Consider the following 72089-nt stretch of genomic DNA (forward strand, 5'->3'; position numbering starts at 1 on the left):
ACCTCAGTTCCTACCCTTCTCCCTGTAATCTTTGATGCCATGTCTAATCGAGAACCTATCAATCTCTGTCTTAACTACATGCAATGACCTGGCCTCCACAGCTGCCAATGGCACCAACTTCCACAAATTCACTACCCTTTAGCTGAAGAAACTTCTCCACATCTCTATTTCGAAAGGGTGCTCCTCTATCCCGAGGCTGTGCCCTCTTGACCTAGACTCCCACCATGGAAAACATTCTTTCCACATCTACTCTGTCCAGGCCTTTTAACAGTCAAATGGTTTCAATGAGATTCCCCCTCATCCTTCTGAATTCCAGTGAGTACAGACCCAAAGCCTCCAAACGTTCCTCATATGATAACCCTTTCATTCCTGGAATCATGCTTGGGAACCACAAGGGTAAGAAAGACCTCATATTATGAAAATAATCGGCACGTTTATTTCTACTACCAAAGTGCATGATCATGCATTTTCCAACATTGTACTTCATTTGCCACTTTCTTGCCCATTCTCCTAATCTGTCAAAGTTCTTCCACATCCTACCTGTTTCTTCAGCACTAACTGCCCCTTCACCAATCTTCATATCATCTGCAAACCTGGCAACAAAGCCATCTATTTCATCATCTGAATCATTTATATACAGCATAAGAAGAAGTGGTCCCAACACTGACCCCTACAGAAATGGTGCAAGCTGAATTATCTACAGCTCAATGTCAGTAAGACAAAGGAGATGGTGATGGGCTTCAAGAAGACTAAGCCAGCACTGCTTCCTGTTACTATTGATAGTGAGACCGTGGATGTGGAATACACCTACAAGTACCTGGGAGTGTGCCTGAACAACAGACTTGGGTGGAACAGATGGACCAGAGTTGCCTCTACCTCCTGAGGAGGTTGAAGTACCTTGGAGTATGCAGGCCACTCCTTCTCATGTTCTACCAGTCTGTTGTCACTAGTACAACCTTCCATGCAGTGGTTTGCCGGGAAAATGGCATCAACATGGGTGATGCCAATAGGCTCAGTAAACTGATAAGAAAGGCTGGCTCTGTTGTAGGAGTCAGACTGGACACACTGGAGGCTGTGGTAGAACAAAAGACCCTACGGAAAATCCTGGCAATTCTGGAGAATGTTTCTCACCCTCTCTCCGCATGCAACCTTGGCTGAACAGAAGAGCATTTTCAGTAATGGACTAAGACAACTGCGCTGCTCCAAAGAACGCGAAATGAGGTCTTTCTTACCCTTAGTCATTATAACCATATAACAATCACAGCACAGAAACAGGCCATCTCGGCCCTCCTAGTCCGTGCCTTTATCTTTACCTAGTCCCACCTACTCACACTCAGCCCATAACCCTCCACTCCTTTCCTGTCCATATACCTATCCAATTTTACCTTAAATGACACAACTGAACTGGCCTCTACTACTTCTACAGGAAGCTCATTTCACACAGCTTTCACTCTCTGAATAAAGAAATACCCCCTCGTGTTTCCCTTAAACTTTTGCCCCCTAACTCTCAAATCATGTCCTCTCGTTTGAATCTCCCCTACTCTAAATGGAAACAGCCTATTCACGTCAACTCTATCTATCTCTCTCAAAATTTTAAATACCTCGATCAAATCCCCCCTCAACCTTCTACGCTCCAATGAATAGAGACCTAACTTTTCAACCTTTCTCTGTAACTTAAGTGCTGAAACCCAGGTAACATTCTAGTAAATAGTCTCTGCACTCTCTCTAATTTATTGATATCTTTCCTATAATTCGGTGACCAGAACTGTACACAATATTCCAAATTTGGCCTTACCAATGCCTTGTACAATTTTAACATTACATCCCAACTTCTGTACTCAATGCTCTGATTTATAAAGGCCAGCATTCCAAAAGCCTTCTTCACTACCCTATCTACATGAGACTCCACCTTCAGGGAACTATGCACTGTTATTCCTAGATCTCTCTGTTCCACTGCATTCCTCAATGCCCTACCATTTACACTGTATGTTCTATTTGGATTATTCCTGCCAAAATGTAGAACCTCACACTTCTCAGCATTAAACTCCATCTGCCAACGTTCAGCCCATTCTTCTAACTGGCATAAATCTCCCTGCAAGCTTTGAAAACCCACCTCAATATCCACAACACCTCCTACCTTAGTATCATCGGAATACTTACTAATCCAATTTTGCACCCCAGCATCCAGATCATTTATGTATATTACAAACAACATTGGGCCCAAAACAGATCCCTGAGGCACCCCGCCAGTCACCAGCCTCCATCCTGATAAACAATTATCCACCACTACTCTCTGGCATCTCCCATCTAGCCACTGTTGAATCCATTTTATTACTCCAGCATTAATACCTAACGACTGAACCTTCTTAACTAACCTTCCATGTGGAACTTCGTCAAAGGCAAGTGTTCTATATTATGCTCTATAATGAATCAACCTATAGCTGGGAAGTGATACCCCCCACCCTGTTAGACTGTTATTTTAACCCTTCTTTAAGCTCTGTTTAGCTCTGTTTACCACACCCTGCTATCACAGACACTCTGTGCAATACTACCATCACTTCATATCTGGATGGTGTGAATGTGAACCCAATACTGTAGAGTATTACAGTATTAGAGTATTAGAGCATTACTGTCTGATCAATGTGAGCCTGGAAATCTTGTAATTTTTGACTTGTAAATCTTGTACAACTTATTTTAAAGTAACCTTTATATTCTTTTTACTTCTCTCCTAATACTTGTACATCTGTGCACTTGTATTGCTACTGTGACACTGTAATTTCCTTCGGACTCAATGAAGTATCTATCGGTTGTTTTTCAGTCTTTGTTGATGTATAACTTTACATCAGTTCTATTATATTCCTGAAAATGGCTGCAAAACAATGAATCTCAGAGTAGTATGTGGTGACATTTACATATGTTAATAACCCCAAATTTACTTTGACTTTGAGCTTTGGAACTCCCAGCCCAAAGGCAGAACCCTCACTAAAAGGGAGCAGGAGTTTGAGTGTGCTCCATGATATATAAAGCATTTAGACAGACTCATGAACAGGTAGGGGAATGGAAGGATGCAGTCATTGGGACTAGTTTCAATTGACAACAGGGTCAACACAGATCTTGTGTCCGTTCCTGGGCTATACTCTTCTGTGTTCTATATGAGGCTGTAGTTTGACCTGATCCAAGAGGCAATATAAACCTGGGATTGAATATGCAAAATCCTGAAAGGTATCATTGAAGCCACAATTTGCCTGTTAAAGAGGGCAAAGTTCTCCTCAGTGAGCTTGGACTAACATTCCAGTGCATTCACTGTAGCATCTGCCAGGGATGGTGGTGGAGGCCATACATATCAGACACATTTAAGAGACTCTTAGATAGGCACATTGATGAAAATGGAAGGCTTTTTGGGAGAGAAAGATTAGCTTGTTCTTAGAGGTGAGTAGGTTACTAGTTTGGCACAACATCTTCAGCACTGTTCAAAGATCTATAAGACTGTAAGACATGGGAGCAGTATTAAGCCATTCGGTCCATTGGGGCTGATCCGCCAGTCAATCATGTCTGACTCGTGTTCCTCTCAACCTGACACATGACTGGACCCAAGCAATAATTGTGTCTGAGCACGTTGTCCCAGACCAGGGAATTCTTCATCGTTTTATACATTCCAACAAGCACAAAAATCATGGAGAAACACACACTGGAGGGATTCCATCGATCAAGGTTCAAGATTCAAGATTGTTTAATGTCATTTCCAGAAAGCATGTAAAAGAAAACAAAATAATTGTTACTCTGGGTATGAAACACAACAAGGTAAAGACACAATAGTAATAGTAACAATGAAAAATAAACATGTAAGTACATAAGATAGCTGATATACATAGATAGATTGTATGTCCACAAAATGATGCTAAGCACAGGAGTGTCTGTACATAAGGTGACTCTGACAGGAAATGATAAAGTAGTGGAGGTGGGGGGGTATGGAGAGGTGGGTTAGTGGGTGATGATGGGAATAAGCAGTCAACCTTTTGGGCTGAGGACCTTCACTATTCATAAGGTTGTGGAGTACTGGGATGGTAGAGATAACATTTTCAGAGCCTTTTTTTCATACTAAACACTGTTGAATTAACAGAACAACCACCTCATAAGGATAATGAATCTAAATCGAACCTGCATCTCCTCCAGTTCATAATCAGCAGACAAACGGCAGACACGACAAATGGGGATCAGTTCACGGACCTTTAGATAAAACTGTGGGGGTGTGGAATTAATGGAAGGAATGATTTGAATTGTACATGATGAATATTTCGTCCATTTTTCTACTTGAACAAACGGATGAAATTAAGTATGCTGTCGCTTGGTTGAGCTGTAACAGTGGCTCTGCATCACTTACTGATATGCAGCTTTCTTAAGGGGATTAAGACCTGTATTAAAGTTCTAAACAGTGATAATTACTGCTGCTGAATGACCTACACAGGCTGCATTACCAAGTCACTCATAAAACAACGTGCTGCATAAACAAACAAGGGTCTGCTACAAAAGTGGCGTGTTGCCATGGGGAGAGCTCTACGTATTCTTTTAAAACTCTACAGAGTAATATTTAAAAGAATATTTACTTGGAAATCTTGTTTCCAATACTTTTATTCAAAGCGGAACATGTTAGCTTCTGATCCTTTTCTACTTTTGTTAAGTCTGATCGACACAAAAACAGCAGCTGTACATGTGGAATACAGATAGACAGATAATTGCATTCCACATGCATTACACACTCACTGTGACCTGCCTTTGAAGCAGGTCAGGCTGGGCTGCCTTATGTTGCACTCCTCCTTGTGATCACATACAAAAATGATAAAGGTTGCATTTCTATGGTGCCGTCATCACCACAGGATGTCCAAATCCAGTGAAGTAACATGGAACGTAGAACTCTGCAGTACAGTACAGGTTCTTTGGCCCACAATGCTCATCCAACCTTTTAACCTACTCTGAAATCAATCTGACCCTTTCATCAAACCTTGCCCTCTATTTCTCTAGGTTGACCATGCATGTTGCGTCTTAGCTGTCTACATGATATACAAGCCAGGGCAGTACAACATGGAGAGCAAGCCATTGCCCATGGAGCAGGCTCCCCTCTCCACACAGCTGGTGAATCCAAAGGGACAGCAAAGATTGATACAGTTTTGCACCAGTGGCATCGCAGGGGTTACCAGTCAATGTTGAATTTAATGTAGAATTGTCTTAGGGACTCCAGCTCTGGATTTTCCCATGAGAGGGTATAAGCACTAGGCAGCAGAGGCTTGATATGAGAGTTTTCTTTCAGTTAGATGAGTTGCCAACCATGGATTACGAGAACCATCGATGTGAAGATCTATAAATGTCCCTAACATATCTTCCTCTACCACCACCCCTGGTAGTGAGCTCTATCCACCCCCTACTCTCTGTGTAAAAAAACTTAGCTCTGATATCTCTTCATATTTTCCTTCAATCACCTTAATATTATGCCCTGTCACATTTGCTATTTTTGCCCTTGCAAATAGCCTTTAGCTGCTTGCTCTACCTCTGCCTCTTATCATCTTGTATACCTATATCAAATCACCTCTCATCCTTCTTCACCCAAAGAGAAAAAGCCCTAGCTCACTCAGCCTATCCTCATATGATATGTTGTCTAATCCAGGTAGCATCCTGGTAAGCTTCCTCTGCATCCTCTCTAACGCTACCACCTTTTTCTTACAAAAGGAAGACTATGAGAATGATTCCAGGATGAAAGAGTTAACCTGTGAGTAGCTCTGGGATTGTACTTGCTGGAGTTAGAAGAATGCAGGGGATCTCAATGAAACCTATCGAATATTGAAAGGCCTAGATATTGGACCACTGGGAAAGGATGCTGGAGAGGTAGAAATGGGGGACAAGGAAATGGCAGGTGAACTTAGTAAGTATCTTGCATCAGTGTTCACTGTGGAATGCCAGAAGTTTGAGAGTGTCCGGTGCAGAACTGAGTGCACTTGCTGTTACTCGGAGGATGGACCAGACGATCTACACCTCAGGGTTCTAAAAGAGGTTATGGAGGCATTAGTAATGATCTTTCAAGAATCACTAGATTCTGGAATGGTTCTAGAGGACTGGAAAATTACAAATGTCACTCCACTCTTCAAGAGAGAGGCAGAAGAAGGAAAATTATAGGCTAGTGTAACGTACCCCATAACTGGGTCACTTACCAGCAAAGATAGAGAGGTCCGTTGAAGTCTGATGGTACTATTTTTGACAGTATTTATTGATAAAAATACACAAAAATAATATCAATGCAAACATACAGATAATATACGTTGTCGATACTAAATCTAAAAAGCGCGGGTATAATAATAATAATCAATAAGAAATAGCTCTTTCGTTGTCTAGGGGATAATGTATTGTCCGATGGAAATATAAAAGTCATTAGCTCATTCAGGCTGTAGCCTTTGGTTGGAGTCAAGAGAGACAGATATTTAAACTTGCCAGCTTTTCCTTTTTACGATGTCGATCCTTCGAGAGTTCCGTTTTTGTAGTTGGTCCCATATCTAAGCCGTTCCGTGGACGCCTGCCAATTCCTAGGCCAAGGAAAAGGACGCACGCGAGCCCCACTGGCTGTCGCTATTAAACGCTGTCATGGGATTTCTAGCGTTTCTCCGGGTGCGTCTCCAGGGGCCATTCCCCAGACCCTCTTTTATCCCCACTCACGGGGTCTCAGATGTCACTCAGGGTGGAATGATGTCATCCCCCAACCAGCCCACGTTGCCTGAGGGCTTCCATGAAGCACAGTACTCAATACACAATTCCGTCACCAAGAGACAATGACCTTTTCCGTGGCTTTGTATCGCTGAGGGCCAGGACATTCCAAACGTCTCTCTCTCATTTCCTGGGTCTCCTGCCCTGACTTAATAGCGATCTTACAATTCTCAAAAAGGAGGGGGGTGCAGACGTAACACTAGTTAGCCTGACTTCAGTCGTTGGGAAGATGTTGGAGTCAATTGTTAAGGGTGAGGTCTTGGGTTACTTAGAGGCACATAACAAAATAGGCCTAAGTCAGGATGATTTCGAGTATTGTGAGCAGTTCAGGGCTGCTTATCAATAAGAAAGGATATGCTGACATTGGAGACGGTTCAGAGGAGATTCATGAGAATAATTTCAGGAATGAAAGGGTTATCATATGAGCAGTGATTAAAGGGCCCTGGGCTTGTACTCACCTGAATTTAGAAGAATGAGGGAGAATTTCATTGAAACCTGTCAAATGTTGAAAGGCTTAGATAGAGTGGATGTGGAGAGGATGTTTCCTTTGGTGGGGAGTCTAGGGCTGGAGGGCACAGCCTCAGAATTAGAGTGACAACTATTGAGGAAGAATTTCTTTAGCCAGAAGATGGTGAATCTGTAGAATTCATTGCACCAAGAGGCTCTGGATTAGTCAGGACGTGAAAGGTTGTGGGGAGAAGGCAGGAGAGTAGGGTTGAGAGTCATGATGAAATGGCGGAACAGACTCAATGAGCCAAATGGCCTAAATCTGCTCCTTTGTCTTTAGCCTTATGATCTATAGATAGAGTGGATGTGGAGAAGATATTTCCTATAGTGGGTGAATCCAGAACCAGAGGACACAGTCTAAGTATAAGGATGTTCCTTTAGAACAGAGATGAGGAGGAATTTCTTCAGTCAGAGGGCAGTGAATCCATGGAATTGATTACTACAGATGCCTGTGAAGGCCAAGTCATTGAATATATTTAAAAAAGAGGTTGATAGGATCTTAATTTGTTAGGGCATCAAAGATTACAGGTTAAAGGCAGAAGATTGGGGTTGAGAAGAACAGGATTGAGAGATATAATAAATCAGCCATGATGGAATGTAAGAGTAGACTCGATGGGCCGAGTGGCCTAATTCTGCTCCTATGTCCTATGGTCTTATGGTCATAATCTGGAGATTTCTATTTTTGAGGTCCTGCTTTTGAGCTCATTTCCTACATTCCCTACATTTTACCTGAAGGATCACATCCCTCTGTCATTCTCTCTCATTCTCTGTCACTGGTCATGATGTGGACCTTAACCTCTGGCTGTCCCCTCTTAGATGTTCTGTAGCTGCAGGGTGACCCTAGCTGTATCAAGGTAATGTAGTATCCTGGAATTATGTTGACTTTGCACTAAAATGGATCTTTTCCCTTCTGATTGTGTTTTCTTCTTGTCAAAATTGTTTATCATTTCTGTTTATTTTATGTTTTTTATTGTGAATGCTGTGTACATAAGATGCTGATGTCTGTGATATTGCTGCATTGCATTTGGCCATACATGTGCGTAGTGCAGTACAGCAGAAACACCTGAGATTCTGCAGATCCAGAGTAACAGAAGCGTCTCAGCCTGAAATGTTAGTTCTATAGAAGAATTCCTCCAGCAGTTTGTGTATGCTGTACCACAGCTCTTTCAGCCCATAATACTGTGCTGATTTTTAACCTGCTCTAAAATCGATCTAACCCTTGCCTCCCACATAGTCCTCCATTTTTCTTTCATCCATGTGCCTATCTAAGAGTCTCTTAAATGACCCTAATACACCTACCTCTACCGTCACTCCAATAAAATTCTCATATGCCTAAGCACAAGCAGCCACCACATGGTCCCCGACAGAGAAAGGGCCAGAATCCAGTGGCATGGAGACCAAGATGACTGATGTCTTGATAGTGGGTAGGTGATGTTGGTGACGTGTTGATCAGTTTTAACTTCCGTTGTTGAGTTTTCCTATACACTGCAGAGTGGTTTCCATACTATCCAGTGATGAAACATGCTCGGATGCTCTCTACTGTGCATCTGTAGAAGGGCATGAGTTTTCTATGTTCATGTCAGAGGGTACTGAAGATAAATTCATACCGCACAGGCTGTCGATATATCTACTGGCGTAAAATAGACAGGGAACTTACAAATAAAATAAAGAAAAAGGTCAGCATAATGTCATGGGTTGAAGGGCCTGTATTGTGCCATACTGTTCTATATTAAATTGATGATGAGGTGGGTAAGTTACAGCTCACTGACAGGCTCTGTTCATTTGGTTCAGATCAGAGACAGTACATTATAATGGCCACTGCTGGATGCTAACCTATTCACAGTGACAAAGCCTCAGCAGCACGATATCGATTACCAGAGTAACGTGGAATATTGATGTGACTATTTGAGCTCTCAACAGGATATATTTTATCACTATCTCCAGTAAATTAATACCACACTTATGCATTCAATTCCAAATAAAAACAATGGAGTTTCATGATACAGGCATTTATATGACAGATTGCTTGTGCTGTTTAACCCTGGAGTGAACCTAATGTTGTAACTACCCCAAAATCATAGAAGCACATGCAGCAACAGGGCCTTCCCAAGCTACTCAAAAGTCTGGACTTTCAGAAGGTGGTACAGAGTAAATGAATCAGGTTCAAAGTAAATTTATTATCAAAGTACATATATGCTACCATATACAATCCTGAGTTTCATTTTCTTCTGTGCATTCTCAATAATAACCATAATAGAATCAATTTAAGACCTCACCAAATGGGTGTTCAACCAGCGTGCTATCTCCTTTGATTCAGGAGCCTGCTGGTTGAATTGTAATAACTGCTCCTGAACCTGATGGTGTGAGTCCTGATGCTCTTGTACCTCCTTCCTGATGTCAGCAGCAAGAAGAGAGCATGACCTGGGTGGTGGTGGTCCCTGATGATGGATGCTGCTTTCCTATGACACTGCTCCATGTAGATCTGCTCAATGGTGGGGAAGGCTTTACTCATGATGGACTGGACTGTATCCATTACTTTTTGTAGAATTTTCCCTTCAAGTGCATTGGTGTTTCCATACCAGGCTGTGATGCAGCCACTCTCCACTACACATCTATAGAAGTTTGTCAAGTTTTAGATGTCATGCCAAATCTTCACAAACTTATAAGGAAGTAAACGTACTGCCATACTTTCTTCATAATTGCATTTATGTGCTGGGTCCATCACAGGTCCTCTGAATAACACCGAGGAATTTCAAGTTGCTGGTCCTCTCCACCTCTGATCCCTTGATGAGGACTGGCTCATGGACCTCTGCTTTCTTCTTCCTGAAGTCAATAGTCAGCTCCTTGGTCTTGATGACATTGAGAGAGATCATAAGGCCATAAGATATAGGAGCAGAATTAGGCCATTTGACCCATCGTCTCCTATGCCATTTCATAAAGGCTGACCCATTTCCCTCTGAGCCCCATTCATCTGCCTTTCCCCATATCCCTTCATGCCTTGAGTAATCAAGAATCTATCAACCTCTGCCTTAAATGTACCTATTGACTTGATCCTCAACAGCTGCCTGTGGCAACAAATTTCACAGATGGACCACTCTTTGGCAAAAAAAATTCCTCCTGTCTGTTCAGCCTCCATTCTGAGGCCATGTTCTTTAGTCTTAGGCTCCCCCACCATAGGAAACATCCTCTCCAAATCTATTCTAACGAGCCCCTTTCAATATTTGATGGGTTTCAATGAGGTCCTCCTTGTTCTTCTGAATTCTAGTGAGTACAGATCCAGAGGCATCAAATGTCCTTATATGATAAGCCTTTCAATTCTGGAAACAGTTTTATGAAACTCCTTTGAATTCTCTCTGAAGTCCTTGCTTAGATAAGGGGCCCAAAAACTACTTATAATCTCCAAGTGAGGCCCCACCACTGCTTTATAAGGCCTCAATATGACATCCTTACATTTATATCTAGTCCTCCTGAAATGAATTCTAACGTTGTGTTACATACCATAGATCACACAATGAGTCAGGTTTTGATGTTAAAACCATTATCTTTATTAGTATCTCCTCATAATATAGAAAATTAAATGAAATAAACAAAAGTTAACAGTTGTGTGTGTGGGTGTGTGTGTCCCAAGCTGTCAAGCTTAGGAACAGTTCTTAAAGTTGTAAGGTGGCAAACTAGAAAAGGCCCAGTAATCCACAGAATAAATGAAGGGAGAGATTTGTAAATCCACATTAAAGTGTAGAGGGAAAGCAATTACGAAGAATTCCACATGTTCCACACTGGGAAAACAAAGTAACAGTCGCCAGAGACCTTATCCGTCGAGTTGTTCTGAAATCCACATAGAATTATCCCAAGGTGACAGTCACGGAATATCCCTTTGCACAAGTGTTTACCACATAGCACACCTGAATCCAGGAAAGGTTAACGGAAGTGGTGGCCACAGGATACTCCAACAAAATCCACATATGGATCATCCGAAGTGGCAGTCACATATCTAATGCACCGTGTGTCATTAATCAACCCAATCTTGGGCATGGGAAAGTATCAGACTTTACCCATATCATAGCAAATTACTGCCAGCAGCTTGCAGTCCAAACTTCCTCTCTCTCTCTCTCTCTTCCCTTCTACTGAAAGTCCCAGCAGTCTGTCTCAGCTTGTTATACTGATGTCATAGTCCCACCTCATTCAGTCATTTTTAAAGTGACACCCACAATACAAAACAGTGGTCACGTAACTTCTCCCCCAAAAAGGGAAAATTTGCTCTCTAAGAGCAAAATTTTAACTGCAAACTACAATATGTGAAACAATAAGTTTACAGTAACCATATAGCATGCTACAGACTAATACAACATATTACAGAAGCGTAATCAAATAATAAATTCCACTCCACTATTAAAAATACATTGCAAGATAAACATCTGGAAAGACAATTGGTAATTATATTATCCTTGCCTTTAATATGAGTAATCATAAGATCATACTCCTGCAAAATCAAACTCTATTGTTGAATTGGAGCTTCCTTTACCATTTTCCTTAACTATGCCCTGACCTACAACATAATCAAGACAGGTCACAGTAGCATGGCCAAATTCACTCTTAGGTAAGTTAACTGTAAGATTGGCCTTTGAGAGCCTGTTAAACAGCTTTTCCACTGCAGAGATATGAGCTTCCCAAGTGTTATTTCCTGTGACTAAATCATCAATATGGGCATCTGTGTGTTCTAACCCTTGAATTACAGAATTAATCATTCTCTGGAATGTTACTGGAGCATTTTTCATTCCAAATGGCAAAACATTGTATTCATACAACCTAGAAGGCATTACAAATGCAGAAATTTCTCTACCTCTATCCGTTAATGGAACACACCAATACCCTTTTAACAGATCAATCTTTGTAAGAAACATAGCTTTTCCAACCTTGTCTACACAATCATTCACCTTAGGGATGGATACTCATCTGTTTTTGTTACAACATTCACCTTTCTGTAACCAGTGAAAAACCTGATACTACCATCTGGTTTAGGTACCATAACACAAGGTGATTCCAATCTGAAGTAGAATGCTCAATAATACCATTTTCCAACATATACTTAGTTTCTTGTTCAACAAATCTACATTTTTCAATATTCATGTGATACAGATATTGCTTTATGGGTTTGGCATCACCGACATCTACATCATGTGAGGCTACTGTGGTTCTTTTTGGAACATCAGGGAACAAATCCTTAAATGTCATGATCAACTGCTTCATTTGCTGCCACTGCTGTGGTTGTAAATGAGCCAATTTCTCATCAATATTTTCTAAAACAGTCAAATTTATCAATCTGGCTGAAATAATGTTTGGTTTAAAATAGGCCTCAGATAGGGTGTTGCTCCTTATCTTGAGAGGGGCCTCAACATGGTAAAAGAGACTAACATGTCAGAACAGGAATGGGGACAGTAAATAAAATAGTTGGCCACCAAGAAATTCATCTCTTGGCAGATTGAGCAGAGGTGCTTGACAAAGGTGTCTCCCAATTTATGTCAGGTCTCACCAAAGTAGAGGATTCACAGGAGAAATGTTGCCTCACCTGGGAGGTCAGTTTGGGCCCTGAATGGAGGTGATGGGGGAGGTGAATAGGCAGATGTAAAACTGCTGTTGCTTGCAAGGATATGTGCCAGGAGGGAAATTAGTGGGGAAGGATGAAAGTTCAAAGTTCAGATTAAAATTCCTTATCAGAGTACATACATTTCACTACAGATTCGTTTTCTGTGGGCATACTTAGAAAATCTATAAAACAGTAACTGTAAATATCAGGAACTGTTTAACTATAAACAAACTGTGCAAGTAAATAACAAGCATGAAATAACAATATAATGGTCTTTAAGTGAGTGTAGCTATCCCTTTTTGTTCAAGAGTCTGATGGCTGAGGGGTAGTAACTGTTTTTGATTTGAGTCCTGAGGCTCCTGTATGGCAGCAGTGAGAAGAGCATCGGCCTCCCGGGTGCCAGCATCCGGGATGTCTCTGACCGGGTGCATTACGTCCTGGTACGAGAGGTGGTGAGGATCTCTGATCATTGATGATGCTTTATACATTACTGTACTAAGTAGCATCAATCATCAGAGATGTGCTCAATGGTCAGGAGGGCTTACTCTGTGATATACTGGGCTGAATCCGCTATCTTTTGTAGGATTTTTTGTAGACCTATCTATCTATCTATCTTTTGTAGATCTTTTACAGAAAGCAGCTGATTGGGCAATCAAGGTCAGGTGACCAAGCAGTTTGAAAAGCTCAAACAAATAAATAGAGTGGTAGCTCAAGTGGAGTGGCCTGTGGAAAGCGGCCAGTGAGTGAGTGGGCCAGTGAAGGAGTGGAGATTTGAGGCTTTGACTCAAGAGGCTTCAACAAGAAGAGGCAGAGGACGAGCTTGCTCCGTTAGTCTTTAGACAATAGACAATAGGTGCAGAAGTAGACCATTCGGCCCCTCGAGTCTGCACCGCCATTCTGAGATCATGGTTGATCATTCACTATCAATACCCAGTCCCTGCCTTGTCCCCATATCCCTTGATTCCCCTATCCATCAGATATCTATCTAGCTCCTTCTTGAAAGCATCCAGAGAATTGGCCTCCACCGTCTTCCGAGGTAGTGCATTCCACACCTGCACAACTCTCTGGGAGAAGAAGCTCTTCCTCAACTCTGTTTTAAATAACTGACCTCTTATTCTCAATCCATGCCCTCTGGTATTGGACTCTCCCAACATCTGGAACATATTTCCTGCCTCAATCCTATCAAATCCTTTAATTATCTTAAACATTTCAATCAGATCCCCTCTCAATCTCCTCAATTCCGGCGTGTACAAGCCCAATCTCTCCAATCTCTCTGCGTAAGACAGCCCTGCCATCTCAGGAATCAACCTAGTGAATCTACGCTGCACTTCCTCAACTGCCAGAATGTCCTTCCTTAAACCTGGAGACCAAAACTGTACACAATATTCCAGGTGTGGTCTCACCAGGGCCCTGTACAAATGCAAAAGGACATCCTTGCTCTTGTATTCAATTCCCCTTGTAACAAAGGCCAACATTCCATTTGCCCTCTTCACTGCCTGTTGCACTTGCTCATTCACCTTCATTGACTGGTGAACTAGGACTCCTAGGTCTCTTTGCATTTCTCCCTTACCTAACTCTACACCGTTCAGACAATACTCTGCCCTCTTGTTCCTGCTTCCAAAGTGGATAACTTCACATTTATTCACATTGAATGACATCTGCCAAGTATCTGCCCACTCACCCAGCCTATCCAAGTCTCCCTGTATTCTCCTAACGTCCTCTTCACATGTCACACTGCCACCCAGTTTAGTATCGTCAGCAAACTTGCTGATATAGTTTTCAATGCCCTCATCTAAATCATTGACATAAATCGTAAAGAGCTGTGGTCCCAATACAGAGCCCTGTGGTACCCCACTAGTCACCTCCAGCCAGTCCGAGAAACACCCATTCACTGCTACCCTTTGCTTTCTATCTGCCAACCAGTTTTCTATCCATGTTGAAACCCTGCCCCCAATGCCATGAGCTCTGATTTTACTCACCAATCTCCTATGTGGCACCTTATCGAATGCCTTCTGAAAAACTAGGTACACTACATCCACTGGCTTACCCTCGTCTAACATCCTTGTTACACCCTCAAAAAACTCCAACAGATTAGTCAAGCATGATTTGCCCTTGGTAAATCCATGCTGGCTCGGCCTAATCCTATTTCTGCCATCTAGATGTGCCACTATTTCGTCCTTAATAATGGACTCAAGCATCTTCCCCACGACTGACGTTAGGCTAACAGGGCGATAGTTCTCCGTTTTCTCCTTCCCTCCCTTCTTGAAAAGTGGGATAACATTAGCCACTCTCCAACCTTCAGGAACTGATCCTGAATCTAAGGAACATTGGAAAATGATTACCAATGCATCCGCAATTTCCTGAGCCACCTCTTTTAGAACCCTCGGATGCAGACCATCTGAACCCGGGGATTTATTAGCCTTCAGTCCTACCAGTCTACTCATCACAGTTTCTTTCCTAATGTCAATCTGTCTCAATTCCTCTGATATCTTATGACCCTGGCCCATCCATACATCTGGGAGATTGCTTGTGTCCTCCCTGGTGAAGACAGATCTAAAGTACGCATTAAATTCTGTTGCCATTTCCCTGTTTCCCATAACAATTTCTCCCAATTCATTCTTCAAGGGGCCAACATTGTTCTTAACTATCTTCTTTCTCTTCACATAGCTAAAAAAGCTTTTGCTATCCCCTTTTATATTCCTGGCTAGACTGAGCTCATACCTGATTTTTTCTCTCCGTATTGCTTTTTTAGTTAAGATCTGCTGTTCCTTAAAACTGTCCCAATCATCTGTATTCCCACTCATCTTAGCCCTGTCATACTTCTTTTTCTTTAATGCTATACAATCTCTGACTTCCTTTGTCAACCACTGTGGCCCCTTCCCCCTCTTTGAATCCTTCCTTCTCATTGGAATGAACTGCTTTTGCATCTTTTGTATTATGCCAAGAATATCTGCCATTGCTGATCCACTGTCTTTCCTGCCAGGGCATCCACCCATTTAACTTTGGCCAGCTCTTCCCTCATGGCTCCGTAATCTCCTTTATTTAATTGCAACACTGACACCTCTGATCTGCCCTTATCCCTCTCAAATTGTAGATAAAAACTTATCATGTTATGATCACTACTTCCTAATGGCTCCTTTACTTCAAGATCACTTATCAATTCCTGTTCATTACACATCACCAAGTCCAAAATAGCCTCGTTCCTGGTTGGCTCAAGCACAAGCTGTTCCAAAAATACATCCCTTAGACACTCCACAAACTCCCTATCCTGGGGTCCAGCACCTACCTGATTCTCCCAGTTCACCTGCATGTTGAAATCTCCAATAACGACTACTTTACCTTTAGCACATGCCAATGTTAACTCCCTAATCAACTTGTACCCAATATCCACGCTACTGTTTGGGGGCCTGTTCACAACACCCATTAGGGTCTTTTTACCCTTACTGTTCCTCAGCTCAATCCACACAGATTCTACTTCCCCTGTTCCCAAGTCACCTCTTGCTAAGGACTGAATCTCATTCCTCACCAACAGGGCCACCCCACCCCCTCTTCCCATATTTCTGTCTCTACGATAGCACGTATACCCTGGTACACTCAATTCCCAGGCCTGATCCCCTTGCAGCCATGTCTCCGTTATCCCAACAATATCGTAGTTCCCCATTTTCATCTGAGCTTCAAGCTCATCTGTCTTATTTCTGACACTACGCGCATTCAAGTATAGAATTCTGAGCCCATTCCTCCTCTCTTTGCTTAAAACACTGTCTACTGTACCTAACCCAGCTCCTTGAACTTCCATCGGGCAAATTGCACCCTGAATTTTGATGACCTTCTCAAGATCACCCAAACCTTCTACTCATTTAACCCCATGCTCCTTCTGACCAACCCTCTGGATCTGGATCCCTGCCCCCTGCACATCTAGTTTAAACCCCCCTGTCTTTACAATACCTCCTGAGATGGTGATGTGCCTCTCCTGTGAGATGTGGCAGTCTTGGGGGAACTCCCCTCTCCCGCGGAGTCATATCTGCCAGAAGTGCTTGCGGCTGGGCGATCTGGAAGACTGTGTGAGGAATCTGGAGCAGCAGCTGGATGACCTTCCACTCATAAGGGAGAATGAGGCAGTCATAGATGAGAGCTACAGGGAGGTAGTCAGACCTAGGCTGCTGGAAGCAGGTAATTGGATGACAGTCCAAGGGGGGAAAACGAAGGAGAGTAGACAGGTAGTGCAGAGCAGCCCTGTAGCCATTCCCCTGAATAATAAGTTTACTGTCCTGGATGCTGTTGGTGAGGACAACCGACCAGGTGTGAGCCACGGTGGCAGTGCCTCTGGCACTGAGTCCGACCCTGTGGTGCAGAAAGATGTGACGGAGAAGAGGAGAGCTGTCGTCATTGGAGACTCTATAGTCAGGGGAGCAGACAGGAGATTTTGTGGATGTGAGAAGGAAACCCGCATGGTTTGTTGCCTCCCGGGTGCCAGGGTCCGGGATGTCTCTGACCGGGTGCATGACATCCTGCTACGAGAGGGAAAGCAACCAGAAGTCGTGATACATGTTGGGACCAACAACATAGGCAGGAAGAGGGATGAGGTCCTGAAGTGTGAGTTTCGGGAACTAGGCAGAAGGCTGAAGAACAGGACCTCAAGGGTGGCGTTCTCAGGATTGCTGCCAGTGCTACGTAATAGTGATGGTAAGAATTGCAGTTGAATGAGTGGCTGAGGAGTTGGTGCAGGGGGCAGGGTTTTAGATTTTTGGACCATTGGGATCTCTTCTGGGGAAGGTGGGACCTGTACAGATTGGATGGGTTGCACCTGAACTCGAGGGGGAGCAATATCCTTGCTGGTAGGTTTGTTAGCATGGTTCAGGAGGGTTTAAACTAATTTGCAAGGGGGATGGGACCTGGAGAGATAGAGCAGTGAAAGAAGTGCATGGAGTAAAGCCAGATCTAACATATACAGAGGCTTTGAGGAACGAGCAGCAGAATAAAGGGTGTAAAGGTAGAAAGGTAGAAGGGCTAAAGTGTGTGTACTTCAATGCAAGAAGCATCAGGAACAAAGGTGATGAACTGAGAGCTTGGATACGTACATGGAATTATGATGTAATGGCCATTACAGAGACTTGGCTGGCACCAGGGCAGGAATGGATTCTAAATATTCCTGGATTTCAGTGCTTTAAAAGGGATGGGGGGGGAGGGGAGGAGGGGTGGCATTACTAGTCAGGGATACTATTACAGCTGCAGAAAGGGTGGATAATGTAGCAGGATCTTCTTTTGAATCAGTATGGGTAGAAGTCAGGAGCAGGAAGGAAGCAGTTACTCTACTGGGGGTATTTTATAGACCCTTGGTAGCAGCAGAGATACCAAGGAACAGATTGGGAGGCAGATTTTGGAAAGGTGCCAAAATAACAGGGTTGTTATCAATGGTGACTTTAACTTCCCTAATATTGATTGACACTTGTTTAGTTCCAAGGGTTTAGATGGGGCACAGTTTGTTAAGTGTGTCCAGTGCACCCGGGAGGCAACAAACCATGTGGATTCCTGTCACAGTATGTTGACAGGTTGACAAGGGGGAATGTCATACTAGATTGAGTATTAGGTAATGAACCAGGTCAGGTCACAGATCTGTCAGTGGGTGAGCATCTGGGGGACAGTGATCACCACTCCCTGAACTTTAGCATTATCATGGAAAAGGATAGAATCGGAGGACAGGAAAATGTTTAATTAGGGAAGGGCAAATTATGAGGCTATAAGGCTAGAACTTGCGGGTGTGAATTGGGATGATGTTTTTGCAGGAAAATCTACTATGGACATGTGGATGATGTTTAGGGATCTCTTGCAGGATGTTAGGGATAAATTTGTTCCGATGAGGAAGGTAAAGAATGGTAGGGTGAAGGAACCATGAGTGACAAGTGAAGTGGAAAATTTAGTCAGGTTGAAGAAGGCAGCGTACATGAGGTTTAGGAAGCAAGAATCAGATGGGTCTATTGAGGAATATAGGGTAGCAAGAAAGGAACTTAAGAAGGGGCTGAGAAGAGCAAGAAGGGGGCATGAGAAGGCCTTGGTGAGTAGGGTAAAGGAAAACACCAAGGCATTCTTCAATTATGTGAAGAAGAAAAGGATGACAGGAGTGAAGGTAGGACCGATTAGAGATAAAAGTGGGAAGATGTTCCTGGAGGCTGTGGAAGTGAGCGAGGTCCTCAATGAATACTTCTCTTCACTAATCACCAATGAGAGGGAACTTGATGACGGTGAGGACAATACGAGTGAGGTTGTTGTTCTGGAGCATGTTGATATTCAGGGAGAGGAGGTGTTAGAGTTGTTAAAATACATTAGGCCAGATAAGTCCCTGGGGCCTGACGGAATATTCCTCAGGCTGCTCCACAAGGCAAGGGAAGAGATTGCTGAACCTCTGGCTAGGATCTTTATGTCCTCATTATCCACGGGAATGGTACCGGAGGATTGGAGGGAGGTGAATGTTGTCGCCTTGTTCAAAAAAGGTAGTAGGGATAGTCCAAGTAATTATAGACCAGTGAGCCTTACGTCTGTGGTGGGAAAGCTGTTGGAAGAGATTCTTAGAGATAGGATCTATGGGCATTTAGAGAATCATGGTCTGATCAGAGACAGTCAGCATGGCTTTGTGAAGGGCAGATCATGCCTAACAAGCCTGATAGAGTTCTTTGAGGAGGTAACCAGGCATATAGATGAGGGTAGTGCAGTGGATGTGATCTACATGGATTTTAGTAAGGCATTTGACAAGGTTCCACATGGTAGGCTTATTCAGAAAGTCAGAAGGCATGGGATCCAGGGAAGTTTGGCCAGGTGGATTCAGAATTGGCTTGCCTGCAGAAGGCAGAGGGTTGTGGTGGAGGGAGTACATTCAGATTGGAGGGTTGTGACTAGTGGTGTCCCACAAGGATCTGTTTTGGGACCTCTACTTTTTGTGATTTTTATTAATGACCTGGATGTGGGGGTAGAAGGGTGGGTTGGCAAGTTTGCAGATGACACAAAGGTTGGTGGTGTTGTAGATAGTGTAGAGGATTGTCGAAGATTGCAGAAAGACATTGATAGGATGCAGAAGTGGGCTGAGAAGTGACAGATGGAGTTCAACCCAGAGAAGTGTGAGGTGGTACATTTTGGAAGGACAAACTCCAAGGCAGAGTACAAAGTAAATGGCAGGATACTTGGTAGTGTGGAGGAGCAGAGGGATCTGGGGGTACATGTCCACAGATCCCTGAAAGTTGCCTCACAGGTAGAGAGGGTAGTTAAGAAAGCTTATGGGGTGTTAGCTTTCATAAGTCGAGGGATAGAGTTTAAGAGATGCGATGTAATGATGCAGCTCTATAAAACTCTAGTTAGGCCACACTTGGAGTACTGTGTCCAGTTCTGGTTGCCTCACTATAGGAAGGATGTGGAAGCATTGGAAAGGGTACAGAGGAGATTTACCAGGATGCTGCCTGGTTTAGAGAGTATGGATTATGATCAGAGATTAAGGGAGCTAGGGCTTTACTCTTTGGAGAGAAGGAGGATGAGAGGAGACATGATAGAGGTGTACAAGATATTAAGAGGGATAGATAGATTGGACAGCCAGCTCCTCTTCCCCAGGGCACCGCTACTCAATACAAGAGGACATGGCTTTAAGGTAAGGGGAGAGAAGTTCAAGGGGGATATTAGAGGAAGATTTTTCACTCAGAGAGTGGTTGGTGCGTGGAATGCACTGCCTGAGCCAGTGGTGGAGGCAGATACACTAGTGAAGTTTAAGAGACTACTAGACAGGTATATGGAGGAATTTAAGGTGGGGGGGTTATATGGGAGACCGGGTTTGAGGGTCTGCACAACATTGTGGGCTGAAGGGCCTGTAATGTGCTGTACTGTTCTATGTTCTATTTTACACTCAAGGGCATTGGTGTTCCCATATCAGGCCATAATGCAGCCAATCAGCACACTTTCCACCGCTCATCTCTGGAGTTTGCCAAGGTTTCCAATGACATGCTGAATCTCCTGCGGAGTAAATGCGCTGTCGTGCTTTCTTCACAATTATATCTATATGATGGGTCTAAGGACAGGTCCTCTGAGATAGTGACACCCAGGAATTTAAAGTTATTGACCCTCTCCACCTCTGATCCTCCAGTGATTACTGACTCATGGACCTCTGGTTCCCCTACCCTGAAATCCATAATCAGTTCCTTGGTCTTATTGACATTGAGTGAGAGGTTGTTGTTATTACACCACTCTGCCAAGTTTTCAATCTCCCTCCTGTATGCTGATTCATCTTCTCCTTTCATACAGCCCACAGCAGTGGTATCATCAGCAAACTTGTATATGGTGTTGGAGTTGTACTTTGTTACAGAGACATAATCAGAATCAGGTTTATTAACACCAGCATGTGATGTGAAATTTGTTAACTTAGCAGCAGCAGTTCAATGCAATACATTATCTGGCAGAGAGAAAAGAAAATAATAATAAATAAAATAAAAAATAATAATAAATAAACAAGTAAATCAATTATGTATATTGAATAGATTAAAAAACCATGTAAAAACAGAAATACTGTATATTTAAAAAAACGTGAAGTAGTGTCCAAAGATCAGGAATCAGATGGCAGAGGGGAGGAAGCTGTTCCTGAATCGCTGAGTGTGTGCCTTCAGGCTTCTGTACCTCCTACCTGATGGTAACAGTGAGAAAAGGGCATGCCCTGGGTGCTGGAGGTCCTTAATAATGGGCTCTGCCTTTCTGAGACACCGCTTCCTAAAATTGTCCTGGGTACTTTGCAGGCTAGTGCCCAAGATGGAGCTGACTAGATTTACAACCTTCTGCAGCTTCTTTCGGTCCTGTATAGTAGCCCCTCCATTCCAGACAGTGATGCTGTCTGTCAGAATGCTCTCCACAGTACAACTATAGAAGTTTTTGAGTGTACTTGTTGACATACCAGGCTGAAAAACGAGTAGATTAGGGAGCTAAGTCCACATCACTGCAGTGTTCCTGTGCTGATGGAGATTATGGAGGAAATGTTGCTGCCAATCCAAACTGACTGGGGTCTGAGAGTGAAGAAATCCAGGAACCAATTGCACAAAAGGATATTCAGGCCCTGGTCTTGGAGTTTACTGGTCAGTTTTGATGGTGTTAAAATGCTGAGCTGAAGTCGAAAAAGAGCATCCTAATGTGTGCTGATGGAGACAAGGGAATCCCTGTAGAAAATGAGGGCGGTGGGGGGAAGGTACAGATATGTTTGGTGGAAGAATCTTGTTGAAGATGGCTATTGAGGTGTTGGATATGGAGGCTCATGAGATGGTAGATGAGAACAAGAGGAACTCAATCACTGTTAAAGAAGTGAGAAGATGGGGTGAGTGCGAGTATCCAGGAAATGGAAGCGATGTAGGTGAGGGCAGCATCTTGCTGGAAGAAGTGAAACCATGTTTTTTGAAGAAGGAGAACATCTGGAAAGGAAAGCCTCATCCTGGGAACAAATGCAATGGAGACTAAGGAACTCAAAAAAGGGAATTGCATTTTTACACGAGACAGGGTGGGAAGAGGGATAGTTCAGACAGCAATGGGAATTGGTAGGTTGATAAAAAAATGCCAGTAGGCAGTTTGTCTACGGGACCAAGTGAATTTAAGGGCAGGATAGAAACTGGTTAGTTAAAACTCTGTTGTCATTGCTGAGGACAAGGACATTACAGTGCAAGTCCATTCAGTGCAAAGCTGCAGACCAGCAATTCAATCACTAAAAACATAACGACTACATTTAAAATAACGTCTGAGTTATTTAGAGTGACATTGAAGTTACAACTGAGTTAACAAAAAGCAACTCTAAAATGGGGCATTGTTCAGTTGTACAGCAGCCCAGGGGAAAAGACTATTTTTCAGTCTGGATCACAAACAAGAGAAAATCTGCAGATGCTGGAAATCCAAGCAACACACACAAAATGCTGGAGGAACTCAATAGGCCAGGCAGCATTTATGGAAAAGAGTCTTTCTGAAGGGTTTCAGCCTGAAATGTTGACTGTACTCTTTTCCTAGGTGCTGCCTCACCTGCTGAGTTCCTCCAGCATTTTGTGTGTGTTTTTCAGTCTAAATGTCTGTGCAGAGGTGTTTCTATTTCCTGCTGGATGGTAAAAGGTTGAAAAGCTGATTACTGAAGTGAGATGAATCCGTCAGGATCTTGCGAGCATGCCATAGACATGGCAAGTTGTAGATGAATTCCAATGATGCTCTGTGCAGTCCTGATCACTTGCTGAAGTGTTTTTTGGCTGATTTTATTGCAGCTAGTATATGACTGCCATGCAGTATGTCAGTATGCTCTCAATTATACATCCATAAAGGTTTACCAGCAGCTTTTGGGGCAGATGTCCTCTTTAACCTTCTAAGGGAATATAGGCACTGCTGAGCCTTCCCTACAATTTGGAGGCAAAGTCCATGAAATTGACAAGCTTATCATGGGAGCATGAAGTGGCACCAATGTAGTCGTCAATATTGGGCAGGAAGAGTTGAGAGCATTACTGGGGAATGCTTGGAACATAGAATGTTCCACATAGCCAGTGAAAGTTTGGGAATAGCTAGGGCAATTACAGATGCGCATGGCTACCCCTTGGGTTTGGAGAAAGTTGTAAGAGCCAAAAGAGAAATTTTTGACCATAAGATACAGGAGCAGAAGTAGGCCATTTGGCCCATCGATTCTGGCTGATCCAATTCTTCCAGTCATCTCCACTCCCCTGCCTTCTCACCATACCCTTTGATGTCCTGACTAATCAAGAATATATTTCTGCCTTAAATAAACCCAGTGACGTGGCCTCCATAGTCGCTCATGGCAACAAATTCCACAGATTTTCCACCCTCTGACTAAAGTAATTTCTACCCATCTCTGTTCTAAATGGATGTCTTTCAATCCTGAAGTCATGTCGTTTTGTCCTAGACTCCTCTACTATGGGAAATAACTTTGCCATATGTTGAGGGTGAAATCCATTTCTGCCAGTTGGAAGAAGGTGGTAGTGGCGGGGAATGGTTGGGTCTTTTATTGAGAAGGAAGCAGAGAGCTTTAGGGCCTTCTTGATGGGGGATAGAAGTGCTTCTGGATTGGACATCCATGAAAATGAGGTGGTCAAGGTCAGGAATTGAAAGTTACTGAGATTGCGAGCATGAGAAGAGTGGTGGCAAGGGAGATAGAATGGAGTTGAAGTATTCAGATGTGAGTTCAGTGTGGCAGAGATAATGGATCTACCTGGACAATTAGGTTTGTAGATCTTGGGTAGGAGGTAGAGACGAGCAGTGTGGGGTAAGAAACTATGAGTTTGGTAATAGTAGATGGGAGCTCTCCAGAGTTAATAAAGTTAGTGATGGTGTCGGATTTTAATTTTAAGGAGGAATGTATAGGACGGATGTCAGAGGTTATGTAGGTTTCTTTTACATAGAAAGTAGTGAGTGTGTAGATCACCCAGGCAGAAGTGGTGGTAGATGCTTTAGGGATGTTTAAGAGAATCTTAGGGATGAAAGGAAAATGGAGGATTACATATGAGTGAAAGGTTAGATTGATTTTAGTAGATTAAAAGTTCGGCACAATATCCTGGGCTAAAGGACCGGTTGCACTTGAATCCGAGAGGGAACAATATCCTGGCAGGCAGGTTTGCTAAGGCCGTTGGGGTGAGTTTATACTAGAATTGCTTGGCAGTGAGAACAAAACTGAAGAGATGGTGAAGGGGCGGTTGGCTCACAAATAGAGAAAGCTTGTAGACAGTGTGAGAGGGAAGATAGGCAGGTGATAGAGAAGGGACGGGCTTAGACCGATGGTTTGAAATGTGTCTATTTTAATGCAAGAAGCATCATGAACAAAGCGGATGAGCTTAGAGTGTGGATCAGTATTTGGAGCTATGATGTGGTGGCCATTATGGAGACTTGGATGGCTCAGGGCCAGGAATGGTTACTTCAAGTGCCAGGCTTTAGATGTTTCAAAAAGGACAGGGGTGGAGGCAAAAGAGGTGGGGGCATGGCACTGTTGATCAGAGATAGTGTCACGGCTGCAGAAAAGGGAGTTTTTTATAGACCACCTCCTTGCTCTATGACTGAATTACCACTTCCTTTCCATTTCAGTTCTGTTCGTGTAACCTCTGACCTGCAACCTGTGATCCCTGCTGCTCAAGTTGACAGACACATCCTCCACACATCCATCTGTCATGTCTGTCACATTTCATTTACATCTTGTCCCTTATGTCAAGACTGGAATGATCAGCCCCTCAGTGGTTCCACCATCACTGGCTGTAGGTTAAATGTCCTGCAGATTGGCCTACAGGGAAGACCAATGGACTATTTATCTTCCTGACCTCTGCCGCATTGGTTCCTGTCAGTGACTGGTGTGCAACTCCCCTGTGTACAGACTGGTGTGGTCCGTACAATACCCACGTACAACATCAGTGTGGGACACGTGTGAGTTTCCCTTTGTACTGGCTCTTAGTCCCGATGCAGGTTTCGACCTGAAGCAATGGCGATTCCATTCACCCTCTGGATATTGTTCTGCCTGAGTTCGTCCCACTGCTGCAGATTGCAGTGCCGGCAGTTTCATCCGGTATCTCCTGAGGAACCAATGAACTCCGTGAGCAGTCTCAACTTCCAGAGCAGAGAATTCCCAAGATTCACCATCGTCTGAATGAAGATCGTGGTCCTACTTCTCGGCCTGAGCCAGTGACAGCTGGTTTGGGACCCTCAGCAGAGAAACCTCCTCCACATCATGATCCAGACGTTCTACGAGGTAAACTCTCGTTCTTCTAAACGGTAGGGAATGGATGTCCCACCCACACGATCCCTCCTCATGCATTATATCCTCCAGACAGGAAACAGCCTAGTTAATCTAGATACATAAAGTACACAGCACAGAAACAGGCCCTTTGACCCATCTAGTCTATGCCAAACTGATAACTTACCTAGTCCCATCGACCTGCGCTGGACCAAAGCCCTCCATACCCCTCCCATCCATGTACTTATCCAAACTTGTCTTAGACTCACCCACCAGGGGAAACGTCTTTTCCACAAAAACCCTGTCTAGGCCTTTCAACATTCAAAAGGTTTCAATGAGATCCCCTCTCATCCTTCTGAATTCCAGTGAGTACAGACAATAAGTACTCCTGTTTGAGTACTGTTGTGGGGGACAGCCTACCTGGGGGAAGCGACAGTGGCTTTGCCTCTGGCACAGAGTCTGGCCCTGTGGCTCAGGAGGGTAGGGAAAGGAAGAGGATGGCAGTAGTGATAGGGGACTCAATGGTTAGGGGGGGGTCAGACGGACAATTCTGTGAACGCAGGAGAGAAACATGGATGGTAATTTGTCTCCCAGATGCCAGGGTCCAGGATGTTTCTGATCACGTCCACAATATCCTGAAGTGGGAAGGAGAACAGCCTTGGTACCAACGACATAGGTAGGAAAAGGGAGGAGGTTCTGAAAACAGACTACAGGGAGTGAGGAATGAAGTTGAGAAGCAGGACCTCAAAGGTAGTAATCTCAGGAACACTGCCTGTGCCACACGACACTGAGTATAGGAATAGGATGAGCTGGAGGATAAATGCATGGCTGAGGGATTGGAGGAGGGGCAGGGATTCAGATATCTGGATCATTGGGACCTCCTTTGGGGCAGATGTGACCTGTACAAAAAGGACAGGTTGCACTTGAATCCTGGTGGACCAATATCCTGGCGGGCCAGTTTGCTGAGGCTGTTGGGGAGAGTTTAAATGAGAATTGCTGGGGGGTGGGAACTGAACTGAAGAGACGGAGGAAGAGGCGGTTGACTCAAAAATAGAAAAAGCTTGTAGACAGTGCGAGGGGATGGCAGGCAGATGATAGAGAAGGCATACACTCAGACCAATGGTTTGAGATGTGTCTACTTTAATGCAAGATGCATCTTGAAGAAAGCGGATGAGCTTAGAGTGTGGATCAGTACTTGGAGCTATGATGTGGTGGCCATTACAGAGACTTGGATGGCTCAGGGGCAGGAATGGTTACTTAGAGTGCCAGGCTTTAGATGTTTCAGAAAGGACAGGAAGGGAGGCAAAAGAGGTGGGGACATGGCACTGTTGATCAGAGATAGTGTCACGGCTGCAGAAAAGGAGGAAATCATGGAGGGATTGTCTACTGAGACTCTGTGGGAGGAAGTTAGAAACAGGAAGGGGTCAATAACTCTTCTGGGTGTTTTTTTTTGGACCACCCAATAGTAGACAATAGACAATAGGTGCAGGAGTAGGCCATTCGGCCATTCAAGACAGCACTGCCATTCACTGTGATTATGACTGATCATCCATAATCAGTACCCTGTTCCTGCCTTCTCCCCATATCCCTTGACTCCACTATCCTTAAGAGCTCTATCTAACTCTTTCTTGAAAGCATCTAGAGAATTGGCCTCCACTGCCTTCTGAGTCAGAGCATTCCACAGATCCACAACTCTCTGGTGAAAAAGTTTTTCCTCAACTGCGCCTAAATGACCTACCCCTTATTCTTAAACTGTGGCCTCTGCTTCTGGACTCCCCCAACATCGGGAACATGTTTCCTGCCTCTAGCATGTCCAATCCCTTAATAATCTTCTATGTTTCAATTAGATCCCCTCTCATCCTTCCAAATTCCAGTGTATTCAAGCCCAGTCGCTCCAATCTTTCAACATATGACAGTCCAGCCATTCCAGGAATTAAACTTGTGAACCTATGCTGCACTCCCTCAATAGCAAGAATGTCCTTCCTCAAATTTGGAGACCAAAACTGAACACAATACTCCAGGTGTGGTCTCACCAGGGCCCTGTACAACTGCAGAAGGACCTCTTTGCTTCTATACTCAGCTGTCCTTGTTTTGAAGGCCAACATGCCATTAGCTTTCTTCACTGCCTGCTGTACCTGCATGCTTGCTTTCAGTGACTGATGAACAAGGACACCTAGATCTTGTTGAACTTCCACTTTTCCTAACTTGACACTATTCAGATAGTAATCTGCCTTCCTGTTCTTGCCACCAAAGTGGATGACCTCACATTTATCCACATTAAACTGCATCTGCCAAGCATCTGCCCACTTACTCAACCTGTCCAAGTCACCTGCATTCTCCTAACATCCTTCATCATATTTCACACTGTCACCCAACTTTGTGTCATCTGCAAATTTGCTGATGTTACTTTTAATCCCTTCATCTAAATCATGAATGTATATTGTAAATAACTGCGGTCCCAGCACAGGGCCTTGCGGTACCCCACTAGTCACTGCCTGCCATTCTGAAAAGGACCCATTAATCCCTATTCTTTGTTTCCTGTCTGCCAACCAATTTTCTATCCATGTTAGTACCCTACCCCCAATACCATGTGCTCTAATTTTACCCACTAATCTCCTATGTGGGACCTTATCAAAGGCTTTCTGACAGTCCAGGCACACTACATCCACTGGCTCTCCCTTGTCCATTTTCATAGTTACATCCTCTAAAAATTCCAGAAGATTAGTCAAGCATGATTTCCCCTTCATAAATCCATGCTGACTCGGACCAATCCTGTTACTGCTATCCAAATGTGCCGCTATTTCAGCTTTTATAATTAATTCCAGCATCTTCCCCACCACTGATGTCAGGCTAACTTGTCTATAATTTCCTGTTTTCTCTCTCCCTCCTTTCTTAAAAAGTGGGATAACATTAGCTACCCTCCAATCCTGAGGAACTGATCCTAAATCGATAGAACATTGGAAAATGATTACCAATGCATCCACGATTTCTAGAGCCACATCCTTAACTACCCTGGGAAGGAGACCATCAGGCCCTGGGGATCTATCAGCCCTCAGTCCCATCAGTCTACCCAACACCACTTTCTGCCTAATGTGAATTTCCTTCAGTTCCTCAGTTACCCTAGGTCCCCTGGCCACTATTACATCTGGGGGATTGTCTGTGTCCTCCTTAGTGAAGACAGATTGAAAGTACCTATTCAACTCGTCTGCCATTTCCTTGTTCCCTATAATAAATTCACCCGTTTCTGCCTTCAAGGGCCCAACTTTGGTCTTAACTAATTTTTTTCCTCTTCACATACCTAAAGAAGCTTTTACTACCCTCCTTTATATTCTTGGCTAGCTTACCTTCATACCTCATCTTTTCTCCCCTTATTGCCTTTTTAGTTATCTTCTGTTGCTCTTTAAAAGTTTCCCAATCCTCTGGTTTCCCGCTCATCTTTGCTATGTTATACTTCTCTTTTATTTTTATACTGTCCTTGACTTCCCTTGTCAGCCATGGTCGCCCTTAGAATCTTCCTTCCTCTTTGGAATGAACTGATCCTGCACCTTCTGTATTATTCCCAGAAATACCTGCCATTGTTGTTCCACTGTCATCCCTGTTAGGGTATCCTTCCAGTCAACTTTAGCTAGCTCCTCCCTCCTGGCTCCATAGTCCCCTTTGTTCAACTGTAATACTGACACTTCCGAACAGGCATCGAGGAGCATCGAGGAGCAGATCCTGGAATGGTGCAGTAATAACAGGGTTGTCATGGTAGGAGATTTTAATTTCCTAAATATTGTTTGGCATCTCCCTACAGCGAGGGGTTCAGATGGGGTTGGAGTTTATTAGGTGTGTTTAGGAAGGTTTCCTGCATAATATGTAGATAAGCCTACAAGAGGCAAGGCTGTATTTGATCTGGTATGGGAAATGAACCTGGTCAGGTGTCAGGTCTCTCAGTGGGAGAGCATTTTGGAGATAGTGATCACAATTCTATCTCCTTTACCATAGCATTGGAGAGGGATAGGAATAGACAAGTTAGGAAAGCATTTAATTGGAGTAAGAGGAAATATGAAGCTATCAGTCAGGAACTTGGAAGCATAAATTGGGAACAAATGTTGTCGGGGAAATGTACGGCAAAAATGTGGCAAATATTCAGGGGATATTTGTGTGGCGTTCTGCAAAGGTACATTCCAATGAAACAGGGAAAGGAAGGTAGGGTACAGGATTGTGGTGTACAACGGCATTTGAAAATCAAGAAGAAAAGTAAAGCTTACAAAAGGCTCAAAAAACTATGTAATGATAGAGATCTAGAAGATTATGAGGCTAGCAGGAAGGAGCATAAGAATGAAATTAGGAGAGCCAGAAGGGGCCATGAGAAGGTCTTGGTGAGCAGGATTAAGGAAAACCCCAAGGCATTCTGCAAGTATGTGAAGAGAAAGAGGATAAGACGGGAGAGGATAGGACCAATCAAGTATGGCAGTGGAAAAGTCTGTATGGAACTGGAGGAGATAGCAGAGATACTTAATGAATACTTGGCTATGGAAAAGGACCTTAGCAATTGTAGGGATGACTTACAGCGGACTGAAAAGCTTGAGCATATAGACATTAAGAAAAAGGCTGTGCTGGAAGGCATGAAGTCGGATAAGTCACCAGGACCAGGCGAGATCTACCCCAGGCTACTGTGGGAAGCAAGGGAGGAGATTGCTGAGCCTCTGGCGATGATCTCTGCATCATCAATGGGGACAGGAGAGGTTCCAGAGGACTGGAGATTTGCAGATGTTGCTTCTCTATTCAAGAAAGGGGCTAGAGATAGCTCAGGAAATTATAGACCTTTAGTAGTTGGTAGGGGGTTGACTTTTTTATATAAATAAAAATTATTTTATGATGTATGTCCTATCTTTAAATTTTTGATTACAGAGTGGTATACCTTTATGTGATATGCTATAACATTTTGATCAGTTTTATTACAACATATGAATGTACGCAATTTATGTTGAGATGTATCTATGTGTTGCACTCTGTAAATCTTGTTTTTTCTTCTGAATAAAAATACAGTAAAAAAAAAGAAAAGGAAATTATAGACCAGTGAGTCTTACTTCAATGGTTGGTAAGTTGATGGAGAAGATTCTGAGAGGCAGGATTTATGAACATTTGGAGGGGTATAATATGATTAGGAATAGTCAGCATGGCTTTGTCAAGGGCAGGTCGTGCCTTACGAGCCTGATTGAATTTTTTGAGGAAGTGACTAAACATATTGATGAAGATAGAGTCATAGATGTAGTGTATATGGATTTCAGCAAGGCATTTGATAAGGTACCCAATGCAAGGCTTATTGAGAAAGTAAGGAGGCATGGGATCCAAGGGGTCAGTGCTTTGTGGATCCAGAATTGGCTTTCCCACAGAAGGAAAAGAATGATTGTAAACAGTTCATATTCTGCATGGAGGTCGGCAACCAGTGGTGTACCTCAGCGATCTGTTCTGGGACCCTTACTCTTCATGATTTTTATAAATGACCTGGATGAAGAAGTGGAGGGATGGGTTAGTAAATTTGCTGATGACACAAAGGTTGGGGGTGTTGTGGATAGTGTGGAGGGCTGTCAGAGTTTACAGTGGGACATTGATAGGATGTAAAACTGGGCTGAGAAGTGGCAGATGGTGTTCAACCCAGGTAAGTGTGAGGTGGTTCATTTTGATAGGTCAAATATAAATTGGATTGAATGATCTTTATTGTCATTATACATAGGTACAATGAAACTCTGTTTGGCTTCCTCTCAGGTAATCAAAGAAAGAGCTAGATAAAAACAAGACAGTAATAGAAAAACAGTACTAAATAGATAAGTAGCAGAAAATAAGTTGCAGCAGCACCAGAATATCACAGTAATGCACCAAGTGCCGTTAGTGCAAGTATTTGAGTCCGTGTGTGTGCTCACAGTTTCAGTCATCGTTCTGTGGGAGTGGTGTGATGATGGCAGAATATAGTAATAATGATAAGACTCTTGGCAGTGTGGAGGATCAGAGGGATCTTGGGGTTCGAGTCCATAGGACGCTCAAAACAGCTGTGCAGATTGACTCGAGGTGTACGGTGTATTGGACTTCAGTAATCGTGGAAGTGAATTTAGGAGCCGAGAGGTAATGTTGCAACTGAATCGGACCCTGGTCAGACCCCACTTGGAGTTCTGTGCTCAGTTCTGGTTGCCTACAGGAAGAATGTGGAAACTATAGAAAGGGTGCAGAGTAGATCTACAAGGATGTTGCCTGGAGTGGGGAGCATTCCTTATGAGAATAAGTTGAGTGAACTTGGCCTTTTCTCTTCGGAGCAACAGAGGATGAGAAGTGACCTGATAGAGGTGTATAAGATGATGAGAGGCACTGATCGTGTGGATAGTCAGAGACTTTTTCCCAGGGCTGGAATGGCTAACACGAAGGGCACAGGTTTAAGGTGCTTGGAAGTAGGTACAGGGGAGATGTCAGGGGTAAGTTTTTTTACACAGAGGGTGGTGAGTGTGTGGAATGGGCTGCTGGCGACGGTGGTGGAGGCGGATACAATAGGGTCTTTTAAGAGGCTCCTGAATATGTACATGGAGCTTAGAAAGATAGAGGGCTGTGGGTAACCCTAGGGAATTTCTAAAGTAAGTATATGTTCAGCATTGCACTATGGGCTGAAGGGCCTGTATTATGCTCTAGGTTTTTCTATGTTTCTGTGTTTCTATGACCTGTAATGTACTATGTGCTATGTCCTATTTTCTATCCTGTGTATCTGCCACAGCTCACTGGTGACCTTCCTGCTCCAAACCAGCATCATCAGGCACCAACTCTCCTGCTGAGACTTGGGACTTGAATAATCACTCTTGTGCTGCAGTGTTGGAGCACCTGTTTTTGAGGTGGGGCATCATTTACAATCAGTATATTGAGAAATGGGACTATGGGCTCTCAGGAAATTGAGACCGACGGGGTGGGCACTTCTATTGGCACTGACTGGTGGGGCTCAAAGGCCTGTATCTATTCTTTTTTTTAAATTGGAGTACAATGTTGAACAGGCCTTTCTGGCCAATGAGCCACACCACCCAATAACCCACCTGTTTAACCTTAACCTAATTGTGGGACAATTTACAATGACCAATTAACCTACTAACTGGTATGTCTTTGGACTGTGGGAAGAAACTGGAACACCGGAGGAAACCCAAACACACATGGGAAGAACATACACATTTTCTTACAGAGGATTTCACAATTGAACTCACTCCAAACTCCAATGCCCCAAGCTGCAATAATATCACACTGCCATGGCACTCCATGCTGTATTGCTCTGGGACTCCAATAGACCAGTCCAATTTTGTTGGTAGATCTAAAAGGTCCCATGGTGTTTCATTCATTTAACTTGCTAAAATAGATTATCTAGTCATTATTAAAATACACTTCCTCCTGCACTTTCTCCTTTTCTATCTGGCCATTACGACTTCACTAATTGTGGAAGCTCAATCTGTGCCAAATAGCAGCAGCACTTTTAACATTACGAAAACAACAACATTTCAAAAGTCAGAGGATAATGGAACAATACAGCACAATTAGAAGCCCTTTGGCCCATCAGGTCAATGCGAGCACAGGGCCCACCCAGCTGGTGTCAATTTCCTGCAGTTAGCCTATATCCCTCTAAACCCCATCACTTCGTGTACCAGTCCAAGTTTTTAAATGATACTGTCGCACCTGCCTCAGACACTTCATCTGGCAACTTGTTCAATTTACTCATCACTGTCTGGGTGTAAAAGTTGCCCCCAGGACCCTTTTAAAACTTTCCTCTTTCAATTTAAACCTTTGGCCTCTAGTTTTGGGCTCCCTTACCCTGGGGAAAAGTATAAAGGAACATATTTGCAGCAGCACCTGGCAGACAGGAACAGATGAGCAGTATGCAGACGAACTTCAGGAGTGGAAAGGAAGGGGGACTCCACCAACACAACCATCTCCCATTCTTATCTCCGCTTGCATGAACATGACTTCTCCCCATTTCCAGCTGCATAATGATCTCCCATTCCCATCTCCATCTGCATAATCACCTCTCGTCCCCATCTTCACCTAGACGATCATTTTTTGTTCCCATCTCAATCTATATGACCATCTCCCGTTCCCATATCCACCTTCATAACCACCTCATGACCCCATCTCCTGTTCCTATCTCCACCTGCACAACCTTCATTCATCCCCATCTCCACATGCAAGACTATCTCGCACAGCTCTGTCTCATCCTCCAGCACACCAACTGACAACCGGCGCACCAATCGTGGGTGCGCTCCCAGAGAGAAGGTGGCGCACAGGTCCGGACCGAGGTTTAAAAGGGAAAGCTTCACAGGAACTCGGCTATAATTAGCGCACCAATCGTGAGTTGGAGCGCTGGAAAGGTTCAGGCATAAAAAGGAGACACTGCTTAGTGGAGCAGTTGTCAAAGAAGCAGTCATTAATGGAGTGATCTGAGGCAGAGTTGTAGGGCTTTGGCTCATTCGGGCTTCGGCAATGTAGCTGGGTAGATGGGCTTAATTTTTTTTGCGGAATAGAGGGCATGTCTGTCGGGTGAGTACTTTGCTCTGGGTGTCAGATGTGGGAATCCTGGGGATCTTCCAGTCTCCCAGATGGCCAGGTACACCAAGATGCATCTTCTGAGAGACTGTTAGGGATCTGGAACTGCAGCTTGATGACCTACAGCTTATTAGGGAGAGTGAACAGGAGATAGATAGGAGCTACAAGGAGTTAATCACCTCAAGGCTGTAGGAGTTATGTAAGTGGGTAACAGTCAGAGAAGAGAAGAGATCAGATAGTAAAGAAACATAGAAAACCTACAACACAATACAGGCCCTTCGGCCCACGATGCTGTGCTGAACATGTACCTATTTTAGAAATTATCTAGGGTTACCCATAGCCCTCCATTTTTCTAAGCTCCATGTACCTGTCCAGGAGTCTCTTAAAAGACCCTATTGCTTCCGCCTCCACCACTGTTGCCAGTAGCCCATTCCATGCACTCACCACTCTCTGCATAAAAGACTTACCCCTGACATCTCCTCTGTACCTACCTCCAAGCACCCTAAAACTGTGCCCTCTCGTGGCCATCCCCCTCAGTAATCGTTATCTCATTTTGGATGTTGTTGAGGGGATGATCTGACAGAGGACGGTCACGGAGATCGGGTCTCTGGCACTGAGTCTGAGTCTAGGAGGGAAAGAGGAAGACAAGCAATGTGGTAGTCATTGGGGATTCCATAGTGAGGAGAACAAACAGGAGGTTCTGTCAGCCTGATAGAGATATCTGCATGGTGTGTTGTCTCCCAGGTGCCAGGGTACGGGATGTCTCGGATTGGGTGCAGAGTATTCTGAAGGGAGAGGGTGAACAGCCAGAAGTCTTGGTACACATTGGTACCCCTGACATGGGTAGAAAAAGGGATGAGTTCTTGAAGAGAGAATTCAGGGAGTTGGGTCGGAAGCTGAAAAGCAGGACCATTGGGGTAGTAATCTCAGGATTGCTGCCTGTACCACATGCTAATGAGCACAAAGATAGCACGATCAGGCATATTAATGTGTGCCTGAGAGACTGGTGTAGGGGGCAGGGCTTCAGGTTCCTGGATTATTGGGGCCTCTTCTGAGAGAGGTACGACCTGTACAAAAAGGACGGGTTACACCTAAACCCAAAGGGGTCCAACATCCTAACAGGCAGGTTTAATAGAGCTGTTAGGGAGGGCATAAACTAATTTGACAGAGGGATGGGAACCCGAGTGATAGGACTGAGGAAAGGGAAAATAGAAATATACCAAAGATAGCGTGCAACAGAGATGATAGAAAGGACAGGCAGGAGATGAGGCTTAATCAGAGCCAGTGGGATGAGCTACAAGCCAATAGAGGCTTGGTGCAGTTAAAACAGAAAGCAACAAATACTGGACTGAGTGTGTTGTATTTGAATGCACGCAGCATTAGAAATAAAATGGCCAATCTTGAAATTCAGCTACAGATTGGCAAGTATGACATTGTGGCCATCTCTGAAACTTGGCTGTAGGATGGCTGCCATTGAGAGCTGAACATCCAAGGATCTACATATCTGAAAGATAGGTTAGTAAGAAGAGGGGTTGGTGTGGCCCTATGTATAAGAAACAATATTAAATCATTAGAAAGGAATGACATAGAATTGGAAGGTATAGAGTCTCTATGGGTTGAGTTAAGAAATGGCAAGGGTAAAAGGACCTGAATGGCATTTGCTTACAGACCTCCAAACAGCAGCCGGGATGTAGTTAGCAAATTACAGCAGGATATAGAAATGACATGTCAGAAGGGCAATGTCATGGTAATCATTGGGGATTTTAACATAAAGTGGATTGGGAAAACCAGGTCAGTACTGGACTTCAAGAGAGAGAATTTGTAGAATGTCTAAGGGATGGAATTTTAGAGTAGCTTGTTGTTGAGCCAACTAGGGGATCGGCTGTGCTGGATTGGGTGTTGTGCAATGATCCGGAGGTGATAGGAGAGCTTGTGGTTAAGGAACCCTTCGGAATAGTGATCACAATATGATCGAGTTCACTTTGAAATTTGAGAAGGAGAAACTAAATTCCAATATGCTGATATTTCAGTGGAATAAAGGAAATTACAATGGCATGAAAGGGGAACTGGCCAAGGTTGACTGGAAAGGGACACTAGCGGGAAGGACAGCAGGGCAGAAATGGCTGGAGTTTCTGTGAAAAATGAGGGAAGTGCAAGACAGATATATTCCAAATAAGAAGAAATTTTTGAGTAGAAGAAGGACACAACCATAGCTGACAAGTGAAGTCAGAGCCAAAGTAAAAGCAAAAGAGAGTGCATATATAAAACCCAGAGCTAGTGGCGAGATAGATTGGGAAGCTTTTAAAAGCTTGCAGAAGGAAATTAAGAAGGTCATTAGCAAAGAAAAGATCAATTATGAGAGGAAGATGGTGACTAATATCAAAGAAGATACTAAAAGCTTTTTTAAATATATAAAGGGTAAAAGAGAGTTGAGGGTAGATATAGGACCAATACAAAATGATGCTTGAGATATTGTAATGAGAGATGCAGAGATGGCAGAGGAAATGAATGTGTATTTTGCATCAGTCTTCACAGTGGAAGACATCTGCAATATACCAGACATTCAAGAATGTCAAGGAGGTTGTGCAGTGAAAATTATGACCGAGAAGTAGCTCAGGAAGCTTAATGGTCTGAGGGTGGATAAATCTCCTGGACCTGATGGAATGTACCCTCGTGTTCTGAAGGAAGGAAGTAGCTGGAGAGATTATGGAGGCATCGACAATGATCTTTCAAGAATTGATAGATTCTGGCTTTGTACCGGATGACTGGAAAATTGCAAATGTTACTCTGCTATTTAAGAAGGGTGGAAGGCAGCAGAAAGGAAACTATAGATCTGTTAGCCTGACATCAGTGGTTGGAAAGTTGTTGGAATGGATTGTTAGGGATGAGATTATGGAGTACCTGGAGACACATGACATGATAGGCCAAAGCCTCAAAGCTGCTACGCAGATTGACTCTATGGTTAAGAAGGCATACGGTGTATTGGCCTTCATCAATTGTGGAATTGAATTTAAGGGCCAAGAGGTGATGTTGCAGGTATATAGGGCAGATCCAACTTGGAATACTGCGCTCAATTCTGGTTGCCTCACTACAGGAAGGATGTGGAAACCATAGAAAGGGTGCAAAGGAGATTTACAGGGATGTTCCCTGGATTGGGGAGCGTGCCTTATGAGAATAGGTTGAGTGAACTCAGCCTTTTCTCCTTGGAACAATGGAGGATGAGAAGTGACCTGATAGAGGTGTACAAGACAATGAGAGGCATTGATTGTGTGGATAGTCAGAGGCTTTTTCCCAGGGCTGAAATGGCTCGCACATGAGGGCATTGTTTTAAGGTGCTTGGAAGTAGGCACGGAGGAGATGTCAGGGGTAAGTCCATGGAATGGGCTGCCGGCTGTGGTGGTGGAGGCAGAAACAATAGGGTCTTTTAGGAGATTCCTGGATAGGTACACAGAGCTTGGAAAAATAGAGAGCTATGGGTAAGACAGGTAGTTTCAATGTAAGAACATGTTCAGCACAGCTTTGAGGGCCAAAGGGCCTGTATTATGCTGTAGGATTTCTATATTACTATGTTTCTATGTTCCCTGAAAAGAAAATCCTGCCTAACTAACCTACTGCAAGTTTGTGAGGAAATTACAAGCAGGGACACAAAGGAGATGCAGTGAATTTGGTGCACTTGGATTTTCAGAAGGACTTTGACAAGGTGCTGCACATGAGGCTGCTTAGCAAGATAAGAGCCCATGGAATTACAGGGAAGTTACTTGCATGGGTGGAGCATTGGTTGATCGGCAGAAAACAGAGAGTGGGAATAAAGGGATCCTATTCTGGCTGGCTGCCAATTACCATTGGAGTTCCACAGGGGTCAGTGTTGGGACCGTTGCTTTTTATGATGTATATCAATGATTTGGACTATGACATTAATAGATTTGTGGCTAAATTTGCTGATGATACAAAGATCGGTGGAGGAGTGGGTAGTGTTGAGAAAACAGAGAGCCTGCAGAGTCACTTAGATAGTTTAAGGGAATGGGTAAAGAAGTGGGAAATGAAATACAATGTTGGAAACAGAGGACACAGGTTTAAGGTGCTGGGGAGTAGGTACAGAGGAGATATCAGGGGTAAGTTTTTTACTCAGAGAGTGGTGAGAGCATGGAATAGGCTGCCGCAATAGTGGTGGAGGCGGAAACGATAGGGTCTTTTAAGAGACTTTTGGATAGGTACATGGAGCTTGGAAAAGTAGAGGGCAATGGGTAACCCGAGGTAGTTTCTAAGGTAGTGACATGTTTGACACAACTTTGTGGGCCGAAGGGCCTGTATTGTGCTGTAGGTTTTCTATGTTTCTGTGAAAGTGCATGGTCATGCACTTTGGTGGAAGAAATAAAACGGGCAAACTATTATTTAGAGGTAATTCAAAATGCAGAGATGCAAAGGGTCTTGGGAAACCTTGTGCAAGATACCCTAAAGTTTAACCTCCAGGTTGAGTCAGTGGTGAAGAAGGCAAATGCACTGTTGGCATTCATTTCTCGAGGTATAGAATAAGAGCAGGGATGTAAATTTGAGGCTCTATAAGGCACTCGTGAGATCACACTTGGAGTATTATGTGCAGTTTTAGGCTTTTTATTTTAGAAAGGATATACTGACATTGGAGAGGGTTCAGAGAAGATTCACGAGAATGATTCCAGGAATGAAAGAGTTACTGCATCTGGAGTGTCTGGCAGCTCTTGTGCTGTATTCTCTGGAGTTCTGGAGAATAAGGGGAGATCTCATAGAAACATTCTAAATGTTAAAAGGCTAGAACAGATTAAATATGGCAAAGTTATTTCCCATGGTAGGGGAGTCTAGGACAAGAGGGCACAACTTCAGGATTGAAGGACGTCCATTTAGAACAGAGATGCAGAGAAGTTATTTTAGTCAGAGCGTGGTAAATCTGGGGAATTTGTTACCACAAGCAGCTGTGGAGGCCAAATCATTGGGTGCATTTAAGGAAGAGATATAAAGGTTCTTGATTAGCCAGGGTATCAAAGAGTATGGGGAGAAGGCAAGGGAGTTGAGATGAAGGAATTGGATCAGCCATGATTGAATGGCAGAGCAGACTCGATGGACCAAATGGCCTACTTCCTTTCCTATATCGTATCGTCTTGTGGTCATATAGTCTCATCTCCAGCTGTATGACCATCTCTCGTCTCTTTCTCCAACAGCACGATCATGTCCCATTCCAATCTCCACCTCTACCTGTGCGACACGATTATCTCTCATACCCCGCTCGACTTAAATGATCTTCTCAAATTCCCATCTGTACTTACACGACCATCTCTTGTTCCCAACTCCACCTACGTGACCAACTTTCATCCCCATTTCCACCTGCATAACCATCTCCCATTCCCATCTTCACCTGCACCACTATCTCCCATTCCCCTCTCCAACTGCAGAATGATTTTACAACCCCATCTGTACCTACATGGCCATCTCTCATCCCAATCTCCCATTCCATTCTCCACCTGCACAACCATCAGTCGTCCCCATATCCACTTCCTTGACCTTATGCTGTTCCCATCTCCATATGCACAACCATTTCTTGTCCCCATAGCTACCTACACGACAATCTCCCATTTTCATCTCCACTTACACAACCATCAGTCATCCTCATCTCCTCCTCCATGACCATCTTGTGTTCCCATCTCCACCTGTACAACCATCTCCCATTCCCATCTCCACCTGTACAGCCATCTCCCATTCCCATCTCCACCTGTACAACCATCTCCCATTCCCATCTCCACCTGTACAACCATCTCCCATACCCATCTCCACTTGCACAATCATCTCTTCTTCTCATTTTCAGCTGATCAATAATCTTGCTTCTTGATCTCTACCAACATGACCATGTCTTGTTCCCATCTCCAATTCCCATTTTCACCTGGAGAATCATCTCTTGTCACCTTCTCCCGCTCCCATCTCCACCTCCACGACCACCTCCATGACCATCTCCCGCTCCCATCTCCACCTGCATGACCATCTTCTGTTCCCATCTCCACTTGCACAACCATCTCCCATCCCCATCTCCACCATCATGGCATTTACCATCCCTCTCCCTCTACCTGCACAGCCATTTTCTGCCCTCTCCCCTCATTCCTTACTCTCTGCCCAGCCATTTCCTATATCTGCCTCTGCATCCTCCAATAGCTGCTCAGTCCTGAAGCAAGACACCTTGTGTCAATGGAGCTACTGGACTGTTAGCTTATTTTATCATTTTCTGTGGGTTCCCATGGAGTTAGAATTGCTTTCTAATCCAGCAGGAGGAGACGAGCAGTGGCTTGGCATTCCTTTGAATGTGTGAATTTATGAAAACTTGTCATGTTACATTCAGATCCAAATAGCTCTGTACAGCACCTCAGTGATGGATATTTTTGTTCTGAGGAAAGAGTTGTACTGATGCAGATAAGTGGAACCTCAGAACATTCCAAACCATTTTATGACTAAATCTCTTTTACCGGTATTCATTCTGGTAAGAAAACAGGGCTGCTGATTTAAGATGCACAGTGAAATATACTGATTGGTTGTATCAAAGCCTGATATGGAAACACCGAAACCCATGATCAGAAAATCTGACAGAAAGCAGTGGATACAGCCCAGTCCATCACAGGTAAAGCCTCCCCACCATTAAGCAAATCTGCACAGAGTGCTGAAGCAGGAAAGTAGCTTTAATCATCAAGGACCCCCACCACCTAGGACATGCTCCCTTCTCACCAATGCCATCAGAAAAAAGATACAGGAGCTACAGGTTCAGGAACTTCTCCAGCTCTACCCCTCTACCATTGGGCTCTTGAACCAGAGGGGATGACTTCACTCACCCAGCATTGAACAGCTTCCACAACCTATTGACTGGCTTTCAAGGACTCTACAACCCATGTTCTCAATATCATTTAATATACTACAGACCCCTAATGGCTACCGAGACCTTCTTAGTGCGAGGGGTTTAGATGGGGAAGAATTTGTGAAGTGCATCCAGGAAGGCTTCTTGAATTAGTGAAAGGAGGGGTGATATTGGGCCTGATGTTAGGTAACTAACCTGGCCAAGTGACGAACCCTTTAGTGGTTGAACAGTTAGGAAACAGTGATCACATCATAACAACACACACAAAATGGTGGTGGAAAGCAGTAGGTCAGGCAGCATCTATAGGAAGAAGTACAGTCGATGTTTTGGGCCAAGACTCTTTGTCAGGACTTTGTCTCGGCCTGAAACGTCGACTGTACTTTTTCCTATTGATACTGCCTGGCCTGCTGCGCTCCACCAGCATTTTGCATGTGTTGCTTGAATTTCCAGCATCTGCAGATTTCCTTGTGTTGCGTTTTTAAATTCACATCACAACATCTAGGATAGCTAAAGATAAGGATAGGTATGGTCCTCATGGGAGAGTTTTAAATTGGACTAGGGCAAATCATGAGGGCATTAGGCAGGAACTTAGAATCATTCATTTGGAACATAATTTCTCTTCCAAGTCCACATCAGACAAGTGGAGGGTGTTTAAGGATCAATTGCACAGAGTAAAGGAAAATATGTTCCTGTTAGAAGGAAGGACAGGGATGGAAAGGTAAAGGATCCTTGGATGTCCAGAGGGGCGATGAACTTAGTCAAGAACAAAAGGAAAAGTATGTAAAACTCTGGAAGTCAGGATCAAATGAAGCACATGAGGAATATTAAGAAACCAGAAAAGAACTAAAGACGAAATTAGAAAAGCCAGGAGGGGCCATGCAAAGTCCTTGGCCAGTAGGATTGATGGGAATCCCAAGGCATTCTGTATATCCATCAACGTCAGAGGCTGACTAGGGAGAGGATAGAACAACACAAGGATGAAGTAAAACATTTGATTGGTTGCGGAGAATGTGAGTGGGGTACTTAATGAGTACTTTGCTTCAGTATTTACTAAGAGAAAGGACATGGAGGACCAGAAGATCAGTGCTGAGTGTATAAATATGTTACGTTGTTCAGAGGTCAAGAAGAAGGAAGTGTTGGGTATCCTAATGAGTATTAAGATGGGTAATTCCCCAAGACCTGATGGGATTTATCCCAGGTTATTGAAGGGAGAAGATTCCTGGGCCCTGGACCACGATCTTCATGACCTATTTCAGCACGGGCAGGGTCCTGGAGGGCTGATGAGTCGCTAATGTTGTACCTCTATTTAAGGGAAGAAGGAAAAATCCTAGGAACTAGACTGGTTAGTCTCACATCAGTTGTAAGGATATTGCTGGAGAAAATTCTTAGGGATAGGATGCATTAGCGTTTGGAAACTCATGGCCTAATTAAGGAGAGCCAGCACGGCTTTGTGTATGGCAGGTCATGCCTTACCAATGACTGAAATTTTTGACAAGGTAATGAGAGAGATTTATGAGGGTAGGGCAGTGAATGTTGAATTTTAGTAAGGCATTTGAATAGATTCTTAACAGTGTTGCTGAGCCGACAGATCTTGAGATCCAAGTTCATAGCTCCTTGAAAGTGGCTACACAGGTCAATTAGGTGGTTAGGAAGGTTTATGGAATGTTTGCTTTCATTAGTTGAGGCAATGAGTTTAAAAGTCAAGATGCCATGTTGCAACTTAATAAAACTCTGGTTAGGTCACATCTGGAGTGGTGCTTACGGTTCTGGTCATCCCGATATGGGAAGGATGTTGAGAGGATGCTGCCTGGTTTAGAGGGTGTGTGCTAACATGAGAGACTGGATAAACTTGGGCTGGTTTCTCTGGAGCGCTGGAACCTGAGGGGAGATCTGAAAGAGGTTTACGAGGTTATGAGAGGCATAGATAGAGTGGACAGAGAATATTTGTTTCCCAGGGTTGAATGTCTTATACCAGAGGACATGTATTGAAGGTGAGAGGGGGTGGGTTCAAAGGGGATGTGAGGGGTAAACTTTTTACTCAGAGTGGTGGATGCCTGGAATGTGCTTCCTGGTGTGGTAATAGAGGCAAATACATCAGAGGCTTTAAGGGACATTTGGACAGGCACATGGATGTAAGGAAGATGGCGGGATATGGTTGTGGTGTAGATAGGATGGATTAGTGTTTGAGTGGTTTTGATTTGCTTTTTAGCTGGTTCAACACAGAACTGTGGGCTGAATGACCTGTTTAAATGGTTGAAATGGTTCGATTTATAATCAGAGATTGTATACAATATAAAACCAGAAACACTTACCTTTGCAGACATCCACAAAACAAACAGAAGAACCCCAAAGGAATGAAAGACAGGAAAATGTTAGGACCCCAAAGCCCCCTCTCCCTCCACCCCATTGCAATCAGCAAAAAACATCAAAAGTATCGACTTCTCCCCACCTCTTTCAGCAAAGAGCATCAGCATCCACTAGCCCCAAGCAACAGCAAAGCACCCCAAGGGACACCATGATCTGCAATCAATGAAAACTGTTTACCCGACAGCTCGACATGCCACAGGCTCGCTCGCTCTCACTAATAAGAGACAGTGAAAGGGGAGACTAAGTCATTATTGCAGTGTTACAGTCTGCTGTGTCACTCTTTATTCCAAGATTCCCAACCTGACTGAGAGAAAGAGAGGGAGAGTGTGCATCTGCTCGACTGCAGAGACATCCTTCCATACATCTGCCACAAGGAATTCCTGAAGTTCCATCTCCCACAACACCTCAATCGGCAACATCAGCTTGAAATTGGTCATCCACAGGGTTACGCAGGGCTGCACCCCGGAGATGCCATCTTCCAAGCCGCACTTGAGTGTATTTGAGTGCATTTCTATGTTACATTGACTGTTCTATTATTATAAATTACTATGATTGCACATTGCACATTTAGACAGAGACATAACGTAAAGATTTTTACTCCTCATGTATGTGAAGGATGTAAGAAATAAAGTCAGTTCAATTGTTTCTGCTACCAAAGTGCTTGGTCATTCACTTCCTAACTCTGTATTCCATCTGCTACTTTTTTGCCCATTCTGCTAATCTAAGTCTTTCTGTGGTCTCCCTACTTCTTTAAAACTACCTGCCCAGCCACCTATCTTCATATCATCCACAAATTTTGCAACAAAACCATCATGTGCATCCTTGCAAACTTCTAAGGAAGTAGATGCACTGCCATGCTTTATTTGTAATCTGCTTCTCTAAGCAACCTGCTAACACAAGCTTTTGTCAACAACTTCAAATTTCAAAGTACCTGTCCTAGACCTAGCAGGTAAGTGCAAAGTTGCTGACCCACTCCACCTCTTAAAGCGTATTTATTAGTTTTGAAGGGATTATAGTTTTGAATGTCGAGCTGTGGTTGATAAAGAGCATCCTGATGTGTGCCTCTTTGTTGTCCATATGTTACAGGGTCAATGAAATGACATCTGTCGGGACCTGGCGTGCCAGTAGGTAAATTGGGGTGGATTCTAATCTCTGGAGTTTTCTTTGCTTTTCAGCCTCTGCCTGCAGGCAAGACAGCCAAATGATCAGATTTCCCAAATGCAGTTTGGGCATGGAACAGTATGAATTCCTTATCTTGGTATAACAGTGATCCGGTGTGTTGGGACCCCAGGTGCTACAGGTTATATGCTGATGATAATTGGGCAGAAATTTCTTCACACAAGCCTGATTGAAGTTCTCGACAATGATTTGGAATGTGTTGGGGTGCACTGTTTCTTGCTGTGTCATGGCAGCATTCAATATCTTGAGTGCCTGATTTTGGTGGTACGTAAACTGTGGTCAGGATCACAGAGAACTCTCTTGCCAAGTGGAACAGTCAGCACTTAGTTGTTAGATGTTCCAGGTTGGGGGAACAAGAGTACGACAAAATTGTAACATCTGAGCGCCAAAGAGGGTTTATTATGAAAGATAGAACCCCACCCTTTGCCTTCTCAGAATCAGCATTTTGGTGCATGCTGTATATCGGGAAGCCTTTATATCTTACCAATGTATCCGGTGTGTACAGAGTGAGTGATGCATGTTCCTGTGAAACACAGAACACAGCAGTCCCTTATTTCCTTCCAACACAGCAATCTTGCTCTGAGGTTTTCAGTCTTGTTCTCCAGTGACTATACGTTTCCTAGCAAGATGCTGGGTAGAGGAAGTTCCATTCCTCTGGGTCTCAGCCTGGTTTTGAGTCCTGCCCTCCTGCCTCGCTTTCGGCCATCGTGCTGTACCTGCACACCTGAGGGTTATGTTCATTGAGTCTTTCAGAATATTGTGAAATCACTCATTTATGAAGATGGCTTAAAATATGCTATATTTAGAAGTTCTGAAAGCAAACTGTTAACAAAAGCTTTTGTAAGCATCGGTGCCACCTTCTCTTCTGTATCAAACCAATTAATTCCGTAATTAAATGGCCAACTAAAGTAATCTATTCTGACCACATATCCTTCCATTTTCCTCACATTCATGTGCCTATTTAAGGTGAGAGATGAGTGTAGATCAGGAAACCAGGGAGAACTCCAGAGAGTGAGCCTGATGATGGTGGGGAAAATCCATTCTTTAGAACAGTGCAGAGGGAGAAGATCAGGCAACATTGACATGGATCTGCGAGAGGAAACCATGCACCATCAAACAAATGGAATTTTTGGGAGAGGTAACTCAGAGTAGATGAGCACTGGAGGATGTAATGGAGCAGACTTTGATAAAAGCCTGCATTAGAGATTAGCATGAAAGCTAATGAGGTTGGGGAAATGGGAGGTGAGCTGTTGACCAACTGGAAACAGAGTAGGTACGAAGGAGGGTGAATCTGAGTTGCCAACAGTGACTTGCAGTGTACCATGGGGATCGCTGCTGGACCCAGGTATTCATGGTATACACTCTAAACATAGAGATAAAGATTTGTATGTATATCAAAATGAGTGAAATGCATCGCTTATGTTGGGGATGTACTGAGGAAAGCCCGGCCAGTGTTGCCTCGATTTTAGCATCAACATAGCATGTCCACAACTTAATGAGGTGATCAGAACTGAACACCATATTCCAAGTGTGGTCTAACCAGGGTTTTAAAAAGCTGCAACATTACCATGTGACTGTGAACTCAATCCCAAATCAAATCAAGTTTAATTATCATTTAAACATATATGGATGCAGCTGAATGAGACAGCGTTCCTCTGGGGCCAAGATGCAAAACATGCACAGCACATTCAAACTAGCAAGCAAAAAAAAAACATTACACCAAAAAACCACTGTCCCTGTAAATTGATGGTACAGAATCCCGGCAGCGCACAGAAGCGCGTAATCCTGTCTGTTATTGCACCGATTGAACACTGGAGGGCAGCATCAACAGGAGAGGCCAGTCCCCAACAGAGCAGACACCACAGTGCACCTTCTCCAGTGCCTCTTCACCTGGACTGCAGCTTCAGGAAAGCCCGCGGCTTGAAGCCCCAGCCTTGCTACAACCAAGGCTATGCTGTTCCCACCTACCTGTTGCGCCACCAAGCAAGGGAAACAGGTCTGCAGTATGTTCCCATTATCAGTGTCCAACAGGGCCTTGCGATTGCAAGAAAACCATGCAAGACAATCACCCACAATTACAATGCACTCGCCTTCACGCACCAGCTCTGATGTCTTCAAGTAGCAGGCAGCTCCTTCGAACCCAATCCGGCTCCTCCACTGGCACGCCAGCCAGCTCCTTCGACACTCTGGCCAACTTCTCTGATCAACAAGCAGTTCACTGAAGAAGTAGACCTGCAATTCCTGAAGTTCCTGGAGTCCAGAATAGTCTTGCGACCATGAAAAACACATTTAACAAAGAAGCCCACCATCTCACTGAAGTAAGAACCATCTCCCAACTAATGAACCATTCACCTTCTCATACTTGCGTGGCAATATTGAGAGATGGGTGGCCCCAAGCAGCTGCTGCTCCTCTCCCTCTGTTAGCCCCCTCCTCGTGAAAGCACCAGGCTGCAGCTCTTCTCAGTGTAGACCAGAAAATTGTCGTGGACAAGGTGCTTCAACAGGTGACACTGCGGTGGGAGATTGCAGAGTATTAGCTCATTTACATTTCATAATTATTTGAGGTGCTTTAATATCTGGCACATTTGAAAACATCGAATATTTTGGGCAATGGACAGCCAGTTGAGCTGGAAGCTATGGCTTACCAAGCTGTTAAAGCTCTTTTTACTGAGTCATACTGACCATCCCCTCAACCAAACTCAAAAAAATTACTATGTGTGTAACCCTCAGGTTCTGTCAGCTGCATAGTCCAGGAAAGACAATCTCTGGCCCCACCAATCATATGAGATTGAGGTGCAAAACCTCCTGTTTGTGTGGATGCTGCGTGATGTGTCACCCTGTTACAAATCACACACAAAATAACAGAGTACACCAAATGCAACTAAACAGTTTAACTTTATAATTCCTATTTTGACTAAGGGTTAGTAAAGTAAAACAAAAAGAAGAGGCCCATTTTAATGAAACAGTCTACTGTGTACTAGTCGGAGCTCACAGTTTCCCTTCCGCTGGTCCTCCATCGATTTCCCCGGGCTCAGTCGACTCCCGGCCCCACTCCAAGTCCACTCCTTTCGGGTGTCTGTGGCCTCTCAGTTCTGGCATCATCTCTGTCCATCTTGAGGGTAGGTGCTGCAGTTGCAATGTCCCGCTGAACCCCCAGATATTCACAGATAGCCCACAACTCCAACCCCGCCCGATTTCACCTGACTCAGTGTGAAGGGTTGAGGATCTCTTCCTCAATCAGTGGGGAGATAACAAAAGGCAGCATATAGCACACCCTCATTTCTTCATCCTCCGAATCAGTATCCCACTCAGAGTGGGCTGGTCTAATGTCTCCTGCTGGGGGTCCTTCAGTCGCCGCAGAGTCCTCTTACTAGGCGTAGGCTCCAGGTTGGGCTCTGGATCAACCCGCACCTCTTGTTCCAAAGGCAGAGGTGGTTCCGATGGAGAATCTTGACAGGCCCATTCCCATCCTCTGGTTTCACCTGGAAAACTGGGTAGGATTGGCATCTGACTCTCCACGACATTGGGCATAGCCGCCCAGCTGTCAGCCAACTTATGCTTCCCTGGAAGCCCCAAATTCCTTAAGAGGACTCTGTCTCCCGGCAGGAGTTGGGAGAACCTCACCTTACGATCATACCTCCTCGTTTCCTTGCTTCTGCTTGGCAGCCACAACCTCAGATAATTCATAAGCCTTCTTCAGCTCCCTTCTCATATCAGACACATACTTCATATAATCTTCAGTAGCAGGTCTTCCTTGCCAGTCCCAAAACAAAGGCCGATGGGCAACCTTGTCTCACGCCCAAACATCAGGTATATGGCAAGTACCCAGCAGCTTTATTTCGTGTACAGTTGTAGCAGTGAACCAGATGTCCAAAATGTTAACTCCACTTATTCTTCTTGCTGATTTCCAAGATTCCGAGCTTGTCTAGCAAAGTTCGATTAAGTGTCCCTGGCTAGGGATCACCCTTGACTTCTTGCCTGAGCATGCTCAGCAACTCATGTGTGAGCCTACTCGAAATCCCATCCGTGAGGGGAGGCCATAATAACTGAAATACTTGGTAGGGAAAGCCTGCGCATATCTGGTATAGTGATCTGTGATGACTAAGACATTCACTGTGTTGCTGGCATCGGGTTCTATGACAGAAAATCCATACACACCAGGATCAGGAGCCTGCACTCTGCAAGTGGGTCAAGGGAGCTGCCCGCGTAGGCAGTGTTTTCCACTGTATGCATCAAATGCACGACTTGCAGTATTCTTGGACCTCCAGCTTCATTTGGGGCCAATTTGGGATCTCTGACCAATCCACAGGTCACTTCAACCCCCAAATGTCCAGAATCATGAAGTGACTTCAATTCAATCCTGTGATACTCCTCAGGCAGAACCAGCAGAGAATGTCGAGGTTGGTTCGGAGGCAATGTGACCTGGTATAGGATCTGTTTCCTCAACTCCAATCTGGGCCATTCTCTCAGTAATGGAGGCACCTCAGTTTTCGTCTCCTCCGCCTGAGCTGCGTCTCCCTTTTTGACCGCTGTCCAAACGATCCTGAAGCCTGGGTCATCTGGCTGAGCAGTTGCTACTTTCCCAGGACTCAATTCCAGTAACTGGTTTGTCTTCAGAGTAGTCAGGTTACAGTAAGCTTGTGAAATGGAATCAGCAGAAGCTCCCAATTGATCTACCACTCAATCCTGCCCTTTGCCTTCACTGTGATGGAAAACTGATAATGGCTTTCATTCCCGGATCAGGAATGCTCTCCCACTCCAGTCCTTCATGCACACATCTGGAAAAAGCATCAGCATCAATGTTCCTACTTCCCTGCCAGTACTTCAGGCTGAAATCATAGGCAGACAACACCACCAACCACCAATGGCCTGTGGCATCCAATTTTACTGACATCAGAATATAAGTTAGGGGGTTGTTGTCCGTCCTCATTTCAAACTTGGCCCCGTAGAGATAGTCACTTAACTTATCCATCACCACCCATTTCAACACCAGAAACTCCAACTTGTGCATGGGATAATTTTTCTCGGAGGGTGACAGACTCTGGCTGACAAATGCAGTGGGTCTCAACCTGGTGCCCTGATCCTGATACAGGACACTCCCCCAAAGCCCTCCCGACTGGCATCCATGTGCAGCACATACAGCAGTCGGGTCTGCAAGAGCCAGCACTGGCGCTTGGGTCAGCAGCTCCTTCATCGACTGAAAGGCCTCTTCACAGTTTGCATCCCACCTCTGTCCAAAGGGCTCCTATGGGCTAAAATACTCTTCACCCTCCTGTCCTTTTGTCCTCCTTGCTTTCTTCCCCAAGGGAGGGTAACCGCACAGAGGCTGATTCAACGGGTGACTCACTTTCGCGTAGTCTTTCACAAACCTCCAATAGTAGCTACAGAACCCGAGGAACGAGCACAGAGCGCTCACAGTCTGGGGTCTTAGCCAAGTGGAAACCATCTCGATCTTAGCTGGATCTGTAGCTACTCCCATTGTGAGACTATGTGCCCAACATAGCTAACAGATGTTTGGCAGACTGGCACTTGTCCAGAGAAAGTTTTAACCCTTCAGCTTTCAGGCAGCCTGGCACCTTCATCTGCCTCACTCCATGTTGTTCCAAGGTGGATCCAAATACTATGAAGTCATCCCGATACTCCAATACCTGAAGCAAGTTCATATCCCCCACTGTCCTCTCCATGACTCGCTGGAAAGTTGTAGGAGTCTGCGATATGCCCTGGGGCATCCTTTCAAACTGGAAGAATCCCAGGGGACGTATAAATGCCGTGTTCTCTTTGTCGGCTTCATTCATGAGGACCTGGTAATATCCACTCCTCAAATCCAAAGCACTGAACAACTTCGCACCCCTCAGACAGGCCAGCGCGTCTTCAACCCTCGAGACCGTATACTTGTCAGGGATGGTGCGCCTGTTCAGAGTCCTACAGTCCACACACATCTGTACCTTCCCATTCTTCTTCTGTGCTGCTGCTATTGGGGATGCATAGGGACTTCGGGACTTGGTGATGATCCCAGCTTCCTTCAACTTACACAAATGCTGCTGCACATCTTCCACCTCTGCAGGGGCCTATCGCCGTGACCTCTCTCTAAACGAGGTGTCCTCGGTCACACGGATAGTGTGGCAAGTGCTCCTGGAACAACCCACATCAAACTTGTCAGTGGAAAAGACACGTTCCAGCTTCAACATCTTCTCTATCAACCTTCTCTTCCACACTGCAGGCACCGGGGAGTCCCCGAAGTGGAATGACTCTGCTGTCAACTTACCCCCCTTTTCCAATAGTTTCTCCCCAGTGTGTCTCACAGGGACTCTGGACATTACCGTCACTGGGAACAGGTGCACCAGGGGCATCCCACGCTTGAAGGTGACCTCCCTCTTCGTTGTGTTCCTGACAATCACTGCCATCCTGCTTGCCGGTACAACCGAGGGCTTCTGCAGGTTGGGCCTCACCAGTACCCCAGCAGGAAATCCCGACTCCCTCTCGAGGTCTTCCGGAGCGTTCACTAAGAGGGCCTTCCCTCAGGTACTCCGGGAAATTTGGGGGTCCCCATCACTCTCACTACCTCCCTGGGCTGTAACACGATTGGCTTGGACTGTGTGAACCACACAGTCCCTCATCCAAACTCATTATCTGGCCCAGTGCAGCCATGCACTTATAACCATATAACAATTACAGCACGGAAACAGGCCATCTCGGCCCTTCTAGTCCGTGCCAAATGCTTACTCTCACCTAGTCCCACAGACCTGCACTCAGCCCATAACCCTCCATTCCTTTCCTGTCCATATACCTATCCTATTTTACTTTAAATGACAATACCAAACCTGCCTCTACCACTTCTACTGGAAGCTCGTTCCACACAGCTATCAGTCTCTGAGTAAAGAAATTCCCCCTCATGTTACCCCTAAACTTTTGCCCCCTAACTCTCAACTCATGTCCTCTTGTTTGAATCTCCCCTACTCTTAATGGAAAAAGCCTATCCACGTCAACTCTATCTATCCCCCTCATGATTTTAAATACCTCTATCAAGTCCCCCCTCAACCTTCTACGCTCCAAAGAATAAAGACCTAACTTGTTCAACCTTTCCCTGTAACTTAGGTGCTGAATCCCAGGTAACATTCTAGTAAATCTTCTCTGTACTCTCTCTATTTTGTTGACATCTTTCCTATAATTTGGTAACCAGAACTGTACACAATACAATTCCTCAAAAGCAGCTCGAAACACAGGGTGAACAGACAATGTTCTCAGGAAGCCCTCTCCTTGCAGGGTCCCATGAGCCTCCTCACAATAGACTGTTAGTCTCCACAAGAATTGGAACACCGACTCTCTCAATGGGGTCTGGACAAACTAACGCTAAAGTATCGAGGCCCTCAGCCACTCTCACATCGTCCTCCGAAAACTGCAGCTTTACTGGCAAGTAACCAACATATGGATAACCACCCATATTATCCATAAGACCCCAGATCACTAGTGCACTGAGTGGTTTCAACGGTAAATGCGTCAAATGCTGTTTGTAAAATGAACGGTACAGCAAAGTGACCTGCAACCTTGTCTTAAGTATGGTTTTAGCACAAATACCCTCTATTGGTAGTGATACACTGGAGTTTGGCCTCACTAAGCCTGCAGGAATACGGTTTTTATCTTTAGGGTGTTCCCCTCCCCGGTACACCAGGCCATCCCCTCACTGGGTCTCTTTTAAGTTTTCCCAACGTCTCTCTCTGCTTAGATACCTGGGAGCTCTCTCTGAGGGGTTTCCCGTTGTTCACACTCCTGCCTGAAGTGTCCCTCTTCACCACAGTAATAATAGACAAGTCTCATACCCCTCTTCCCCTTAAGGGGTGGGTTTCTTTCCTGAGAATAGGCAGAGACTACCATAGCTGGGTTTTTGAACCTGGGCATTTTTGCATTTATTTGCCAGAGAGGTAAAGGCGGATACTAACTCAGAATTCTCACATTTCACTGAGGGATGGGGACTCATCAGATCATCCTTCCCCTTGCCAAGCAGAAACAAGAGAATCCTGTCTTTGAAGTCTCCACTCTCAGCTACGGGAGACTTGACTTGCATTTCAGCCCGCTCACCTACAATCTCCTCTTCTCGGAAAGTATGGACAGTCTGTGGTACCACCTCTCCTGAACTGAAACAAAGTCTATGCTCACTATTTTATCAAATCACCGCTCCACAATTGTAACTTTGCCTTCAGATTTAATGGTACTTAAAAGTCGAATTACAAGACAATATTAGAAGACAGGAGTACAAATATCTACCCCACTCAACACACATGCATTCATTACCGGTAACCCTGGCAGCATCCATACCCATGTATTGTAATCACTTTACCGGACAATAGTTTAGCACAGACTTAAACATACAACCCACTGGTCCAATGCTCAGGGCAATCACACAGCATCCAACGAAATCGACCCCAGATGAGCCCCCACAACTGTAACCCTCAGGTTCTGTTAGCTGCATAGTCTAGAGAAGACAATCTCTGGCCCCATCAAATAGATGAGATTGAGCTGCAAAACCTTCTGTTTGTGTGAATGCTGGTGGTATGTCACCCTGTTACAAATCAGAACCACAAAAGAACAGACAGTACACCAAATGCAATTAAAGGGTTTAACTTTATAATTCTTATTTTGACTAAGGGTTAATAAAGTAAAACAAAAAGAAGAGGCCCATTTTAATGAAACAGTCTACTGTGTACTAGTCGGAGCTCACAGTTTCCCTTCCGCTGGTCCTCCATCGATTTCCCCGGGCTCAGTCGACTCCCGGCCCCACTCCAAGTCCACTCCTTTCGGGTGTCTATGGCCTCTCAGTTCTGGCATCATCTCTGTCCATCTTCCGCCGAACAAAAGACCCAGATCACCTCACACAACAAGAATAAAACACTCCCTTCATTGGACGGCGCACATTCCAAAGCCCCCGTTATCTCCAGTCAAAACCCAAACACTGCTGCTGCAGAAAAACCATTGCATTAGCAGTGAAACCTTTCTCACAGTGTTACATGTGGAGTTAATATGTGGAAGAACCTGCCACAGTTCAAGACCATGTCAGTGAGAGGATTTATTCAGGAGATTTCTGGCTATAGGAGAAGTTCAGACAACTTGTGACAACAAGTTATATGCACTGGCAAAATCTTCAGCAGCCTTTCTGTTTTCTCAAAACTACCTGCACCTCCACCTATCTTCATATAGTCCACAAACTTGAGTAGCAAGTCATCAATTCCATCAACCAAATTGCTGACAAATAACATAAAAAGAAGCGATCCCAACAAAGATCCCTGTGGAATATCACCAGTCACCATCAGCTATCCAGAGAAGGCTCCCTTTATTCCCACTCTGCCTCTGATCAATCTACCAAACTTCTATCCTTTCTGTAAAACCAAGGAGTCTTTTCTTGTTAAGCGGCCTCATGTGCAGCACCGTCAAACCCCTTCTGAAAATTCAAGTACACAACATCCATCTCTTTTGTCTGTTTTGTTTATTATTTGTCATGGTCCGGATTGGTTTCCCTTTAAATTTATCTAGGTTGTATTATAATCCGAACCATTGACTCCTTATTCCCCTTTAATTCCCTGTTTCACGTGTCCCTCGAGCTTGGTGATTAAGGTAATTTACTCTTGACCGAACCGGCAGTTTATAAGCCCCTGGCTTCAGCCATTCGGGGCAAGAGCGTTATGGAGCATGAGCGAAGTCATCGTAGCTACCACGAGCCAAAGTCACCTTGCCGGAGCCAACTGAGCTTCTTGCCAGAGTAAGCCATGACTCTTCCCACAGCAAGTTCCAGCAAATCGCCTTCCCTTGCCAGAGTGGGTCCGGGCAAGGTTACCCGCCAGGGTGAATTAAAAGCTCCCACAGCTAAAATCAAAATGGCCTGGGAGCAGGATTTAAATATCTCCTTATCTGAGAAGAGCTGGGATTCAGTTCTCAAATCAGTTAACTCAACCTCTCTTTGTGCTCGCCACTGCCTTTTACAGTTTAAGATTGTTCATAGAGCCCATATGTCTAAATCTAAACTATCTCGATTCTACCCTAGCGTTAGTCCGTTCTGTGATAAATGCAAGAGGAGCGTGGCCTCTCTCATCCATATGTACTGGTTCTGTCCTAGCTTGGAGAAATTCTGGAAAGATGCCTTCACTACGCTATCGTGTATTCTGAATCAGCACCTAGAACCAAACCCTTTAATTGCTCTGTTCGGTTTTTGGGGCGAGACAGATTTATGTCTGGGTCCGACCAAATGCCGAATCCTATCCTTTGCCTCTCTCCTGGCTAGACGCTTGATCCTCCTCAGATGGAGAGATGTTGCCCCGCCCACTCATGCTCAATGGCTTAACGACATCATGGCCTGTTTGGACCTCGAAAAAATTCATTATTCAGTTCTCAATTCGGATCTAAAGTTCCATAAGGTCTGGGGACCTTTTATCGAGTACTTTCATAACCTTCCTCTTGACTAGGGTTTTTTTTTCTTTTCGGTCCCTTGCTTTCAGCTCCTTTTTTTTTCCGGTAGAAGGCATTATTATCCTCTGTTGCTGAGTGTATTCACAGTCTGGGAGTTTGGCTGTCCTGACTTATACTCTCTATATTGTGTTGTGGTTGATCTGGAGTTGCTGTTGTTTTTTCTTGTGTTGTGGGGCTTGGGGAGGACACTAAGCTTACTTGTCTTTAATTCAGGTGCTTTTTTTTGCTAAATTCTCTTCCTTTGTAGCATATTGTTATTGTATGCTTAATTTTGCACTGTTTTAATGTTCCTCATTGGGATTTGGGGTTTTTAATTTGTAAAATGTTTTGAAAAACTAATAAAAAAAATTTTTTTAAAAAAAGAGCTCCCACAGCTTGGAACAAACTTGGGTCCAGTGATAGTACCGTCCGTTGTCTTGTCGTCGTGTATCCAGTTCAGTAGACAGACCGTTTGCCACTACTCGAATGGACTGTCGTTGTGTGGTCTCTGTATCCATGTCCTGTCTAAAGAGGGGTCCTGGCCCTGTACCCTAGAAGGGTCCTGACCCTGTGTTAAAGAGTCCCGGCTCCATGCCTGGTGTCTGAAGGCGGCATCCCGACTCAGTGTTTCATGTCCTGTGTTTGAATATCAAGTCCTGGCCCTGGTGTTCCAAGTCCAAAGTATCAAGTCCTGGCTGTGACGATCCAAGTGTCCCAGTCCTGGCAACACACACAAAATGCTGGTGGAACGCAGCAGGCCAGGCAGCATCTATAGGAAGAAGTGGTCTCGGCCCGAAACGTCGACAGCGCTTCTCCCTATAGATGCTGCCTGGCCTGCTGTGTTCCACCAGTATTTTGTGTGTGTTGCTTGAATTTCCAGCATCTGCAGATTTCCTGGTGTTTGTCCAAGTCCTGGCTGTGGCGATCCAAGTGTCCAAGCCTCCAAGTCCAAGGTCTGTGTTCTGAGTCCTGACTCTGATCCCCGATCTCCAAATCCTGGCCCCCCAGACCCTGAGTCCCAACCTAGTCCCGGGCCCGAGCCCTCGTCTATTACACCTATTCCCATTTCCTCTTTGCTCTCCTTGATTTCCCTGTTCTATCTTTGTGTCATGGTTCTCCTTGTAAAGAGTAATAAACTCTATTTTAGTTAACCTTACAAAAACGTGCTTGTGTCCTGCATGTGGGTCCTCCAGCACCATTGCCCCCCACAGTGTGACATTATTTCCTGAAAGAATTTCAAAAGGTTTATCAGGCAAGATTTTCCCTTAAGGAAACCATACTGACTTTGACCGGATTTATAATGGGTCTCCAAGTGCCCCGAGACCTCATCCTTGTGGAGTAGACTCGATGGCCAAATCACCTAATTCTGCTTCTATGTCTTATGGTCTTAACGATTGACTCTTAGCATCTTCCCAAACACTGAGGTCAGATGAACTGGTTTATAATTTCCTTTCTTCTGCCTCCCTCCCTCTGGAAGACTGGAATGACATTTGCAAATTTCCGCTCCCTTAGAACCATGCCAGAATCTAGTGATTCCTGAAACATCATTGCTAATGCTGTCTCCATCTTTTTCCAGCGGTCCAATATCTACTCTTGCCTTTCTTTTACTCTTTATATATCTGAAAAGAAATCCTCTTTGATAGTATTGGCTAGTTATCTTCATATTTCATCTTTTCTGTCCTTATGGCTTCTTAGTTTCCTTCTTTTATTTTTAAATACTTCCCAATCCTATAACTTCCCATGAATTTTTTGTCAGATATGTGCCTTCACTTTTGCTTTAATGTTGTCTTTGACTTCCCCTTGTCAGGCATGGTCGCATCATCCTGCCTTTAGAATATTTCTTTGGGATGTATCCACCTGTACCTTCTGAATTGACCCCTGAAAACTCAGCTTCTTCTGTTGAGATACTGCACGGAATAAGGCCCTTCTGGCCCTTTGATCCATATTGCCTGGTATTCCCTCAGCCTAATCACAGGACAATTTACAATGACCAATTAACCTTCTGGCTGGTAAGTCTTTAGCCTGTGGGAGGAAGCTGGAGCACCCGGATGAAACCCAGGGGAGGAATGTACAAACTCCTTACAGATGACATTGGAACTGAACTCCGAACTCCAGCTCCCTGATTGTAATAGTGTGTGCTAACCATTACTCTGCTGTAGCACCTGTGGCTTTTTTTTTATTGTTAAGATACTAAATAAATGAACATTGTTGATCGATGTATCATTACTTGGGTGTTAATTGATGTGCAGCAGAACCTGGGGCAGTTATAGAAGAGGGTTTTGACGAAGTCTGGTAAAATGTTTAGCTAGTAGACTCAATTACACTTTGCTCCATATATTGTGATTTAGATTGATAGTCTAATGAGTACATTTGTGCTGATGTTAAACACTGTTGTGTTTACTTAACCATATAAAAATTACAGCATGGAAACAGGCCATTTCAGCCCTTCTAGTCCGTGCCGACACTTACACTTACCTAGTCCCACTGACCCGCACTCGGCCCAAAACCCTCCATTCCTTTCCTGTCCATATACCTATCCGATTTTACTTTAAGTGGTAGAGGCAGGTTCAGTATTGTCATTTAGAGGCTCTACCTGCCTCTACTTAGAAACTTAAAATATTTTAAACATAGAAACATAGGAAACCTACAGCACAATACAGGCCCTTCAGCCCACAATGCTGTGTCAAGCATGTACATACTTTAGAAATTACCTGGGGTTACCCATAGCCCTCTATTTTTCTAAGCTCCATGAATCTGTCTAGGAGCCTCTTAAAAGACCCTATCATATCTGCCTCCACCAACATTGCTGGCAGCCTATTCCACACACTCACTGCTCTGAAAAAACTTACTCCTGACATCCCCTCTGTACCTACTCCCAAGCACCTTAAAATTGTGCCCTCTTGTGTTAGCCATTTCAGCCCTGGGAAAAAGCCTCTGACTATCCACATGATCAATGCCTCTCATCATCTTATACACCTCTATCAGGTCACCTCTCATCCTTCGTCATTCCAACAAGAAAAGGCCAGGTTCATTCAACCTATTCTTGTAAGGCATGCTCCCCAAACCAGGCAACACCCTTGTAAATCTCCTCTGCACCCTTTAATATGGTTTCCACATCCTTTCTGCAGGGAGGTGACCAGAACTGAGCACAGTTCTCCAAGTGGGGTCTGACCAGAGTCCTATATAGCTGCAAAATTATCTCTTGGCTCTTAAACTCAATCCAATGGTTGATGAAGGCCAATGCACTGTATGCCTTCTTAACCACAGAGTCAACCTGCGCAGCAGCTTTGAGTGTCCTATGGATTCAGACCCCAAGATCCCTCTGATCTTCCACACTGCCAGGAGTTCTACCATTAATACTATATTCTGCCATCATATTTGATCTACCAAGATGAACCACTTCACACTTATCTGGGTTGTACTCCATCTGCAACTTCTCAGCCCAGTTTTGCATCCTATCAATGTCCCGCTGTAACCTCTGACAGCCCTCCACACTATCCACAATACCACCAACCTTCATCAGCAAACTTACTAACCCATCCCTCCACTTCCTCATCCAGGGCATTTATAAAAATCACAAAGAGTAAGGATCCCATTACAGATCCCTGAGGCACCCCACTGGTCACCAACCTCCATGCAGAATATGACCTGTCTACAACCACACTTTGCCTTCTGTGAGCAAGCCAGTTGTGAATCCACAAAGCAATGTCCCCTTGGATCCCATGCCTCCTTATTTTCTCAATAAGCCTTGCATGGGGAGCCTTATCAACTGCCTTGCTGAAATTCATATATACTACATCTACTGCTCTTCCTTCATCAATGTGTTTAATCACATCCTCAAAATTCAATCAAGCTCATAAGGCACAACCTGCCTTTGACAAAGTCATGCTGACTGTTCCTAATCATATTATGCCTCTCCAGGTATTCATAAATCCTGCCTCTCAGGATCTTTTCCATCAGCTTAACATAGAAACATAGAAAATCTTCAGCACAATACAGGCCCTTTGGCCCATAAAGTTGTGCCAATCATGTCCCTACCTTAGAAATTGCTTGACTTACTCATAGCCCTCTATTTTTCTAAGCTCCAACATCTAAACTTACCAACATTTTGTTCATAAAAGAGTGATTGTAAGCTGCCAGGGGTCGAATTGCCTGGTTCATTCATGCCAACTCAGATTCTATCCAATGTTTGTGAATGCTGAGCTCAGGTATGTTTTGGTGATACACGTGACCTGTTGTTGTATTCCTGTTGACTCTCGGCAGTGGTGATCAATGTTTTCTCAAAACTGTGCAAGTGAGCAGCTGGCCAGTAACTGAAATGCTCTCACACAGAAAGCTGCAATTTTCTTTTAAATAACATCAATATAATTTTGAAATTATGCTAATATCATTGGGTTGAGTTGTTTTTCGATCTTGTCAATTTCCTTGCAAACATTTCGTCATGTGATGAGACATCACCAGTCCACTATTAATTGCGGCTTGTCCTCCGAATATTTGCCTTCACAAAATTATAAATCAGCTGATTGGTTGTCATTACAGAAGCCCAATTGTGATGTGGAATGAAATTTTGTCGCTGATTGATAAATAGATAAAGGACAAAAATTCAGAGGACACAAAACAAGTTACAGTTCAGTAATGATGTCTCCTTGTATGGCGGCAAAATGTTTGCAAACAAATTGCTAAGATCGGAGAATAACTCAACCCAGCCACCAACCACCTGAGCTACAAATCTTCTGAATTATTATGCTAATATAATTTTGAAATTTATGTTAATATAATTGTCAAATGCCCTGTAATTACTTGTGTTAAATAAGATCATAAGAACATAAGACATAGGAGCAGGATATGGCCATTCGGCCCATCAAGTCTGCTCCACCATTTAATCATGGATGATCCATTTTCCCCTCCTCAACCCCAGTTCATGGCCTTCTCCCTATAACCCTTGATGCCATGTCCAATTCAAGAACCTATCAACTTCTACCCTAATACTCCCAATGACCTAGCCTCCACAAATTCACCATTCTTCAGCTAAAAAAATATCTCTGCATCTCTTTTGAAAGGGTGCCCTTCTATACTGAGCCCGTGCCCTCTTGTCCTAGACTCTCCCACCATGGGAAACATCCTTTCCACATCTACTGTCTCAGACTTTCAACATTCAAAAGTTTTCAATGAAATCCCCCCTCATCCTTCTGAATTCTAGTGATTACAGACCCAGGGTCATCAAATGTTCCTGGTATGATAACCTTTTCATTCCTGGAATCATCCTTGTGAGCTTCCTCTGGACCCTCCCCATTGCCAGCTCATCTTTACCAAGATGAGGGGCCATACAAAGCCTCAGCATCACATCCCTGCCCTTGTATTCTAGACCTCTTGAAATGAATGCTAACATTTGCCTTCCTCACCACCAACTCTACCTGCAAGTTAATCTTTATGCTGTTCTGCACAAGGACTCCCAAATCCTTTTGCAGCTCAGATTTTTGGATTTTCTCCCTGTTTAGAAAATAGTCCACACATTTATTTCTTCTACTAAAGTGCATGACCATGCATTTGCCAACATAGTATTTCATTTGTCACTTTCTTGCCCATTTCCCTAATCTGTCTAAGTCCTTCAGCAGCCTACCAGTTTCCTCAACACTACTTGTCCCTCCACCAATCTTCGTATCACCTGCAAACCTACCAACAAAGCCATTGATTCCATCATTTAAATCATTGATATACAACATAAAAAGAAGTGGTCCCAACACTGACCCCTGTGGAACACCTCTAGTCACCGGCAACCAACCAGACAAGGACCCTTTTATTCCCAGTCACCACCTCCTGCCAGTCAGCCAAAGCTATAACCATGTTAGCAACTTTCCTGTAATACCACTGGCTCTTAACTTGGTAAGCAGCCTCATGTGTGGCACCTTGCCAAAGGCCTTCTGAAAGCCCAAATATACAACATCAACTGACTACATTCCCTTTATCTATCCTAGTTGTAATCTCCTCAAAGAATTTCAACAAGTTCATCAGGTAAGATTTTCCCTGAAGAAAACCATGCTGACTTTGTCCTATCTTGTCCTGTGTCACCATGTACTTCATAACTTCATCCTTAATAATTGACTCTAACATCTTTCCAACCACTGAGGTCAGACTAACTGGTCTGTAATTTTCTATCTGCTGCCTTACTCTTTCTTAAAGACTGGAGTGACATTTGCAATTTTCCAGTCCTCTGGCCCCATGCCAGAGTCCAATAACTTCTGAAAGATCATTTCCAATGCCACCATAATCTCTAACTCTACCTCTTTCAGAAACCTAAGGTGTACTTCATCTGGTCCGGTAACTTACGTACCCTTAGGTCTTTCGGCTTTTTGACCACCTCCTCTTGTAACAGTAACTGCACCCACTTCTCTTCCTTCACACTCTACAACATCAGGCATTCTGCTAGTGTCTTCCACAGTGAAGACTGATGCAAAATACTCATTTAGTTCATCAGCCACCTCCTTGTCTCCCGTTATTATTTCTCTGGCCTCATTTTCTGGTGATCCTACATCAACTCTCATCTCCCTTTTATTTTTAATATACAAACGTTTGTATTTGAAAAAAGCTTTTCCTATCCGTTTTGATACTGTTTGCTACCTTGCTTTCATATTTCATCTTTTCTCTTCTAATGATTCTTTGAGTAGGTTGAGTAGGGTTTAAAAACCCTGTAGGTTTTTAAAAGCTTCCCAATCCTCTGTTTTCCCACTGGTTTTTTCTTTGTTGTATGCCCTCTTTTTTTTAACATTAGCTTTGACTTCCCCGTCAGCCACAGTTGTACTATTTTGCCATTTGAGTATTTCTTCATTTTTCGAATACATCTATCCTGAACCTTCCTTATTTTTCCCCCGGAACTCACACCATTGCTGCTCTGCTGTCATCTCTGCCAGCAGCATCTCCTTCCAATTTACTTTGACCAACTCCTCTTTCATACCACTCTAATTTCCTTTAATCCCTGTCAAATTTCAAGTTGAACTCAATCATATTGTGATCACTGCCTCCTAAGGGCTCTTTTACCTTGAGGTCCCGAATCGCCTCCGGTTCATTGCATAACACCCAATCCAGTATAGCTGATCTCCGAGTAGGCTCAATGACAAACTGCTCTGAAAAGCAAACTCTTAGGCATTCAGCAAACTGAATCACTTGAGATCCATTACCAACCTAATCTTCCCAATCGACTTGCATGTTCAAATCTCCAATGACTATCATAATATTGCCCTTTTGACATGCCTTTTCTATTTCCTGTTGTAAGCTGTGGTTTACATCCCAGCCACTTTTGGGAGGCCTGTATATAACTGCCATCAGCGTCCTTTTACCCTTGCAGTTTCTTGACTCAACCCACAAGGATTCAACATCTTCCGATCCTATGTCACATCTTTCTACTGATTTGATGCCATTCTTTACCAGTAGAGCCACACCACCCCCACCCCCCTGCCTACTTTCCTATCCTTCTGATACAATGTTTGACCTTGGACATTCAGCTCCCAATTAGAGTCATCCTTCAGCCATGATTCAGTGATAGCCATAACATTATGCCTGACGATCTGTAATAGTTTAACAAGATCATCACCTGACTGCCTATACTCTGTGCATTGAGACACAACACTTAGAGACTATTTGCTACCCTTTTATGATTCTGCATCCCTAATGCACTGATACCCACCCTACTGGCTGCAATTTTGTCCTGTCACCTGCCTGTTCTTCCTGACAGTCTGTCAACGTGCTATCTTTGCTTTTTTAACATATGTCCTATCCTGGGTCCCATCTCTCCAGTTCCCACCCTCCTTGCCAAACTAGTTTAAACCCTTCCCAACAGCTCTAACAAACCTGCCCACAAGGATATTGGTCCCCCTTGGGTTCAGGTGCAACCTGTCATTTTTGAACAGGTCATACCTGCCCCAGAAGAGATCCCAATGATCCAAGAACCTGAAGTCCTGTCTCCTGCACCAGCTTCTCAGCCATGCATTAATCTGCCAAATCATCCTGTTTTTACCCTCACTGGCACGTGGCACAGGCAGCAATCCAGAAATGACTACCCTAGAGGTCCTGCTTCTCAGCTTTCTACCTAGCTCTCTAAATTTTCTGTTCAGGATCTCATAGCTATTCCTTCCTATATGTACCAAGACATCTGGCTGATCTCCATCCCCCTCTAAAATGCTGTTGTCGCGATCCAAGATGTCCCTGACCCTGGCATCTGGGAGGCAAAATACCATCTGGGTGTCCCGTTCTTGTCCTGTCTGGTCCCCTGACTACTGAGTCCTTTATCACAGTCACTCCCCTCTTCTTCTTCATCTTCTGCACCACGGAACCATGCTCAGTGCCAGTAACCCGGTCTCCGTGGCATTTCCCTGGGAGGTCATTCCCCCACAACAGCATCCAAAGTGGTATATTTATTATTGAGGAGAATGGCCAAAGAGGAGCTCTGTGCTAAATGCCTGTTCACATGGACTGTGCCTTTAAAAAGAGAGAGAGTGTGTGCCACTGATCCAGAGAGATAGAGAAAGAGAGAGAGAGAGAGGTGCTGAGCAGCTCGTGAGTCGCTATGGTGATGGAAGGGCGGAGCTCTATGATGGACAGCTGGTGTTCAGCATTTGGATATATACAAGGTCAGCTGGTTTTCTGGCAGACACACAGAAGAAGCAGACACTACGTAAGCTTTGATTGCCCACAAAAGGGTGAGTTTTTGAGAATTGATCGGGAGAATCAATCAGTGGCTCGTGCAGTGTGGAAAAGGGGTGAGCTGAAGAAAGCTATCGGTGTATTTATCCCTTACCTGGGTTGATAGCTTTACCACGTGAAGACGGTCCCCTTAGTGTGGTCACAGTCGGTGACCTTAAAAGGTTTTCAGAGGACAACGGGAAGATCGATGGCATCAGCTTACTTGGATAACAAATCACCTCTCTCTCTCCTCAATTCTACTCAACTCAACATCACGAACTGAACTGACCTCATTTATCTACCATCGTAAGACTGTATCACTTACCTCCTAAGTCTGAAGAAGTTTGGGGTTTTATATTTCCACACATATATGCATAAACTCTGCTAACCTGTTTGATTTACCTGGTTTTATATTACTAAATTACGTAGTTACTAATAAAATAATGTTTTGTTAACAGCAAAACCAGATTCCAGGTGTGTTCTTTTGCTGCTGGTTCTTCCAACCCGTTATGGGGTACATAACACACACCACTGTTTAAAAAAAGAATGTAGGCAAAAGGCAGGTAACTATAGTCTAGTTACTTTAACAACTGTAGTTGGGAAAATGCTTGAAGCTATCATTAAAATATCAATAACAAAGCATCTGGAAAGAAATGGATCCGTCAGGCAAAGGCGGCATGGATTCAGCAAAGGAAGGTGTTGCTTGACAATCTTACCAGAGTTCTCTGAGGATATAATGAGCACAGTGGATAGAGGAGAACAAATGGACATTATTTACTTGGATTTCCAGAAGGTGTTCAATGAGGAGCCACATAAAAGGATGCATAGAGTAAAGGTGATGAATGAGTATGAATAGAGGATTGGTTAACTTTATAGAAAGTAGAGATACATGGGTGTTGCTCTGGTTGACAAACAGTGGTGAGTGGTGAGCGGTGTGCTGCGGGGGTCGGTGCTGGGCCAGCAACTGTTCACAATATACGTTAACAATCTGGAAGACAGACCGCGTGTAGTGTATCTAAGTTTGCTGATGACTAAATTGAGTGGAAAAGCAAATTGTGTAGAAGATATGGAGAGTCTGTAGAGAGATATAGATAGGTTGAGTGAGCGGACAAGGTGGAGTACAATATTGGTAAATGTGAGGTCATCCACTTTGGAAGGAAAAATGGAAGCGAAGATTATTATTCCATCCTAACTCTGCTCCCCTAAATCTTGAGGCTATATCCCCTAGTTCTAGTCTCACCTATCAGTGGAAACAACTTTTCTGCCTCTATCTTATCTAGCCCTTTCATAATTTTATATGTTTCTATAAGATCTCCTCTCATTCTTCTGAATTTCAGTGAGTACAGACCCAGGTGACTCAATCTATCCTGTAGTCTAATCCCTCATCTCTGGAATCAACCTGGTGAACCTCCTCTGCACCGCCTTCAAAGCCAGGATATCCTTCCTCGAGTAAGGAGACCAGAACTGCACACAGAACTCCAGGTGCGGCCTCACCAGTACCCTGTATAGTTGCAGCATAACCTCCCTCCTCTTAAATTCAATCCCTCTAGCAATGAAGGCCAACATTCCATTTGCCTTCTTGACAGCCTGCTGCACCTGCAAACCAACCTGTTGTGATTCATGCACAACCACTCCATAGAACCATAGAACATGACAGTACAAAAAACAGGCCATTTGGCCCTTCTAGTCTGTGCCAAAACTTTATTCTGATAGTCCTATTGACCTGCACCCAGTCCATAACCCTCCAGACCTCTCCCTTCCATGTATCTATCCAATTTATTCTTAGAACTTAAGAGTGAGTCTGCATTTGCCTTGTCAAATGGCAGCTCTTTCCACACTCCCACCACTCTGAGTGAAGAAGTTCCCCCTAATGTGCCCCCTAAACCTTTCCCCTCTCACTCTGAAGTGATGTCCTCTCATATTTATCTCTCCTAATCTAAGTGGAAGGAGCCTACTCTCGTTTACTCTGACTATACCCCTCATAATTTTGTAACCTCTATCAAATCCCCCCTCATTCTTCTACGCTCCAAGGAATAAAGTCATAACCTGTTCAACCTTCCCTGTAACTCAACTCCTGAAGACCCGGCAACATCCTAGTAAATCTTCTCTGCACTCTTTCAATCTTACTGATATCCTTCCTATAATTAGGTGACCAGAACTGTACTCAATACTCCGAATTTGGCCTCACCAATGTCTTATACAACCTCACCATAACATCCCAACTCCTATACTCAATACTTTGATTTCTGAATGCCAGGATGCCAAAAGCCTTTACAACCCTGTCTACCTGTGACACCACTTTCAGGGAATTATACATCTGAACTCCCAGATCCCTTTGTTCCTCTGCACTCCTCAGTGCCCTACCATTTACTGTGTATGTCCTAACTTGATTTGTCCTTCCAAAATGCAACACCTCACACTTGTCTGCATTAAATTCCATCTGCCATTTTCTGCCCCATTTTCCCAGTTGGTCCAGATCTTTGAAAGCTTTGAAAACCTTCCTCGCTGTCCACAACGCCTCCAATCTTAGCGTCATCAGCAAACTTGCTGATCCAATTTACCACATTATCATCTAGATCATTGATATAGACAACAAACAACAATGGTCCCAGCACAGATCCCTGAGGCACACCACTAGTCACAGGCCTCCAGTCTGAGAAGCAATCATCCACTATCACTGTCTTCTCCCCCACAGCCAATTTCAAATCCCAGTTTACAATGTCTCCATGGATACCTACCGTCTGAACCTTCTGAACTCACCTCCCATGTGGGACCTTGTCAAAGGCTTTACTAAAGTCCATGTAGACAACATCCACAGCATTTCCTTCATCTACTTTCTCGGTCCTTGAAAAACTCTACAAGATTCATTAAACACGATCTACCACGCACAAAGCCATGCTGACTATCCTTAATCAGCCCTTGGCTGTCCAAATACTTGTATATCCGATCTCTCAGAACACCTTTCAATAATTTACCTATTACTGATGTCAGGCTCACCAGCCTGTAATTAATTACCTGGTTTACTTTTGGAGCCTTTTTTAAACAACGGAACAACATGAGCTATCCTCCAATCCTCTGGCACTGCACCCATGGCTAAGGACATTTTAAATATTTCTGCCAGGACCCCTGCAATTTCTACACCAGTCTCTTTCAAGGTCTGAGGAAATATCAAGTCAGACCCGGGAGATTTATCTATCTTTATTCACTGTAAGGCAGCAAGCACCTCCTCCTCTTTAATCTCTATATATTCCATGACACAACTGCTTGTTTCACTTCCTTCAATATACTCTATGTCAGTTTCCTGAGTAAATACTGATGCAAAAAAACTGTTTAAGATCTCCCCCATCTCCACACATAGGTGATCACTCTGATCTTCTAGGAGACCAATTTTGTCCCTTACTATCCTTTTACTCTTAATATACTTACAGAAACCCATCAGGTTTACCTTCACATTATCTGCCAAAGCAAACTCATGTCTCTTTTTACCTTCCTGATTTCCTTCTTTAGTTTTTTCTTACATTTTCTATGCTCTTCAAGTACCTCATTTGTTCCTTGTTGCCTATACTTGCTATACGCCTCTCTGTTTTTCTTAACCAGATCACCAATATCCCTTGAAAACCAAGGTTCCCTGTGCCTGTTAAGTTGGCCTTTAATCCTGGCAGGAACATGCAAACTGCACTCTCAAAATTTCACCTTTGAAGGCCTTCCACTTTCTGAACACATCCTTGCCAGAAAACATCTTATCCCAATCCACTCTTCCTAGATCCTTTCTCATTTCCACAAAATTGGCCCTTCTCCAATTTAGAACCTCAACTCGAGGACCAGACCCATCCTTATCCATAATTAACTTGAGACATTATGGTCACTGGACCCAAAATGTTCGTCTACACGTACTTCTGTCACCTGACCTGTCTGGTTCCCTAATAGGAGATCAAGCATTGCATCCTCTCTTGTAGGTACCTCTACATATTGATTTAGAAAATTTTCCTGAACACGTTTGACAAACTCCAAGCCATCTAGCCCTTTCACAATGTGGGAGTCCCAGTCAATGTGGAAAGTTAAATCCCCTACTATTAAAAATTTCTGCTCTCTCCCTGCAGATTTGCTCCTCCAATTCTCTCTGACTATTAGGCGGTCTATAATACAACCCTATTAGTGTGGTCACACCCTTCCCATTCCTCAGTTCCACCCATATGGCCTCTGTAGACAAACCCTCTGCGGAGGCTGTCCTGTCTACGCACAGTTGTGATATTTTCCCTGACTAGTAATGCCACTCCCCACTTTCATCCCTCCCCTTCTATCACGTCTGAAACAACTGAATCCCAGAACATTAAGCTGACAGTCCTGCCCCTCCTGCAACCAAGTCTCACTAAACAGCAATTATGTCATAATCCCACATGCCAATCCACGCCCTAATCTCATCTGCCTTACCTACAATACTCCTTGCATTGAAATAGATGCACCTGAGAACATTTCTGTCATGTACAAACCTTCGATTTCTGTCTATATATGCAGTCCTTGCATGAACTGTATCCTCATCCACCTCACTATCTGCTCTAACAGTCTGGCTCCCCTCTCCCTGAAAATCTAGTTTAAACTCCCCGGAGCAGCACTAGCAAGTCTACCCGTAAGGATGTTAGTCCCCCTCCAGTTCAGGTGCAAACCATCCTGTCAGATTAGGTCCCACCTTCCCTGGAACAAAGCCCAATTGTCCAGACACATGACCCCTCCCTCCTGCACCATCTCCTTAGCCACGTATTTATCTGCATTACTTTCCTATTTCTAGCATCACTAGCATGTGGCACAGGTAGCTAACTTGAGATTGCAACCCTGGAGGTCTTGTCCTTCAACTTTTCAACTAACTCCCTAAACTCTCTTTGTAGGATCTCCTCCTCCTTCTTATCCACATCATTAGTCCCTACATGGACTATGACATTTGGCTGCTCACCCACCCTCTTGAGAATACAGAGAACATGATCCAAGATATCACAGACCCTGGCAACAGACCATCCAGGATTCTCAATCTCTTCCACAGAACCTCCTATCTGTCCCCCTAATTATCAAATCCCCTATCACTACTGCTCTCCTCTTTTCCCTCCTTCCCTTCTGAACTGAGGGTCCAGTCTCGGTGCCAGAGATACAACCACTGCAACTTGTCCCTGGTAGGTCGTCCCCACCAACAGTATCCAAAACAGTATACTTATTGTTGATGGGAACGGCCACAGGGGTGCTCTGCTCTTTCTGTCTATTCCCCTTCCCTTCCTGACAGTCACCCAGCTACATGTCTCCTTACTTTTAGGGGTGACTATCTCCCTGAAACTCATGTCTATTTCTACCTCCACCTCACAAATAATCCGGAGGTCATCCAGCTCCAGCTCCAGTTCCCTAACTCAGTTTGTCAGGAGCTGCAGCTGGATGCTCTTTTTACAGATGTAGTCATCAGGGACAATTGTACTCACCCTGACTTCCCACATACTGCAAACAGAGCACCCGACTGACCTAACTGCTGCCTCCATTATCTACTCCTAAGTTAATGAAATTAATTAAAGGAACTTTCCCCACCTTACCTCACTGGGAGCAAGCTCATCCTCAGCCTCTGCTCGCCGAAGCCTCTCGAGCCAAAGCCTCAAAGCTCCACTCCTACCCTGAGCCACTCACACACTGGTCACTCCTCTTCAGTTACCCCTCCTTTTATTTGTCCCGGCCAATTTACTCAAGCACTCACTCCCTCTAATCAACTAATCAACAGTCTGTTTAACCCTTCGGTTGCCCTCCACGCTCCTTTTAAAGCACACTCACCTCAGCTGCTTCCCAGCGCTCTCCCGAGCCCCTCGCTCCTCCTCCTGCTGCGATGGTCCCGCGATCACACTGTCCAGTCCTCCTGCACAGCAGCAAAGCATGCTGCAACATTTTACCATTTAAGTAATTGGAGACATCAGGGGTAAGTTTTTTACACAGAGGGTTGTGAGTGCCTGGAATGACTTGCCAGGGATGGTGGTGGAGGCTAAAACATTAGGGGTATTTAAGAGCCTCTTGGACAGGCACATGGATGAAAGAAAAATGGAGGGTTATGTGGGTAGTTTTGATTTAGTACTTTTTTTAATGATTATATGGGTTGGCACAACATGGAGAGCTGAAGGGCCTGTACTGTGCTGTAGTGTCCTATGGTTCTATGGGTCTATAACAATCTGATCTTCCATTTTTCATTCTAAAGTGGATGACCTCACATTTACCAACATTGTACTCCACCTGTCAGACCCTTGTCCACTCACTTAACCCATTCGTATTTCTCTGCAGACTCTTTGTATCTTCTGCACAATTTGCTTTGCCAATTTAGTATTATCAGCAAACTTAGATACACTGCACTACACCAAAGCTTCTACTATAATTTCTGCCATTTCTTTCAGTACCCCGGGATGCATTCCAGCAGGACCAGGGGACTTATTCATTTGCAGGCTCACAAATTTGCTCAGCATACCTCCATAGTGATAGGTATTGTATCGAGGTCCTTGCCTCCCACGCATCCATAATATTTCTCTTTGGCCTGTTAGATGTGTCCTCCGCCATGAAGACCAACAGAAAATAGTCATTCAAAGCCTCTGTCATTCCTCATTACCCAATATCAATTCCCCCTTCTTGTCCTCCAAGGGACCTAATTTTACTTTAGCCACCCTTTTCCACTTTATATAATTATAAAACTTTTACTATCCATTTTTATATTTTGTGCTTACTTATTTTCATAATTTACCTTCCATGTCTTTATGGTTCACTTAGTGTTCTTTGTTGCTTTTTAAAGTTTTCCCCTATCTTCCAGTTTCCCATTACGCTTTTAGTTTGATGCCTTCTTTTATTTCCTTAGTTATCCAAGGCTGTCTCTCCCCACCCTGACTGTCCTTGCTTTTAGCTGGAGTTTGCCTTTGTAGAGCACCATGAAAGCCTCTATAGCCCCCTGGCTCGCCTCAGGCTCGCTCAGCTCGTTCTCGTCTAGGGGGGGCAGCCTTCGGCCCCACCAAACTGGGTAATCAGCTTGTGTGGATGCTGTGTGGTGTCCCCACCTCACCAAATAACAGACAGTACACCATATGTGATTAAATGATTACACTTTATAGATCTTACAAGAACTAAGTGATTAATAACAATACAGTATACATGAAGGAAAAGAAAATAAAGAAAAGGATCCAAAATTTATCAAAGTCCAAACCACTTCATGCACAACCGTTGGAGCTCAATTAATGAAGTCTTCTGGCCACCATTTGATCCCATCCAAACTCCTCGACTCATAGCTCAGGACCACCCAAAGTGATCAACCAAACAAGTCCGTCCTCCTGTCCTCTCCTCGCCGAACCTCCTGGCCTCGGACCCCTGCTCGGAGTCCATTCTGTTGTCCAGTTTACAGCATCACGTCCTCTCTCTCTCACCCTCTCGCGCCAACACCCCAAAATGCCCGCCAACAGTAGTTTACAGACCCAGAAGAAAGAATAACATTAATCTCAATTGGTTAACAAATGAATATAATTCTCATATCAGTAATTTTAACCCAAACAAACCAAGAGAAAGCACTTATCATAACAAAGAAGCATTCCTACTTTTAACACAAAAAGAAGCCATTTTGATTAACATACGCAGTAACAAAGAAAAAGAAGAGACCCCCTTACACCAATAAGAAACCGCCTTACACCTCTTTGAAAGTTTTCCAGTGTTCCTCAACTGTCCCACACACAGCCTGTGTTCCCAGTCTACACGAGCCAAACCCTCCCTCATCCCATTGTGGTCTCCATTGTTTAGGCATAATACACTGGCTTTCAATTGAACTATTGCACCTTCTTTTTGTATGAGAAACTCAATCATACTGTGATCACTCTTTCCAAGAGGATCCCTAACCACAAGATCACTAATGTTACCTGTCTCATTCCACAGGACCAGATCCAAGACAGCACATTCCCTTGTAGGCTCAGTAACATGCTGTTCCAAGAAAGCCATCACGGATGCATTCTATAAAGCCCTCCTCAAGACTGCCTCAACCAGCTTGATTCATCCAATCTATAATACCCTAAAGGTTAACCTCAAGTTTGAGTCAGTAGTGCAGAAGGCAAATGCAATGTTGGCATTCATTTCTCGAGGTAAAGAATATAAGAGCAGGGATGTGATGTTGATGCTCTATAAGGCACTCGTGAGACCACACTTGGAGTATTGTGTGCAGTTTTGGGCTCCTTATTTTAGAAAGGATATACTGACGTTGGAGAGGGTTCAGAGAAGATTCACAAGAATGATTCCAGGATTGAAAGGGTTACTGTATGTGGAACGCCTGGCAGCTCTTGGGCTGTATTCAGGAGTTCAGAAGAATGAGAGGGGATCTCATAGAAACATTCTGAATGTTAAAAGGCCTGAACAGATTAGATATGGCAAAGTTATTTCCTCTGGTAGGGGAGTCTAGGTCAAGAGAGCATGACTTCAAGGAAGGACGTCCATTT

The sequence above is a fragment of the Hypanus sabinus genome, chromosome 4, assembly GCF_030144855.1.
Source record: "Hypanus sabinus isolate sHypSab1 chromosome 4, sHypSab1.hap1, whole genome shotgun sequence".
NCBI classification, from domain to species: domain Eukaryota; kingdom Metazoa; phylum Chordata; class Chondrichthyes; order Myliobatiformes; family Dasyatidae; genus Hypanus; species Hypanus sabinus.